Raw genomic sequence first — 70135 nt, forward strand, 5'->3', positions numbered from 1 at the left:
ACACTGTAATGATTTTATTTATAACGTCATCGTATGGATAGAAATTTGATCTTGATATATATATATATGTGTCATGTATCTAATTTATTCTTTAGAAACCAGGTGTGACATTATTATAGCATGCATGCTCTAAAATTAGCCGAGTCCAATTTGTATTTGGTCCAAAAAAATCGTTTTATTAGCTAGACACCGTGGAACCGGATAAGAACAGTGTGGAGTCGTCGAGCTCTATGGCATCTGACCGGATGCTCCGAGCCGATCGATGCCAGTCGCAGCCACTGTTGCACACAGGTCAACCAGATCGATTAAAGAGAGACCAGGCCCGCCCATGCACAATAACAACAACAGTCAACAGATCACGAATGATAGGAGGACGTCGCAGGCGGCGGCAGCAGCTACGACCCTGACTGAGACCCATGTCCAGTCACGTCCGCCCGTGTCTTTAGTCTCGCTTTAGTTATGCACCACCGCCAACCTGCCGCGAAGCAGAGCAGACCTGCACGGTCGACGCAGCAAATCTGTGTGTCCACCTCTGCCCAGAGCCTGCTTGCCGCAGCATATGCAACATGTACCTTGCTTTTGTCAGTGACTCTGTGGCAGTGCATGTTTCTCGCAGCCAAGGCTCTCTCTCTCTCATGCATGGCTAGAGTTGATGTGTGCTCCAACGTACGTACGGGGCAGCAGCATCTTTCTTGGTTTCCAGGAAGTTTTGCATGCATCCTCACTTCTCTGTTTCCACCGGTTCTGATTTGCACGAGTTTCCCTACCGATCCGTGGTCTCTGCACTGATGACTGTACTTTGCTAGTGGGAAGCTCTTTTTTTTTTAACAAATTTTGCTATGAGAAGTTAGCTGTTCCTCTCCAGCTCCATGCATCCATCTGCCACACTCCAATGGCTTAGACTTGAGTAGTAGCAGGAGGAGGACAGGGAACCCGCAGAAGATGCTACTAGACCACATTGTAAGAAGCGAAATAACATGGAAACACTGAAAAGTAAAAGTGCTTTTTGGTAGGAATCTAAATTATTTTAAAAATATTTCAGTTTCAGATTCTATTTAGAAACACTGATGAATCATAATCACCTCTGAAATCAATTTGGTTGCTGTCTGTATTCAGTTTCTTAAAAGATAGGATGGTGATGTAATTAACCATTTTACCCTTGTGCGGCGGTGGGTGGATGGCCGGCGGCAGCCACCATGAGGCAACGTACGAGATCCGTTCGGCGCAACAAGGAGTGGCACGAGCGGGTGAACGAAGCGATGGGGTTTTGGACCGTTGGACCAATGGCAATTGCGCATAAAAATGACGAAGTCTAGGGGGATGTTTAAACTCAGCGATGAAGAAACGGTATGGGCCATTTCGGCGAAACGCTTGCTCGGGTGCCATTTGGCTTGCAGCAAGGTTGAATCACCGCAGAAATGGAAACGATTCACTAAGCCAAATGGGGCCTAAGGAAAAGCTATATCTTGCTAGAGTGTTTTGGGGCATGATCTCACTTGGCTTTTGGACCTTGCGATACTGCTTGATGGTGTGTACCCCAACCGTGGTGGTTCCTCCTTCTACGATGACAGGAAGGTTCTCTGGTGAGGATAGGATTAGGGTTTGAGGTTGGATCGAGACGAGGTTCATCGGAGTGCTCCTAAACTTAGAGAGATGTCCCAATCATCATGCCAACTGGCGGTGGTGGCAAAAGCAGGGGTGGAGTAGTGGGGACACCGTTAGCTGCGGGAGGAAGAGTACCGCTGGTTGGGCGATGTCGAGGTGGGGGCGTCACGATGAGAGCCCAATGAAGCCGGACTAGCGCGGCGGTAGAGAGCCACCAAAGACGAGAGGAGGAGGGTGGGGCAGGAGCAAGCTCACCAATGTGGTAAGATGGGGGAGAAGAGAAAAAGATAAACAAGAGGAGGAAGAAGATGTGAAGAAGAAACGCTCTAGCTATTAAACCTTCATCCAACGGTTCCGAGAATCAAGCGCTGAACGCTCGAATGCTCAATAGTTAGACACTAAAACTATAGAGAAAATCAGGTAACACCTTTGTAAAATTGAGGAAACAACCACCCTTAAAAAAGATCTATTAATGTCCTGCTTAGAATATGTGGATTCCGCTGGAAAAATCTAGAGGAATTTCATATGAACCAATACAATTTCCACGAGACTGCCTCTGTACCAAATACGGGTTCCATGTGGAGCCCGAAGATACGTTCATACGTACTGCAGTACCGGTGCCACTTCTGCTTCTGGCATCAGGTCCGTCTAGGGGGCGGGGATTCTTCCATTAATTCAAAGGAAAACCCAAGCGTAGCATGATGATGCAGGCGTTGAGAACTTTAGCCGGGCATCAGAATCCGAGTGCGCCAAGCCTTGCCTGGCTCGCTGCGCGCAAACATTTCGCCGACGCGGCACGGTCAAAGCTGCAGGCCCTCCCAGCCTTGCACACGCGCAGGCGCAGCGGCGGTGCGACACTGCCTGCCTCAGCGCTTCTGAATCCGAGCCGTACGCGCGCGTCAGAGGCCACGGATGCATGCAGGGTGCCCCACGCACAGCCTCTCAGGCAGGCTCCGACTGGCTCGCGTTGCAGACTTACAGCATTGCACCACATGGAGCATTGAGATCTCTGCTGTGCCTGCGCGTTTCCCGGAGTTTATTTTGACTCGAGTGACCAGTGTTTCTCTCGCTTCCTGTTGATCACTAGTATCGGTAACTGCTGTACTTGTCGATTCAGTGTCGTCGTGCTCCGAGCTGATCTGGCTCAGATACTACAAGGAATCGCAATGCATTCGCAAAATTCATTTGGACTACTACTACTGCACCCGTTGCACGGAGTGCTGCTCGGAATTGTTCCGTGAAAATACACCGTATGTGCTCGGAGAGAGAAGAGGAGGGAGGCCCGGCCGCGCCTTGTATTCTCTTCTCTTGTTCAGGGTTCAGGGCCCCATGCATCCATCCATTTGACTTGTGCAAAAGCAAAAGCTCCCACAGCCATGTCGAGACCCCACGCAAGGAGAAGAAAGAAGAGATTCCCCCTACGAGGAGGAGGGAGACGCACGCAGCGCTGCGTGTCGTCCCGCACAGCCTGTTCTGTGCCCGCTTGCTGCTTTTTCTTTTCTTTTCTTTTTTTGCGCCCGCTTGTTCTGTGCCGTTGGCTGCTTGTTGCTTTCGCCAAGCCGCCGAGGTCAGCCATGGGCCCATGGATGGATTCCGAGGCCACGCCGCTCGCTCGCTGCCTTTGACATGGCGCCAAAGCCAACCGCGCATCTGTGCGTGTGCGCCGGAGAGTACATATCCACCTCTCTCTCTCTCTCTCTCTCTCTCTCTCTCTCTCTCTCTCTCTCTCTCTCTCTCTCTCTCTCTCTCTCTCTCTCTCTCTCTCTCTCTCTCTCTCTCTCTCTCTCTCTCTCCAATTCCACACCTCATCCTCCTCCGTGCCTGCCTCCGCTCGCATGTGCGTATGCATGTACGTATGGATTCCGATTCGGCACGGACGAGTAGTCCGTTCCCCGGACGTGTATTTCACCTGCCCTAGATGGCTCCACTCGTATAGCACTTCTGCTATCATCGACAGGCTACAGTAGCACATGTTCTCTAATTTGTTTTTTCCTAATGCGTTTGGTTATAATGATAAGAGTGGATATATTATTTTATCTTTTTTAATGTTAGGATATATTCATAATATGCCACCGAATAACTATCTAATATCTAAGTATATCATCTATTATGAAGATGACATATAGAAATTAGACTCACATATCATTGACACAACGATGACATATAATAAACATAGCAAGTTATTCAGTGGTAAATCATGGTATCTCACATGTGTTTGGTTTGGTTGGAGGGTGGATGAGACGAGTTCAATCAACTTTGAGAAATATTCCTTATATATGTTGGATAGAGTGAGTTGGTTATTTTGGACAGATGAAACCATCCACCTTACCTAATTTTGATCATTATAAAATGTTTAGTAACATTTAACATGTTGTGTTAATAATTATTATTTATTACTACAAAATTATGTTTGATAAGTGTTAGTACGTTGATTAGTATAAAAACAAGCTAATTATCACTAATTATTAAAACAATCAATGATAATTAGCATGATTAGTGATAATTAGTAAGATTAGTGATAATTAGTAATTACTATATTAAGATTAAAGTTGATAAGTATTAATGCATATTGATCGGTGTATGAGTAACCATTATTATTTGAAATTAAGAGATATAATTAAGTTAATTATTCTCATCGTATCACCCTCGTTCCTCCAACCAACTTGGATAACCTTATGCCTACTAACATGGACAAACATATTACATCCACTCTCATCCCTCTAACCAAACTCACCCTTAATTTGCATCTATCAAATAACACGATTCTGACACTACAAGAAATCTACTAATTTGCGATGTTCTATAAACATCACATTACATGATTTTTTGTCACAAAACAGAGTCTATGACGATCAGTGATGAAAGTATGATCGTCACCAATTGCGTGTCTCTGATTGCAATCGATGATGAAAATCACTATTTTCGTCATAATGTTCTATGACGATCCTGCTTCATCATTAATTTATGATGAAAATTATCGTCATGGTTTAGCCAATTATCATCATAAAGAAGTGGTTACGGTGCCACCACGTCTGTCTATAGCTAGTCAGTATGACATAGCAAATGACATGGATGTCGAGCTGGATATGACATAGTCAGGGTGTTTGACATGGCAAATGACATAGATTCCAAGTTGGATCTGGAGTTGGCTATTCCATTTTTGTCACAAAATCATACTCATTGTTACAACAAACAACTCTCTCAATAGATTAATCACCAAAAGACATCAAATAAAAATTTTCATATAACAATTCTCGGTTATACAATATTTTAGCATACACACTTCCATCCATGCAAGTATACATAATCTCTAACAAAAATAAATTTTATAACATCCACAAACCAGTGTGAAAATGCATCCAATCGCTTGTGAGGGGCTCAGGTATTTCTTCAGTCTAAACTGCTGCACTTGATTTAATTAGCTATTGCTGAGGTTGCATCCTCTTTACAATTATTTTTTGCTTCAGGTATCTACAGCAAAAGAAATAGTAGGAATGCAAAATAAAAACTAATAGATCAAATTATATCTAATGTTACTTAACCATACGTGTTTCATCATAACAATTTATAAAACAAGATCAAGAAAAAGACACAATTAGTTACAGAATTGGCATCACATAGACTAATTAGGATCACAACAGCACTAATGACTAAAATCTACCACTGATCATTACACATGAACTCGAAATCAATAGATCTAACATGACAAAGCAACACAGGACCAAATACTACAATCTGATGCAACACATTACACAGAGCTACCATAATATTAATTACAGGAATGCAAAATAAAATCCAATATATCAAAATTTGTCTTATGTTACTTAACCGTACGAGTTTCATCATAGCAATTTTTAAAACAAGGTCAGGAAAAAGGCATAATTAGTTGCTGAATTGGCATCCCGTAGACTAACTAGGATAACAGCAGTAATAATGACTAAAATCTACCACTGATCTAGCATTACACATCAACTCAAAATCAACAGATCTAACATGGTAAAGCAATACAAGACAAAATACTACAATATGATGCAACCCATTACACAGAGCTACTGAAAGACAAGCAGGTCACGAACGCTCATGACAAGTATACTAGGAAAAAGCTAGGATCTAGCCAGCTGCCCGGCAAAACTAAGTCCTACAAACTCATGGATCTAGATCGCAAGTGACAGATCTGAGTCAACTAAACCAGATCGCAACGAAGTTACAGAAGAACATGCTCTAAATAATTAGCACAAGTCATTATCGGGCTCAGATCCAAGCAAAAACACATATATGTGTACTGCGGATCTAAACTCTCCAAACCAAACGGAGCATTATCCGATCTGTCACTTCCTCGAGGCTAAACCGCAACAAATCTAGTAGATCTAAGCACTTTGATCAACGTTCGCAATACTAATTACTTACAAGTTGACGGATCTAAGAAGGAAGGGGAGAGTAAGAGGGGAGATCAGGCGTGTGGTGCTCACTGCCATTCCAAGCTCACCGGTGACCGAGCTCAACCACCGATTCTCCTCCTTGGCCTTCCCCTCGATGGCCGAGCTTCGCACATCCACATAGCACCACAAACCAAACACAAACAAGCCAAAAATATTAGAGCCCAAAACAGGAAACAAAAACCACCAAAAAATAGAAAAGTCCCAAAGAACCGCCCCTCTCCTCCGAATCCGACCATTGCCGCCACCCACAGGCCATCTCCTCACCGCACCACGCCACCGCATCTCTGCTCCCCCTCCGGTCACCCACTTCACCTCGGTGAGCACATTGGCCCTCCCTTCTCCTCATCTGGCCTCTTCTTTTCTCTGGGCTTCACCGCCCGCCCACCTTCTTCTCTCTCTGTCGCACACTACCTTTCATCACCATGCACCACATCCACCCTCCCTGCCACCCACTACGGATCCACCACAGCTGAGGCTGGATCTAAGTGGATTCGCGCCGCCAATAGCTTGGGGCCAAGCCGCTGGCCACCCGCGCCATCACATAGATCGCCCGTGCGAGTGCACGCTTGTCAAGGGTTAGTCCCTGATGATGATTTGGGAGTATGCTGGACAACAGGTGCGTGAACGACATTTCAGGAATTGATGTGTGCGCGTACGATGGACTTAGGGGCATAGGGAGTTATACAGGTTCAGGCCTCTCAAAGAATAATAGCCCTACGTCTTGTGTGTTGTGTTATGAAGAATTTCAATTGGTTATAGAGGTAGTTCTAGCTGGTTTTCAGACTTGATCTGTCTTCCTCTACAAACAGGGTCCTTATTCTTTTATATAATAAGAAAGAGGAGAACTTACATGTGTATCCAAACAGAAGACCCTACTCATCCTAATATCTAACACAAGTCATCATTACAGAGGACCAAGCGTGTTCACTTGCTCGGAGGGCTCAGTATATCCCATCGTCGTGCGCCACTGTGTTGGTCTGCAAAGTCCCACTCCACAGCATTTAATACTACGTGATAGAATAATACCCCTCTATGCTATCCCCGACCACTTGCTTGATCGGCCTGCTAACAACGTCTCATCCATCGTACGACGCTGCATCAACCTGCAAAAGTCACACTCCATAGCATTTAATGCTACAAGACGGGACAATACCCCTCTGTGTCGTCCATGACTCTGTCCATTGGAGTTGGCGTTTGGGGAAGGAAAACACTTGAGTGGATGTCAATAGATACGATTTGATATGTTGTGTCAAATTCGGCTCTGCGACCAGTGAGGCCAGTCGCGGGTTTATGCGATGGCGTATGGAGACTAGTCGTGTATGCCTTGTACTGGTCACGGGAACCATACCCTAGTCGCGCGACTGACCTTTTTTAGGAAATATACGCCTCTGGCCATTATATCCCTCGCAGGCCCCGTTTACCAGGTTACCCCTTTACTCAATACACTGACAACGCCTAAGAGAAAGAGAGATGTGAGTGGAAGTCAGAGGCCTAAGAGACGAGAGTGGCGGCGCAGGAGGACTAGGGTTTGAAGGGGAGGAGAGCAGGAGTGGGGGAGAGAGCTTTTATAGGGGAGAGGGGGTAGGCGATGCTGTTCTGGAATGTTCCTGAGTCTGGGGCAGCGAGCTCCAAGCCGTTAAGATGTGATCGTGCGGTGGACTAGCTCCAAGCAAAAAAGAATGATAAGCAAAGCAATGTTACTTGAGTAAATTTCATAAAACTACACTACAATTGCAAAAACTATTGCAAAACTACACTTTTTGAAAGTTATTTCACGAAACTACACTTTTTGAAAGCTATTTCATGAAACTACATGGAACTACACTTTATGTAGTTTCGTGAAATAACTTTAAAAAATATAGTTTTATGATAGTTTTTGCAGTTGTAGTGTAGTTTTATGAAATTTTCTCTTGTTATTTTCGTTTATGTGTTGGAGCTCGGCCAGTGCAATGAATTGGAACATCGAGTACAATAACCCGATCATGTTCACCACCTCCGAGTACTTGTGTCATAGCAGAGCACCAACACATAAACAAAATCGTCAATTATAGAACCTAACAAAAAGTATGTGTTTACAAAAATTATAGAACTTTACACACAAACCAAAATCAAAGAAGGCTCATTTAAATTAAAATAAATTCAAATATTTACAAAAGTATGTGTTTCTGATTTTTTGAGTAATTCATAGTTAGTTTGATTTTTAAGCTTATTTGCATTTTCTGTATTTTTGTTAGTTCCAAAATTATTTCAAATTCAAATTCAAGTGAACCCCAAATACTATTGAAATTATTTTATTAGCTTTATGACAATTTTGTTAGTGTTTATGACAATTATTTTAGTGATGGACTTTATCCCTTTTGCCACTAACAACAACGCAACTGACCTTGGGGGTCCTTGTGCCGAACTGCTGAGAAACATCGTCATAAAAAGGGCTTAAATAGTGACAAAATATTCTGTTATCACTAAAAATTCATTATAGATTAACAGATTTATTGTAGTGTGAGAGGGGGAGAATGTACAACTAGTTGGAATCACCAAACTCCGTTGGTTCCAGCTAGAAGAAAAAGGGAGAGAGAAGGGGCTGTAACAATGTATGACAGGTAAATATCGGTTGTTTATGTGTGGAAGGTAAATAATAAGAGATTAAATTTATTTTTAGAATGTATGAAAGATAAATATTTGATGTAGAGATATGTAAGGTAATTAATATGAGATTAAATATATTTTTAGAAGGAGCAACTAAGAGAATCTTTATACGGTGATCGTTTGATCAACTTAGATGGACAGTAGAGATCGTTCGATTTTATTATAACTCATACATTTTACAGAAATATAGATATAAATTAAATTTAAAAAGAGAAAAGAGTGCAAAAGGAGAATTACAAACAAAAATAAAAACAAAAGGAGACATATACAAGTTATTCTAAAGATACTGCACACGTGGAGTTCGTGCAGGCATTCGTGCATGGCCCGTGCATTCTTTCGGGGATCAAAGTCAAGCCCCCTTGCACCGTTCTCGAAGATGCTGTACATTTGAAATGGGCCGGTCGAGCTGCGCCGGGCAGAGCACCGAGACGCTCAGGAGCACGGCCTGCCGACGACAAGGTGCGCAGTGCATGGGAGATTGCATGCGCGACGGCGACAGGGAAGTAGCAGTCCATCACGTACTCACCCAGCGAAGTAGCACAGTGGCACTGCTGGCCGAGGAAGAAGCGGGGAGGGCGGGGTGGCAACGATCATCCACGGTACATCGTTCAAACGATGGCAACGATGAGTAGGGATGCATATTTTGCTTTTCTTTGTCATTGGATGGATTCAAAACCTACTTAATTCAATTATGGATGTAGTACTACTATGCCAGACAGTGATACAAATGAATTAAAATAGTGAATTAGAACATCCATCGTATTGAATATCTAGTTGCCTTCCTAGTTGACAAGACAATAGTGGTTGGTAGGAACCAGCGAACCACATGTCATCGATCGCCGGGAAGTTAGGGATGATAAAACCGACCATACCTCACTAAAAACATCTCTAGCACAAAAATTATCCGAATCGTTATCGTTAAAATTAACTAGAAAACTAAAAAGTATAGCTCCAGTAGAAGAGCCAAACGGCTAGCTATCCCTGTAGCATCACCATCCGGCTCCACTCACGGGCCAAACTTGGCGTTCACCTCTCTGCTCACCAAATTCTTGTAGTGACTCGTATAGAGAGGCGAGAGAGAAGCCAACTAGCTTTTGTTTCAAAACTTTATTTTTCTCTCATCTTTTATAAATTCAAAAAGTGACTGTATAGAACTTCTAAAATCACATCGATTTTTGTGCTTATAGAATAAATAACAGAGAACCCATTTTAACTAAAAATCTCTTACAAATTTTAAATGAAAATTCCCCAAATTTAACTGCGATGAGATCATAGTTGCAGTTACACTGTAGTAGATTCTGTTACCACATAAGTACACATATTATAAATTCCTCTACCACCTGCATACATACATTGCAAGAAACAACCGTTGAAAAAATTAGTCATTTCAAAAATAGTTGTTCAAAAAACTAGTCGTTATAAATAAAGTATAGATAAATGGGTTATAGAGAGTGAAATTTAGCTAGTATGCTGGAGTGTATAAAATATAGAGAGAAAATCTTTTAGAGTGGATAGCCTAATGAAGATATGAATGGTGAAATTTGACTAATCTAATGGAGATGCTCTAACATAGCCGAAATAACCGAAAAACAAATCACCTTGGTTATTTTGGTTTAGTTCGGTTTTCACACCGGCAAACCAGGTACTAATTGTAAGATCATTTTTTTCCTCACCTAAATCATCTAGACTCTGCTATTATTATGTGCAGTGAGGTGTTAAAGTCAAGATTTATGTATTAATTTCATGTGGACCATTTTGCCTAGTACATCGTGCAGAGAACAAGTTCTCAAAATACAATTAATTATTTTGGTAGCCAAACCATGCGTTTTATTAACTACCAGTTGCCTGAATTGTTGACCGAAGTGATCAAGTGACATGCTCAATTACATTTTTTAAACTCGGTTTATTTGATTTCAGAAATTACGGAAGGCAAAAAAATTAGCTCTGTTCACATTTCCGTGAATACCCTACAATTTATTCTTTTTCACAGTTTGATTTTCTAGGCCGTCAGGCGCTGTTGAATGCTATTCCTTTTCATTTTCTAAACACTCAAAAACATGTTGCATTGTGCACTCCTGACTGAAAACACATGCAACTTTCAACCAAGTTAGAAAAATATCAACTTTGTACTTGTATTTTAAATTACTTTATACATTGAATAAACAAAAATCAAATTTGAACTAAGAACCCCGGGTTTCCAGCTCAACATTTCAGCAGCAGAAAAACCTCCAAGCTTGGATTTGAAGAAATTCCATCGCGAATTTGGTTTCACTGGGCATTCATTGGATACTAGCAAACAAACACATGTTATACACGTAAAATCAATAATAGTGTGACAGGGGCTAGAAATTTTCATAGAAAAATAATTGAAAAATAAAAAACTGAGGATGCACATCCATATATGAAAGAAACAATATTGTATTAATATTTTTAATGCTGATAACGTATATTAATTGTAGATTTTTAAATTGATTGAAAGTTTTTTAAAAATAAGAGGAGAGTAGATGAGAACCAACTATAATGGTGAATTATTTGATTATGTAAGATGTATGGTGAACATGATAAATCTATTTTATAGAAGTGCAGTTACCGCGAAGCGGTAACCACCGAAGAACGTGAAGCTTTTTCCAATTTCCTATGGAACTGAACCGTTTCTTGTGAAAATTTTGCTATATATACGCACGGGCTGAAAGGCAAGGCAGTGCCAACTGCAAGGTGCCATCATCGCTCACTCCACACGACGAGCTGACGACCGCCGCTGCACGGTGCACTCCTACTTCGCCTCACCGGTCACCACCTCCCAAAGTGGGTGCCATCTTTCTCTTTCCCTTCCCCTCCGCGCATGTCAACGCGAACAAAAAGAGCTTCCTCCTCCTCCTCCTCCACCGCCACCTCCACCTCCCCACGAAGCTTCGTTCCCATCACCACTCCTCCCCGTGCTGCCCTTCCACTGATATAAAGCCAGCAACCTCGCACCGCTAGTGGCATTTGGATTCCCTCCCCTGCCGGCCTCTTCTTGAGCTCCCTCTGCTAGCTTCAGGATCTTGCGTTGGGCATGGCGGCAGTGAACGGCAAGAAGCGTAGGTGTGAGGCGGCCGGGCTCGCCGAGCTCCACGAGGACATGCTCGAGCGCATGCTCGCGCGCCTTCCGCCGGCCAGCTTCTTCCGCCTCCGGGGCGTCTCCCGTCGGTGGCGCGCGGTGGCGGAGTCGAACACCTTCCGCGCCGCCTGCGCCCGCGTCCCGGCTCGTGACCCGTGGTTCCTCATGCTCTCGGACTCTGAACAGCCGAAGGAGGAGCAGAAGCCGGCGCGTCCCGCCGTCGTTTTCGACTCGGCCGAGCGCGCCTGGGCGCGGTGGCGTGGCGCACCGGGGCCCGTGCCGGTGGCTGCGGCGGGGGGTCTCGTGCTCTACCGCGACCATGTCACGGGAGAGCTCACCGTGACCAACCCGCTCACGGGCGCGTCCCGCGCGCTCCCGCCGCCGTGCGCGGCAGGCACGCTCCATGCCATCGCCATGTACGGCTCCCCGTACCGCGTGGTCCTCATCCTGGGTGAGCTGCCTGACCTGTCCATGGTGTCGTTCGACTCGTCCTCGAACGCGTGGGAGGGCGCGGTGCAGCTGTCTAGGAAGCTGGAGGAGGCCTCGTCCCGGGAACGCGCGGCAGAAGACGATGGCGGCAACGACACGGTCTACTTCCTGAGCAAGTCCGGCGACGTTGTGGCAACCAACATGCAGCGGAGCGCGTCGAGGCAGTACTCGTCCGCCGTGGCGTGCCGCGGCGGCGAGGCCGTGGTCTACTTCCTGAGCCACTCGGGCACGGTCGTGGCCTGCGACCTGGCGCGCCGCGCGTTTGCCGAGCTGCCCCGGATCCTGCCCGTGTACCACGAGTACTCCATCGACGTCGTGGCGTGCGACGGCGCCGCTTACGTGGTCGTCCTCTCGGAGTTCCTGGACACGGCGAGCCTGCGGGTGTGGGAGTTCGCGGACGGCGCGTGGCGTCAGGTGGCCGCCATGCCGCCCTCCATGTCGCACGCCTTCTACGGCAAGAAGGCCGACGTCAACTGCGTCGGCCACGGCGGCCGCGTCATGGTCTGCGTCAGCTCCGGCGAGGCCAACAACGCCAACGGCTGCTTCATGTGCGACGTCAAGTCCAACCGGTGGGAGGAACTCCCGCGGTGCAGCAACGGCGACGGGGAGACCACGGACTTCGTGGCCGCCGTCTCCTTCGAACCAAGAATGGAGGTCGCCGTCTGAGTGGACGCTTGCTTTTGTGGAGCTTGAGCATTGCTGGTTTCTTGTTAGATTGCTTGGCTCCGGGCTCCCTGATGCCCAGTGTATGTAGTGATCCATGATTGTTCGTGTTCATGATTTCCCCAGTGATTTGAGACCGTTTCATGTGAATCAAATCACAAGTCTGTCGCTTCATTGTGTTTGTGCTGCCGATTCTGCCTGACTAGCTTCTGTTGTTTCTGGGTTCTTGTGCCAATGGCAGAGCTCTCATTGCAAGTGCATCTCATCGAAAGCCTACTTTTCTATCCTGAACTAGCAATTGCCAATTCTATGCTGTTCGCATTCGATTGATCTGCCCAGTAACCACCAGGGAAAGATCGCTTATCAGGCGTATCAGCTACAGTTGCTGCACAGTTGACCTGCAATATTACTTACCATGAGATCACCAAGATTCAAGAAACATAAAGATGCAAATTTGCCGAGCTCTTGAAAATGTTCTCGCTCGCAGTAGGCCTCTCTAAATTGATTTTTCAGTATCACACGAGATTTAATTCAAGCTCGATCTGGTCCTTTTCCTTTTGCACAAGTGCAGTGCAGGGCGATGTTGATGATGCAGTCAGTGCTTGCCCATGCAACAGCCATAGCGGGCGCCGGCCTTTGCTTCGGAAGGGCTCTTCCACTGACGCCGGCAGCATCGCTGGTGTCAGACGGAGAGCCTCCTCTCGCCGAGAGACACAGGCCGCTAAAGTCGTGAGCGCAATCGAGAGACACGTCTCGATCATCCGCATCACAAACATGCACGTTCCTCTCTCTGATCCTGTTTGCCACTGCTCATCTCTTTACTCTTTTTCCTAGTCCTCTCCCCTCGTTCGACGGCAAACTTTCAGTGTAGAATTGCATCGCATTGCATTGCGTAGCGTTGGGTTGTTGTTGGATTTAGTTCCACATCAAAAACTGATAATGGAGAAACACGATTAAAAGGCAAAATGTCTCTTATCTATCCGGCTAGTCTATCCGGCTAGTCTTTTAAGTGGAGTCAGTCAAGATTTAGTCGTGGCTCCGTTGACCCTGTGCGTATAGCAGATCTATTGAAACCTAGACTGAGGATGTTGGCTTGTGGGTATAACAAGCTAGGCTAAACCGCTGCACACTCTAACAATTGTTGAGTCTGTAGCCGTGCGAGTGCCTAGTGTGCGTGCTGCTTGCTTTTATTGGGGGTTTTTTTCGCTTTGCTTTGAGGTGTGGATAAGCTGCTCCAGCAAGTGCAAACAAAGCTCACTCAAAGCGTGCTTACACCTTTAGTAGTTACAGCCTCTCACAGAGGCCTTTTCCCATTGGCTCCCTTTAGCCTAACGTTGGTTACTGCACTAATCCTGTGCAGGATTCCTGTTACAGTGACCGACCTGACAAGAACTTCTTTTACACTAGCAACATCAGCCCTGTCTCTCACAGCTTATTCCTGTATCCAGGATTTCGAAACGCTTGATCTCACAGGAATTTTGAGACGCTTCCAACTGACCTCCCAATTCATCTTGTTCGTCGATTGGTACATGTGATGCTTCCATGACGAATTGGTGAACGTGAATTCTGATCGATCACCAAATTCACCACGCATAGTGACTGAACTGTGATTGGCAATATCTCATTTTATTCTAGAGGGAGCATGCTTGGCCATAGACTTTGCTTTGGGGGCAAAACGGAAGGGGCCGGGAATCATGAGCCGATGCAAGAAAAATGATGGAATGGTTGACAATGTGACGAGGAATTATTTACCATCATTGCGTTTATATCCGGCAGCCACCGATCCAGGGGCAGCGAACAGCACGAAAGCTAGAATGCTCGTTGCTTTTGGATCGCTACAAATTTAGAGCTGGGCGTGCTCCATTGCAACGAGTGCTGCTGGAGGATCATAACTGGTGAGTGGTGACCCATTTTTGATACCTCAGGTTCTGTTTAGAACACAAAATTTCCTACGAATTTCAGTGAGTTCCTCAGGTTTGTCAATCAAACAAGCAAGAAAAATACAGTGCTAATAGTGGAGGATTTACAGAAGCTAGATGCTCACTCGATGAAGCAGGCAACAATGTACTACTGAAGCAGGCAAAGCTGATCCAGGCTGGGCTGAGACACTTTTGGGCCCATCAGTGTGGGTGTCCGGTGGACCACCTGCACAAGACAAGCCACTTGAGTCCCAAGTAAAATGCTCTACTGTATCACAGATTAAAACAAGGGGAAAAAAAAGGGAAAAATAACCCTACGATTGAAGCTGAACGTGCAGTTGAAAAGATTTTGAAATTTGCTCAACTCTCTATAAAAGAGTCTTTTTTGAAACAGAAACTCAACTAGTATAAAAGAGTCTTATTTGGAACAGAATAGTAGTCTACGTTCTAACCTGACAGGCTGACAATCCTGCTGACCAAAACCTCTATCAGAACATAGGGTAGGAGCGGGGTGTCTTACCTGCAGCATTGTCAAAGGAGCAGAAGAAGCTCAAGCTCCCATCACAAAACAGATCGGCTGGACAGTAAGATTCTCCGTAACATAAGGCAGAATTTCAGGGATGTGCTGATACATTTCAATTTATATCAAAATTCCGGTAAGTTCGTACATATCAATCAGGGCTAAGAGCCTAGCCTAATACACTTCGCACAAGGCAAACAGACGCAATGGTTCTCAATGCTCGATATTCTGTACGGTTTCATAAGATTAACGAAAGTTGGGATGGGTTTGGTTGTAGCATCCACAAGACGAGGGGGCGCCACTGGATGACCTTATTTATTTTTACAGGAAAATGACAGGATGCCTGTTGGGTCTGGTTAATTATCTCGTCTTTCTTTGAAACCTGCGATGTGCAAAGTTGACACCAAAGATGAAATTGAATACATGCACAGGCGTATGATATCAGGAGAACCAACATTGAAAAATATAGCTAGCAACATTTGACCGTTCACCTTAAGAAGGTAATGCAAGAAGATGTAAACAGCAAAGCTTACGAATTTCTTAGATGAGATAAGTCCATGGAATTAGGCACAATTCTTGGAGATAGAGCAGGGGGTTAACGATCAGCCAGCCACAGATGCTTCAGCTATTGTTTTGGAATTTATATGGTTGTATCTGAATGACTGATTCATCTGTAGAGATTGAGTGGAGTTAGCAAATGTTGATGCTGTGATCTTCAACTTCTGAGCATATAAACTTTGTTTTTCTCTTGATATCTTTTCCAATTTCAACATAAGTTCGTAATGGGGGCTGTTTGGAAGAAGATAAACCTTGGACTTGAGTGGCTGGCTGCTGTAGACTTGTGGTGGTGCTTGCTGACCTCTAACATGGGAATAACCAACCATCCATTGCCATGAATACAATCGGATAAAAAATTCCAGATTGCACTTCCAAAATTTGATGAGAGGACATTCTGAAGAATGCCAAGTGTACAGATTAAACCACAAAACAGGATTGTACAACTACAGCTGAGCGAATCACGTCTCCAGACTTAAATCATCCTTGAATTCCACATCGGTGAACCCCAATGTCCTCGCCAAGCACCGCACTAGCTGGTCATGGATTACCTCGTCGGCCGGGAGCTCCACCCGGTCCCCCACCTCCCGCCGCAGCGAGGTGACCTCCTTGCCTGCAATGCCGCAGGGCACGATGTGTTCGAAGTATCCCAGATCGGGGTTGATGTTGAACGCCAGCCCGTGCCACGTAAACCCGGACGAGATCCTGACCCCGATAGCGCCGATCTTCCTGTCCTCGACCCACACGCCGGTCTCCCCCGGATCGCCCGGCCGCGCGGAGACGCCATGGAGCGCCGCCACCTCGATCATCGCGGACTCGAGGCCCTCAACGTACCTCCGCGCGCCGAGCCCTAGTGCACGGAGAGAGAGGATCGGGTACAGCACGGCCTGCCGCGGCCCATGGAAGGTGACGTCGCCGCCGCGCTCCGTACCGTGGAGCTCGGCGCCGAGAGCACGTAGTTCGTGCTCCGGCGCGAGCAGACTGCGCTCGGCCTTCTCGCGCTGCTTGCCGAGGGTGTAGGTCGGCGGGTGCTGCAGCGATAGCACGAGGTCGCCGACATGGCCGGCCTTGCGGTCCGCAACCAGCCGCTCCTGGATCTGGAGCGCGTCGCCGTACCTGACCACCCCGAGCCTCCACGCCTCCAGGACCCTTCGCGCGCCACCGCTCATCTCCCTCTCGGTCGGAGGAGGAGACGGTGAGAAATTGGACGGATGGGGGCGAGGTGGGAGACGAAGTAGATGGGCCGACCTGAGTCTAAAGAGACGACCCGTGGGCGCTGCTGCTCCGGCACCACGGCAGACTCTTCTCCAACCAAGACACAATCTAGGACCCCAGAGGGGATCCCGTGCCCATGTGAGGCGTCGTTTTTCCTTGTTGCGCTGCCGCTTCGGCCTGACGACGATTTCTTCACCAGGCGATGGCGCGCGGTCTCCGCCTTCGCTCCTCACTCGTCGAGGTTAGGGTTTCAGGGCTCGCTGCGGTTCGGGAGTCGACGATCGAAGCCCCGGCCCGGCTGCTGGAGAGGGTGGCGGGGGATTTGGCCGAGATGGATGGATTGGAGAGCCTCCCCTTGGCGGCAGTTAGGATAGGGGGAGGGGATCGCGTCGCCGTCGCATGGGGATTTGATTTTTATTTTTCAGGCGATGGTGAGGTGAGACATAGATGGCTGGCCTGACACGAACTGACTCGACACGGTCTAAGTTTCGAATGGTTTGACTATTATAATGGCTCTTATCGTGCTAGCTCCTTAGTATGGCTCCTCTTGGCTCACGGTACAATCTATCGATCATGGTATCTGATCGGTCCAATAAGTACGATAAACATGACGGGCACGATAGATACGGACGGTCTAACGATACACGGGTGATCGACACACGGGTGATCTATCGGTACAGTCAGTCTCATAAAAAAAATAACTACAAAATTAAAAATATAAAAAATAGTTAAAAATATAAAAAATAGATTAAAAATAACTACTAATTAAAAAATAGAAAAAATAGAAAATAAGCAGGTTCATATGTGCTGGGTCGGATCGTACTGGCTGGGCCGTACCGTGCCGACCCAGCTCAGTCGCGCGCTCAGTTCAGACATGATCTGTGGCCTCGTAAGCCCGCGCAGTCGTTTGGATGGACGTCGCTCACGTCCCCGCCCGTTCATTTCCGCGCTCACGCTGAGCAAAATCGCCGGCGGCCCATTCCTCCGCAAAATGTACATGGGCCGGGTATAGCCTAGCCCGTACGAGAATCGCTTGTGGTCTTGAGCCGAGGGCCACGGCAGGAGCGGGGGAGCCCATGGCGTGAAGCGCTGAAGCGTGATGCGGCCGCAAAGCGGGCGGGCGGGCGGGCGGGCGGGCAGGCAGGCAGCGCCAATCTGCCGGCATCTCGCTTTGCCGCCCGCGCCTATCCGCTCACCAGTCACCCCCACGACGCGGCCTTTCTCTTCTTGGTTCTTGCCGACCTGGCGGCCATGCGCCGGCCCGCTCTCTCCACGCCATGCCGCAGAGCCGCCAACACGAGTGCACCACCAGTGGTTGGTTGCGACTGCCAGAGCCAGGTGGATAAGATTTGCACAAACCGCACCTGCCGTCCGCCTCGTTGCCGGAGCGTCGTTGGTTGGTGCTGGCCCCGACCTCGCTCCATCTGCATGCCTGCCGCGTGCTCTTTGGTTAGCAGCCGCCTCCCGATGCTTCTTTTCCTATCAACAAAAGATCAAGCTACCCACGGCGGCTTAGCCCCGTTTGTTTCCTACTTTTTAGTTCTTATGAATAAATAGGGTTTTAAAAAGTGATTTTTAAGAAATCAAAATATATTTATGAGAAAAATAAATTAAAATTGAGAAACATGCTGAGAAACGTTATTTTAAAAAAATTATGTGATGAGAAGCTAAAAATTACTTATAAATTATTTGTTTATTTCAAAATTAGTTTTTCAGACCAACTAAAAACATAACTTTTAAAAAAACATAAAAACAGAAATTCAAACCAACAAACCCTCCTTATTCTGTTAGAGGAATCTTCAAAGCAGCCGCAGCCGCAGCCGCCAGCTCTCCAAGATATCAGAGTAGCAGCCCCTGCCTGGACCACTCCATGATGCAACAGCAACAGCAGTAGCTGGACGATTACTAGATTTATCTGGAAGTGCCGCCGGTACACCGCGCGTAGTATTCTGTACGGTACTCTGCACGTTCTTTATGCACCGGTGCACGGCACTTCCGACTCCCAGTCCCAGCTCGTAGCCTAATGTGATGTCAAATTGTCAATCCGGACGGGCAGGTACTCGTTGTCCTCCGGACGTATTAGTTTAAGCACTCACTGTCTAATGTGATGTCAAATCGTCAATCAAGCCCTAACAACAGGCTTTGGGACTTTTGACTCATCATTGTTGGCACTTACCGGTACTAGCTAGCATTCCAGAAAAGAAAGGCTGCCGTCTGCAAGCGGCGCCGGTGAAAAGGGGCCTGGAAGGCTGGAATCAATCACAGTGTTGCCCATTTCGGAGGCCGCCGCCGCGTGTCCCTACGATTGCTCTTTATTTTCAGTGCTGTACGTGGCCGCAACTATGCAGCCTGCTTTCAGGGTAAAAAGTACTATTTTTTATTTACTTGTCACTAATAATTTATCTGTATATTTTTTTAAAATTATAAATATTTAAAGTATATAATACTAGTAAAATATATTTTACAACTAATCTATTTGTAAAAAAATTAAGTATGCATAATTTTTTTAGAAAAACGTAAAATTATTGGTGATAAGTAAAAAAACGGATGTACTATGTATAGTCTTAGACAGAAGGGTACTAAGCTGTGGATACCCTCGATCTCAGTGTCACGGACTGGATTCGCTTCAAATATTCAAGGTTAGATGTTGTATACAGTAATATTTAGAATCCATAATAAAAATATAAACCCTATATTCAAACAAGCCCAAGAGTAACGAAGGGATGTTTGATACGGTTCTACCTCAAAATTTGCTTCACAGATCCACCTGTCTATAGTGGAATAAATTCATCAGTAAATTAATGGCAAAAAAATGTAATATCTTCTCAACTAGGTGGACTGGTTGGTTTCTCCACATTTGTAGTAATGTTTTGATAGCTCAACGTAATTGCACAGAGAAGTAAGAAGATTTATGGGTCAAATTGCTCTATAAAATCGTGAAGTCATCTGACTTGATATAGCATCATCCATATCTATTTGTACCCTACCAAACACCTATTTATATCCAGCGACTTCATTTCAAATTCAGACCCGTAGCATAAGAATCAGTTTTCAGAGATCTCCGTACGACCGTATAATATGATCCCTTCTCCGTGCTAACTTACCTATCTCAAAGTATATAAAAAAAAAGTCCATGCCTGTACCGTTGTAAGTTTATGCAGAAATCCATACCCGTAAGATCGATTGTGTCGCCATACATTCGACTATTTCTCGATCATCTTTGTCGGACTTGAACAATGTTTCAACTGCTGCAGCCCCCCGCGTGTAAGCGTGTCCAACTTAGGAAAGCGACACGATTTTGGATAGGGGTTATCGCAATTTGCCGATCGTTTGAAGATATTTTATCACCCCACATGCTCGGAATCTCAAGCTAATTTTGCCCGTTGCCACATCTTCAGAATCTTTATAGAGGACAGCATCGGATTACGATACAACCAAAAAAAACACTGATCAAGAAAGGGATATTTGTAGATGGGTTCAATCGGCGTTGAAACATCTAGAGATTATGACCTCTTTGCAATTGGATACGACGACAACTCACTGATTTTGCAATATTGCGATACGACGACTCTACTCTTCGTCGTCGTGATATATCTTTTTATTTATTTTTAAATATGGACATGATTTGTCTGAAAAAAAATCAATTATGAGATGGACAAAATCAAGCAGAAAAGAAACGAAAGAAAAGGTAGTGGATGATGTTAATGTATATAGACACAAAGCTTTTAGTATCGACGCTGGTGTACGCGTATTTCTCCGTTTGATCTCCGGCGGCGATCCTATTTTTCTTCTACAGAAAGAACAGCAGACGGCGAGCTATGAGCGGGACACGTTCGATACCTATCCGTTGTGGCAGTTTTGTTGAGCAAACCCAAATTTTCTTCTAGCATCGTGTGGCGTACTGGCGTGGCATATCATTCGATTTTTTTTTCAGAGGAAAGTTTGGAATCACATACTAGCAAAATCTGCAAATAGATTTGCTCATCGATCAACCATCTCCCGTTCGTTGGGTGTTGCTGTTGTTGTGTCTTGTTTGGCCAACTGCCAGAGCCGGCCATACAGGATGTGTTTAGTTTTTAAATGATGTTTTGTAAAGCTATATGGTATAAGCAGGTTAAAGTAAATTTAGTTGATTGTGTCTGTTTAGATATATTGTGCTAAATTTCTATTTAGTTGATTAAGTCTAAAGTTATATGAGCAGATAAAACATTCTTATGCCCAATCAAATCAAAATAAATTAAATCATAATTACACAATATTTTTAAAAGTAAGCAATTATTAAAAACCCTGGCTCGATTATAAGTACGAGGCTGCGTTGGATTTTTTTTCCCGAGTTGTTGTTCGCACTTCCATGATTTAGTGGAACTGGTGTTAGAGTAACTACAACTTATTTCTTATTTTTGGTTCCTATTCCACTGATTAGAGAATTTTTTATATTTTTTCTCTATTTTTTAAGCGTTTCAACATGTTTCCTAAATTTGTTTTCCTATAATTCACTCACCTCTATTTTACTAATATCTTGTAACTAATAAATAACTGTTTTATATTTAAACGGTGTTATTTTCGATGGCTATATTTCCAACTGCTCTTATAACACGTGTGTTTGTGTAGTAACTGCTCTTATAAATTCTTATAACGCGTGTTCTTATATGATAACTACTCTTACAAATTCTTATAACGTGTGTTCTTATATGGTAACTACTCTTATAACACGTGTCCTTATGTGATAACTGTTCTTACAACATGTGTGCTTATGTCGTAACTGCTCTTATAAATTCTTATACTACGTACACTTATAAAGTAATTAATCTTACAATATGTGTATTTATAAGGTAACTATTTTTATAATATGTGTTCACGACGCTCTCTCTCCCTCTCATTCCCTCATCTACGCAAGAGAAGCAACATGTAAATAAGAAATATCTACCATTTGTTAGATGTGGGGAATAATATAGGATAAATAGAAGTCAAAATTAGAGAGTTGGATAATTAACCGGGTGGAGAGATTTTTTAAAACTGTTTTTGTTAAAATTTAGGATAAAGGGAGGAGCAAAGGAACCGGTTAGAGTTCTCTTAGTGCATCAGGTGGCTGCGGGGGTTTGGTAACAGCACCTGCGGAGTTCGCGAACAGGATGCGGCACTGCCGGCACACATGTTCTTGTCAGCTTATCTGCTGTCAAATCTGCAATTTTGGTGTGTCCCTGGACCCCTGGCTCTTGACAAATGCTCCATTGTGGGTGAGACCGTGAGAGCGACAAATTTGACAGCGTCAACCAGTGGTCAAAAAGACAGAGAACAGCGAGACAAGAAACTGGGCAAGGTGAATAAACTACTACTGTCTACTGCTGCTTTCAGGTACAGGTAGTATGCAACAGAGGATGAAACTGAAAGTAACTGCTGCCTAATTGCTGGTAAGAAGAAAACAAGAGAAATGTATCCAAACTTTTCAAATTGTTTTTCGATCCACACGAGACATTTACATCAAACGGCTATAAGAATCTGTACATTTTTTCCGGCTCTCTCTCTATAGGAAAATACAAACGCGGTGAACAGAAGAAACCGAGATACTCGCAAAACTTGTGACGTCACGAAAGAAACCACGTTCCGCATCCTCAAGAACCGGGCTGCGGCGGCTGAACCGGCCGCGACGCGCTACTCTCGCCGGCGGCGAGTCCCATTTCGATGTCCCTGTCCGCGTCCACATAGTGATGATGATGATGCGGCGGCTGCGGGGGCGGCGATAAGCCGCCACACCCAAGCAGCCTCCGCAGCCCGAGCGCCCGTGCCGCCTCACCCGCGACGCCGGCGACCTGCTCTTGCGACGGGGAAAGCGTCGCCAAGGCTGGCGACTGCTGTTGCGCGCGACCGGTGCTCACCTCGTCCTGGGAGCCGAAGAAGAGCACGTTGGTGGGGAAGTTGGGGGACTCCGGATCGGCCTCCGGCGTGGGCACGGCGGGCGGCGCGGGCGGCTCGTCCACGGCGGGGCACCGGCAGAGCGGGCAGGTGGAGTGCGACCGGAGCCACATGTCTACGCAGTCGACGTGGAACCCGTGCCCGCACCGCGGCAGCACGCGCGCCGTCTCCCCCGCGGCGAGCTCCGTGATGCAGACGGCGCAGTCCAGCGCCTCCCCCTTGCCCACCTCCCTGCGCGGCAGCTTCGCCATGGACTTCTCGTCCAGTCCCCCCTCGTAGCACCACGCGACGGCGCCGTCCGCTCCTCCCCCTCCCCCTCCCCCTGCGCCTCCGCCACCGCCAAACATGAAGCGCAGCCACGCCGCCACGCCGTCCCCCGACGTCGCCCCGCCCCGGTACTGCTTGGCGCAGAGGAAGACGTAGAAGCAGAGCACGAAGGTGAGGAAGACCGCCGCCACCGCAGCCAGCATCGTGATCGCCGCCGCGACCGTCGTCGCCGTCACCGCCATCGATACCACCCTCCTTCCCTTTCTCTTCAAAGAACCTTTTGCTCCTCCCTTACGCAACCAACAGCAGCCGTTCTTGGCGCACCCCTCGCCCTGCCCTGTCCTCGCAAGCTCCTCGGCGTTCGTGCAGCGAAGCTCTTGGAGACATATATTTAAGCGCGCGCTCGTGCCGTGTTGGGGTGGTGGGAATCCGAATGGTTAGCGCGACGGAGCGCACGCTACTTATACGAGGGCGGCGCGGGATTGGAGAGGATAAGACTCGACAGAGAGAGAGGGTGTGAGACCAGAAGCCGAGGCTTGGGTTTGGAGGGGAAGGTGAGCGAACGAACTGTGGAGGGAAAGCGAGGACGGCGACGGTTTTGAAAGCGTTGACGCGAGGCAGGAAGGAACCCGGCTCGCGCTCTCCGTTGGACCTCCCTCCCACGGCCGTCGTCGTCCAGTCCCTCGCGATGGCGTCGCTTATGTTACGATTCGCGCCGCTGCACCAGATGCAACCACACAGGCCGGTGAGCCGCAACACCCCACCTGGAAAGAAATTATATACAACCGAATCTTTCAAAAGACCCCTTCCTAGCACGACATGTGTCATCTTCTTCTTCTTTTCTACTCACGCTAACTATTAAATTAGAAAAATAATGACGCGTATTAGGATTTTATAAAAAAAATTATGTAAAAGATCTTATACAAATTACTTTCAGCTCGCACGGGCTCCACCGAGAGGGTGTACGTGCAGTCCCCGGCAGACGGACCACTCCAAATTGACATCTGCAGTGCGCACTCCGTGCCATGTTCCGTATACGTAGCAGTAACTCAGTGAATCAGTAACACTGTCTTTTCAGGAATCTGATTTATAAGATCAGAGGAAATTTTGCGACAACAGGAAAAGCCCATTTCCATTACTTTGATAACGAATAGTTTAAGTCTTACAACCCGATTAGACAGAGTTTGTAGGACTGAAAGAGAAAGTAGAGCAGAAATATCCCAAATCTAAGTCGAAATACAGACAGTACCAACCCAAAAGGTAACGGACATAACAGTTCTAGAAAGACAAAATAGACAGAGTTCAACATCTACTTGAGCAGGACGACCATTTCAACTAATTTGGTCACTTGCCAGAAGAGAGTTGGCAGAAGAAATTAGTGAATGATGTGACATAATCCAGTAATCCACCCAGCTTTGCCTCCATGGTTTGTGCAGAACACACAGCTAGTGTCAGATTATGGGAAAATAAATTCTATAGTATTGGGTTGTATAAAAGATTTTCTTTTCTACGATGATACATATCACTTTCCTACAAAGGTCTTTCGTAAGAAAGTCCTGTAAATTTGATTTCGATTAGGAGCGTTCTCAGCCGTCGCCAGGAAATGTGGACCGTATACCGTGAGCGTGTTGTGGTGCCTCTGGACCCAGCTGAGCTGATGGAATGAGCATGAGCATGGGCTGCCGGCAAAGGCAAGGCATGAGCTACGCTACGGGCCGGCCGGGATGGACCACCATGGCATTGTTGCCTTGGTTGGGGAGGTTCGGTATAGCGGTTTGTGCTCCGCGCCCTGTCCCTTTCCCTTCTGGTATGTGTTTTGGGGGGAAGCAACTGCACAACTGGTGAACGCCTCTGCTCTGTTCTGGCTTGGATTTTCTGGGTAGCAACTGGAGGGCGAGCGGCTAAGCTTAGGTGCGGCCGAATTCTAAGTAAGAGGCCTTATCTGACTTGATTTCAAAGTCAGGGAAGGTTGGCCAACATAGCTAACTTTGAGCGTCTTAGTTCATCTAACTCAAATTAGCCTGCCAAAAGAGAAAAGAAAAACTTGGGATTGGCTGGTAACTTAGGACCCGTTTGAATGAGAGAAATGTTTCAGATTCTAGTCAAAATTAGTGGAACTCTTGCCACACGTTGTTTTGCAAGCGATTCGAATTTAAGATAGGAGAAATGCTTCTCTTTATATACATTGCGACTGCGAGGGAGAAGAAGTGAAAAAGTGGTTTCTCTCGTTTCTGATTATTTCTTTCTTATTTACAATTATCATCATCTCTCCAGAATCAGGATCCATCAAACTAACCAAACAATTGTGCAAAGTGATTCAGATTCATCGAAAAAACTTTTTAAAAAAGAAAATAGAACCAAAACATTTTAAAAAAATCTAAAACCCTATCAAATAGGTCTTAGTTAGAGCATAGTCTTAGAATGCAGTGTACCATAACTGAAGGCACACTTCCGGTTAAACTTAGAAATCACGTGCTCTTGCAACACGGGACTTGGATTAAATGTCTTCACCACGGTAACTTAGGATTTGTTGATTACTAGTACTTAGTTTGACGTTCAATCGAGCATACTAGTCTATAAGCATTTGTACGGCCTGTCCTTACTGTGTTCTAATTAGGGATTAAAATTTCAATGCAAATTTCAAAGAATAATGAAATATCTAATTTTGTATTTTTTTTCTTTCACTGACATACAGTACTCACATAGTAGAGAATAAAAATAACCGAAATTTTGATAAAATTTTATGAATTTTGATCTTTTCACCAATAAAGAAAAAATTATAAAACAAAATTAAAATCGCTGCTCCAATCCAGTAACCCAACAGCCAAGTCGTCGCTGCCATCCCGAGCGAAAAGCCCCCGGGGCCTAGACTCTTCCAAACACGCATCAACAGCAGTCCGGTCCAGGCCAGACCTGAAGTGCTCTGAACGTAGCCTAACCCAATCAGCTGCCGACTCGGCGGCAAGGGAGCCGCACGGGGCCGAAGAGGGCTGCCCGCGCCCACTCGCGAGCCGCGACCCTTATCCCATGCCCGGGGTCTCGGCAGCGACGGGGGGATGGGTCCGGCGCCGCGCGCACGGGCGGGGACAGCGACGGGAGCCGTCCGCGCCTGGTCCCGTCCCGCGCGCCGCCGCTGACTGCTGCGCCCCGCCCATGATTCCCTTGCTGTTTTAGCTTGGAGCGCTGGGTGAATCGTTCGGCTTGCAGGTCGGCTAAAGGCGGGCAAAGTGCGACACGCCTCACGCGGCCATCATGCCGAAGGCCGCTCGCTGAGCCGGAGCCGGTGGTGGTGCCCAGCTCCGGGGATTGCTCGACCGATGGCGCGCCGGATCTTTTGACCGGCCGACGGCCTCAGAGCGGGATTTTTGCACGGCGCTTTTCGTAGACAAGGGAGGGGTGACCCTGTACGTGTTGTGCGCCGGTTCTGGGTGGTAGGGTACTGCGCTTTTATCTTGCTACGATCCTACGTGGCTTGGAAAGAGTGTATCGCGGTAGATGTTCACGTGCTTGTTTGCTTACGCCACTAAAGTTTTTTTATAGATATTTTAAATATATATTCTCTAAAATACTATTACAGTATCATTTAATACTATTATAACATCACTTATTTTTTTTTATTTCTAACAGTATCATATTGCTTACCTTCTATTTCTCTCTTTCCTTCAGATCCATAATCATTATCTGTGAATAGTATTGAGAAGAGGAGAGAGTGTGCAACAAATTTGAGATACTCCAATACTATAGTGCAGCCGACCGTAACACTGTAGCATAGAAGTCGCCTTTGCTAGAATGCATTTGAAGGTAACAAAGATGGTATCGATCCGCGCTACAATGATAGAGGAGGTAAATGCCATCTTTGTTGGAGCTAGCCTAAGCTGACAATTAGGACATCTATCCATCGCTTCTAATTGGGGATTTGTTGTTGCAAAGTGCAAACAGACATGAGTAAGCGAAGCGGGAGCACATCATGAAGTCACAAGAACACAAGGTCATGAAGTCGCACGAACACAAGCGGGGATGGTTGGCTGTTTTATAGGTCTCATGTCTCGGAGTTAAAGTTTTTTTAACCAACCCGACAGGAGAACTGCTATTGTATTAATTAGAGAAAAAAATCCGATGAGCTGACTTGCTTAGTTAATTAAGAAAAAATCAAGCAAAAACCACAAAACATAACGGGCTAACAACATTGCATAGCAGATGAAAGATGGACCAAATCCAGCAGTCCTCAAAGCCACATGAAAGGTTTCTCCTAGACAACGACTCCAAGAAGGGCATATAGGTCAAGGATATGACCTTGCACAAATGATAGTTACGCCCCTCAGATCAATAGTGTTGATCGGGGATAAAATGGTCCAATATAACAAATTCAATGTCTCATGGATGCTTCTTCCCAGTCTTCACCCTCTAAAGCTTTGGATCCTCACAAAACTCGTATTCTAGGAATCATGATACTTGCTAGATACCTCTATTTTTTCATTGTAGATCTCTGAGGGTCGTCTCTTTAGGATCCTTCGAGTTAGTGTTTTCATGGGCCACAAGGGTCGAGCCTTCAAGAACTTCGAGGTACGTGCCTTTAGGATCTGTGGGATCATACCTGGCCAATTGGGTCGATCTGGCATGGGCACGACCCGTTACGCCCGCCTAACTAACCGGACCATGCCATGTCGGGCCGTGTGCCGGAGGCTCGGCCCATGGCACGACCTGCGAGAGACTGTGTTGGGCCGACCTGAGCACGAATACGATGTGGGGGTGGGGCGAGCGAGTCGGTGGGTGGCGGGACAAAGCAGAGGCACGGGGCGACCGGGGCAAGCTATACCTAGGTTGGGTCATGCCAACATGTCGTTTTGAGGTGTTGGTTAAGAGGCGACTCGGCTAGATATGCCATGCCGTGACTACCGTACCGAGCCGCACGCCGACCTATTTGGATAGTTTTACATGGGAGTCTAGGTTTTACGATGACATGCCCTTATGAGCCCTATGCAGTGATCAGGAGCAGGGGCCTAGGGGCAGCTCCGAGGAGGCATGCCTGGGAACAGCTCCCCGAAAGCATATCAGGGTTAGCTCCCCGTAACAGCTCCCAAGGGGCTGCTCCCTGCAACAGTTCTCAGGGATAGGTCCTCATTGCAACTCATACGGGCAGCTGCCAGGGATACCTTCCCGAAGGCATGCCGAGGGACACCTCCTAGGGGCATGAGTCCAAGTATGCCAGAAAGATATCTCCAAAAGATTCTACAGTAGACTATGTGATATCAGATTATGCCGCTTCTGCAAAAATCCATCAGTCCTTCCATTCCTGCCCCTTCTTTTTTTCTTCTTCTTCAAATAATCAGCATGCGCATCTCTAGAACCTTGAGTACGGAGTTCGTACAAAATGCGAAAACTAATCATAACGCCTGCAATTTGCATCCAACACGGGTTCGGCAATGGGGGTCCTTTTCTGGTTTTCATTGCTTGTGCGGCCGGCATCCACGGGACCAGAAGCCCGAGCGGGCGTGGTTGGTCGGCTACAAAGATTTTCTGCAAAACGCCAACTCGACCTGACGTTTTTGTCGGGTTTGGACCAAGCCACTCAGCACCGCCACTAGCGCCCATGAGCTGACTCGGACAACTTATTAATAAGGATGGCAGTGTACCGTATGAGATCAAGTCTATATAGGTTTTAGACTCGATAGAGACATGTTTAATATATAAATTGTCCTGCAGGGTTATGAGGTCAGAACCCTGATTTGAGTTAGGTGTAGGATCATAACTTAATTTGTATCTACGGGTGCCCCATGAGTCCCTATTCGGATCGGGTTCAGAGCTTGATAGGCACTCATGGGTGTATCATAGGCTTCAATTCTAAAATGGTCACTCCCCCATGAGTGCCAATCAACCGGTCCTGTCGAGTCCACCATCAAATTCTTACTGGGGCTAGAGATGGTTTTAACAGCCGATTAGAATTTTAAAGCCAAATTGAATTTGATGTCTAAAATTTCAGATCAGATACATTCTAACTTCACCCGACTTAATTCGTTGCCACCCTTACTTATTAATTTGCCTTTCCCTGATGGAGCAATGAAGTCTGAGATGACGCTGTCAGCTCGTATCAGATCAGCAGGGCCGTCCCAGAAAAAACATGGGCACTATGCTAAATATTAAATTAGACCCTAAAAACAGCTACCAAATTAATTATTTTTAATAAACACAGTATAATTTTGTCTTTATGAAACGAAGATTGTATCTTGGTAAAAGAACAATACCAGGCACTACTAGACATTTAAGAACTAAAATGTAGTTTCATACATGCGTGAGGTGTTCAGACTAAACATGCTAGTTTATGCGGAAGTATGTATGGCACCAAATCCTCATGCAATACAGAAGGACTGCAAGAGAAGAACACAAAGCTGAGAAGACAAGTTTTGTGTTTGAACTCAACTAAGAAACATAGATGACATAGACGAGTGCACTAGATTGATTCATTGTCATCAAAGATGGAGCAATGAAGAAAAGAAGTTTGCAGGAGGGAGGAGAAATAGACTTGTTGGGAACCGAGCTTAGTTCGGTTGGCAAGTCATCAAGGTGATGCGAGCCGGTCGAGCATGATCCCGGCATCCATAAATAAACCTCATATGAAGACCGAATTTAGACCCTTATCTAAAAACTAGACTTGTTGCTTAACTTTTGCTCTCTAGTACCAAAGCTAACAACTAATACTTAGTCAAGAAACAAGAAAGATTAGGGGCCCCTAATTTTTTTTGCCATTGACAAATGAGGGTACACGGATGTAGTACTTGATTTCCATTATAAAAAAACTCATACAGTACCTGTACTGCTGTGCAGCGTGCGTGCAGTATGATTGCCCTTTTCATTTTTCGATATGATTTGGAAGGATCTCTGCGTTGTCCCACCCCTGCAAATGTGCATGTCCTTAGCGTGTTCGCAGGAATAAACTAGCGTTGGATCTTTCTGTTTGGTGCGACCGAGCATCCGGAGCAACGTGCTGACAAATGGCAGGTAATGTTCACGAAAGCAAATTCTATAGAATATTGTCTAAAAAGTTCTTATAAAATACCACCTATATCATCAATCTCATGATACAATAGCTGAGTTGAAGAGAAGAGATTAGATATCTGTCATCACAGAGAAAAAAAATCTTTTATAAAATCAGATTTTATAAATTTTATTTTCACATAAATACGCACCAAATAAAGAGCTTTTTAAGTGGTTGCACCGGACGGACCGTGTTGCTTGAAGAAGTGTCCAAAGCCCCCCAACACCGCACCAATCTGTAGTAGCGAATCCAAAGGCACGAAGCAGGGTGCTCATCCTTTTTCTCTTTTTTTTTCTTCCTCTTTGAGGCCTCCCAAGTGCGCCCAGGCAGGGGCTCCGCTGCCAATGTGGGCATTTCTCTGCCTAGTCCCAACAAGCAAACAAAACTGAAGAAGCTTTTCACTTTTTCTAGACTCAATATTAAGATACAAACGGTAATATCTAAATTTATATGATACCTTACTTACCACACTCTACACATGTACATTCTAGATCTATAACATATACGCATATACTGAAGAGATCAATGAAGCTCTAACTCTGTAAACGACAGGCACATCATATTCCCCTTTGCTTCACATACGCTTGAGGCTAAACCCAGACGTAGGTGCAAAATCAATAATTCAACTCCGGACCGGCCAATCAACCACCAACGAGCGAACCACCGAGCTATCAGCTCGTTCACAAAGAAGCTTTTCACTTGGCATAGTACGTCTCCTTTGTTTTTCCTCCATTGTCTGGCCCATATACATCTTGGGCCTCCTTAGGCATTTTGTCGGCCTTCCTTTTGCTGGATTCGGTCCAGGCAGAGAAATTTGGGCCGAGCCACATTGAGCCCTGGCCCTTTCTCTGTGTTGATTCCGCATTTCTGCTAGACAAAATTCAGATGTTGACGCTGACGTTGCTGCAAAATTCAGATGATGGGTTCAATTTCACTCATCCGAAAGAAAGATGGAACTCGTTATCGTGCCTGCGACGATTTATGGTGTTTTTCCTCTAAGCAAATTTTGATTCTTAACGCAAGAAGAAAACGAACTGGTTTCAATGAAGCCACTGTACATCACAGCTGAGGAGCTGAAAACACTGCACTGAACTCCTGTACCTTAAGTATTGCTAATGCTAACTGTACAGTTGCTCAATACTCATATCACTCATGTTTAGTCAAAGATAAACAATGGATGAATATTTTCCTTGCAAGGCCCCATTTGGAGTGCAAGAGCGGTTGATCGGACGTCTGCTGAGCACCATCAGAGAAAGCCGGTGACCTGAATCCTTGAACCTTATCTGTTGCGACTTGCGGCATGCACGCGTGCATGCTGAGTCGCTGACGTAGTGACATGCTGTGCAAACGTCAAAGCGCTGGGCCTTCACATGCTAGGTCCCCTTAACCATGACTTTGGCGAGACTCTGAGGGTTGGCTAACCATTTTACCTGCTCTTGTTTCTGTTAGGTTCAGAAGACTGCCAGTAGTACTGTTTAAATAGCCATATCTATTGGATCGGTGTGAGGCACGGCATGGTTCAAGTTGAGCTGGATCGGATCAGCACGGCACGACTCGATTGAGTCGGGCTGGCACGGGTACGACACGGTCTGTCCGACACATTTTGGAAAATGTGATGCACTTTTCCCCCTTCTAATAGAAATGTTTTTAACAAGAAAACTAATCAATCAAACTTATTTTTATCTATTCTCTATATTTTTTAATTTTTTTAATTTTATAACTATTTTTATTTTATTTTTCTATTTTTGAAATGTTGCTGGACCGTCCGACCCGACTATGTACCGTGCTCGAACAGGCCCGCTGTGCCGCCAGAGTGCAACCATGTCCGAACCAATTCGATCTGACACGATGGCTAACAGACAGTGCGGTGAGCCGAGGATGTAGCACACGAGCTGACACGACGCGACCTGTTACTATAAACAGATCTATCTTTCCATGTTCGTGTCATCAGAGCTTCGCAGTAGGTGGTCTAACTTCGTTATTGGTCACATCGTCTCTACCTACCTAGAATTTCTACTAACAAATTTGGCACCCTTCACAAATCACAGGTCCAATTATTGGGTTGAGAGAAAGCAATGCGTCAACATGTGGTGCAATTTTCCTTGTTGTGGGCCTATCGATCTAACAAAGAACACAATAACGCCACGCGTTAGCTTAATCTTGCTATGTTTTGGAGAAAGAAAAGAAACGATGATTAAGACGCACTTGCTGTTTAATCAGCAGCAAGACCAAAGCTGACATTCTAATGCCATGCTGGATCCGTTAATTTCCTTGCTCCAGCAATCCCGAATAAAACAGTCGCGACCAAATCGTGCAGGCGACCGTCAACAACCGTTTCCGTCCATTCGAGTAAACAACTCGATCTCGATGACGAACAGCGAAAGCTAGACATGCCTACACAGTTCCAAACCACGAGATTAAAAAAAATATATGATGTCATCTCTGCCCTGGCAAAGCTGTTGCTGTCGATTTACATTGGAATTTGATCGCTGCAGGTCTGCCCTGCCACAACGAAAATGGCACAGATGTACGACGGAAAGAAAGAAGAGAAAGCCATCTTAAGTCGCAAACAGCTCACGAAAATGACAAACATTTCGGGTGCAAACGCAGTGTGATCTGATCGTCCGATTGGGCGAGTTTGGCTACCTGTTATGACGCATGGTCTGGCGTCCACCTACAATCAATCCCTTCTAATTGATCCTAAGTATGCATAGATGTGAATATAATAGAGGGAAACGAGCGGGGAAAAGAAGAAAAGCAAAGTGATGGATCACGCCATTACGGAGTACCAGTTCAATATGCTCCATCGTTTGCAGGCTGCAATCATGCTGAGAATAAAATCACTCACTTTTGAAGGAGGGGAGCCAACACGCTCTTCCCTCCCCTGCTTTATTTCGAGTGTCACCAGATTTTGCTGTCGCCGGTAGTGCCTAGGCCGCTGATGGATTCAACGGTGGCTTTCTGCTTGTTTGGGATGAAACCTTTTCATAGAAGACTTGCAGAAATGCCATTGGAAGCGTTTCATTTCCCACGGAAACCGGGATAAACTAGGCCGATGATTTATTGGCAAAAATCCAAAATTAGACAACATAACTGAGCGTATTTGCCGAAATATATAACATATAGTTGTATTTATTAATTTAGCATCCGTATTAGGCACACGGTGGATTTTTGGTACACTGTGTACCGAAAAAGCTATTTTCAGCGCACGGTGTACCAAATACGGCACTGTTGCCTGTATTCGGCACACAATGTGTCAAAAATAGATTGTATTCGGCACACGGTGTGCCGAATATGGGCAACAGTGCCGTATTCGGCACATCGTGTGCCGAAAAACGCTTTTTTGGTACACGGTCATGCCACGTCTGTTTTTTCGGTACACGATCATGTCGGTACCGAAAAAATATTTTTCCACACACCGTGCGCCGAATACGGATGCTAAATTAATAAATATGACTATATATTATCTATTTCGCCAAATACGTTTATATATATTATCTAATTTTAGATTTTTATCCTCTTTTATCTCGTCACACTAGACTTCATGGAAGAGGATTCTCAGCTACTGGACACAGATCCGGTTCTAACATTTCGGTGGTTCGAGACGAGATTAAAAATAGAACTCTATTATTAAATATAAATAGTTCAAATCTATTTTTTTCAGTTTTTTTATCAGTATATACAGTATATATATACATACAGAACCTCTAAATTTTAGAACCTAGGACAACCGCTGGCTCGACCCCAGGGCCTGGCCCTGACTGACAGACATATCAGGGCACTAAAACCACTTGGAATCAGGCAAGATTCTGCCTCTTCTTTCACGCCACTGCAATCGTGAAAAATCATGATGAGATAAGCATATCTACTGTACCAAAACTGACGCTGGTCAAAAGGAGGAGCTCGAGAGCATACCGCACACGCGCACATTGGTATCGTGGCCAGTCAGCAAGAGCGACCTGCAGATGGACCGTGGACGACGAGGTCTCGGTATGGGAGCCACGATGCACAACAGCAGTACAGCACAAACGAAGTGAAGCGATACTTCCACGAGCTTCTTCCGTGTGTCATTGCACACACATTTTGTTAGAGAGAGGAATCAACATTAAAAGCTATGTTTCTAAATAACCTTCATCAACCAAATATGCATTTGATGTTCAGGCAGCACCTGGGGGCTGGGACATAGGATTTTTTTTAATTGGTTCATGCATGAATTGAGCTGCTTTTTTGTGAAATTTTTACAAAGTTTCTCTGAGATTCATGTGTTCGAAAAAGAGACCTGGAAATACGAATACTTCTTCTACGCGTGTTTTCTGTTTTTGCTTTATTGTCTCAGCATTTTCTCCCCTTTCACTAAAAAACCCATAATCAAGTCTCAATTATCTAAAACACTAATTAAACTGCTTAAAAAACCACGTCATTAGCCATCAAAATCTCGCCTTTACTCCAATATGAAATATTTAAACCTTTTGTTTTTTGTAAAGTGCACTTATTTAACGTTCCCTTTCCCATTTCATTCTACTCCAGCTTCCTAACACCAGTCGCTACGAGAATTTTAACGTAAAAATCATGTAAATCGGAGCTACAAGATAAAGTTACGAGCGTTTCAAATTTTAGACCGGATCCTCTGTACTGCAAAGGGCATTAAAGTCATTGACATATGAGCCTGCTCTCCCTCTAACTCATATATCAGTCATTTCAATGTATTAAGACCATCTCAATACTATTTCTTTCATTTCGTTTTATTTTTTATTCTTCTTTTTATTTTTATTACGTTTTGAAGGAATTCGTAAAGAAAAAAGGAAAAAAATATTATTCTAGAGATAATAGCTTTGAGAATCTCTTCGTGATACGAACCGTGAAGAAAAACTATTGTAACATTAAAAGTAATGAAAATCATTTTGTGAAGAGATTCTTGTTATCAGAAGGACTTCCTTTAATATGGTCTAAGGAAGTCTTTTTATGGACGAGAATCTCTTCGCGAAGAGATTTTTGTTAGATTTACTCTAACAGTTTTTTTTCACAGTTTTCGACACGAAGAGATTTTCAAATTATTCACTCTCAGTATATGATTCTCTCTTTTCATTCTACGAATCTTTCAAAAAAAAAATTGTTAAAAATGAGATAAAATAAAGTGAACGAGGACTAAGAGGAAAATTAAAAAAAAATAAAATGGAGGAAATATAGTTGCTATAAATAGGATTTATGTCGACACGGGCGAGAGAGAAAAGTAGCACTACTAGCGTACAAAAAGAGTGGAACAAAAAAGGAGAACTCTTTTCTTTCTTTCTTTTGGCATATAAGTTGGTTTGTTTCTTGGAGCCTGCAGACGAATGGTGCAGCGGTGAAGGGAGGGAGGCACGGAGGGAAGAAGGAGAGGAGCTGCAGTAGCCGCAGTCCGCAGACATGGCTGGGGCGGCCATTGGGGTGGTGGTGCTCTTCTTGGTTGCCACTTCATTTGGGGCTACTGCCAACACCGACTCGAATGATGGTGAGTGAGTTTTACTGCTTTTAATCGTTTTTTCTCTCGAAAGCATGTTTTCGCTCCGGCACATCAAGAAACGATGCATTTATGTTCGAGGTTTAGTTTGGTCTGGTTGTTTGACCAGCAAGGCATGAGAAAGCTGTGTTCTTGGTTGTTCTCCCCCTGTTCTGGTCACTCCACCGCAATTGTAGAAGGGCCGGTTTGGTACATATATCACTGGTTTCCTGAAACTTCGGTTCAGATACATGGGTTGTGTCCAGAATTCTACAGGAAATTTTCCTGTGGTATCAGTTAATTTGACCCAGGAAGTGCTGTTTCTTCAGTTTGCCGCATGCGAACATTTTTTTTCTTTTTTGGAATTCTTTTTTTTTAGGAAAAATATCCTGGAGAAGAGCAAAGTATGAACGAAACATTACGGTCATGGGACTGAAATATTAATCATCCAATGCTACTGATTTGTCCCAAATATTGTCCTTGCCTATGCAGTAAATGCCCTCAATGTCTTCTACACAACCATGAATTCGCCACCCCAGCTGACAAACTGGGTGTCCGAAAATGGGGATCCCTGTGGACAGTCATGGCTAGGGGTCACCTGCTCGGGCTCCAGAGTGAGAACAATGTGAGATAGCTGGACCTTCAGAAGGGCCGTGTTTCAGCGTCACAGCAACTTATAGTTCTCATCTGCATTTTCTTTCTCCTGAATCCTCGACAGAAAGTTATCCGGAATGCGGCTTAACGGCACCTTGGGGTACAGCATGAATCAGCTGACTGCAATAGTTGAGCTGTTAGTGAGATCTCTCATCCTCTCAAATATCAATTCGCCAATGTTTACACAGAACATGTGATTGTGTGGTATTGATCTAACTTAGTTTTTCTGCAGTGATATGAGCAACAATAATCTTGGAGGCAGTGACATCCCTTATAATCTTCCTCCGAATCTCGAGAGCTTGTGAGTCATACTTGATGTGTAACTCATCCTTCCTACTTATGTAGAACAATCTTTTTAATTAGATCTTATATAGAACCTGGCATGCAGAAATCTTGCAGGAAATAACTTCACTGGGACTGTACCATACTCCATCTCCCAGATGGTTGCACTTAGGCATTTGTAAGTTGCCTTTTGGGATTTATACTATGCTGTTTTGCTCGAGTACTTTGATGAGATTTGATCAACTTATATTTGCCGCTTTCCTTGTAGAAATCTTGGTCATAATCAGCTCTCGAACATCAACGATATGTTTAATCAGCTCACAAATTTAACAGCAATGTGAGTGAGTTTCCTTTCTTGTTGACTGCTTATGCTTGCTGTTGTTACCTTCATTGTTCCACAATCCCAGTGGTGAACTTAAACCAACTGTTCAATTTCCCAGGAATCTATCATACAACACATTTTCTGGGAATATTCCACAAAGCTTCAACTCTTTGACAAGTTTGAAAACACTGTGAGTACTCATTTTCCATAGGTTCTGTTTACAATCATGTCATCAATGAGAAAATAATCACATGGTGACAGATCCAATCTCTCATGTTTTCAGTTATCTTCAGAACAACAAATTTAGTGGCACAATAGATGTCCTTGCCGATCTTCCTCTTATTGAATTGTAAGTTGACATACTTACCACCTGCTCCGGTTACAATTTGTATTCTTAATGTAACATTTAACAATCCTTGCAGAAATGTCGAAAACAACCAATTCACCGGTTGGGTACCCGATAAACTAAAGACAATCAGGAGTTTCCAGTAAGTTCTTCACTGCAACTGTTGCGGTGGTTGCAATCGCAGGCATATGAGATGGATATAACAATTTACTCCTCATTTACAGGACAAGTGGAAACTCATTCAACAATGGTCCCGCTCCACCACCTCCACCACCACCATATACACCTCCACCGCCTCGTCGTCCTGCTGTTCCAAGTACTGGTGGTAACAATAGCCCAGCCGAAGATGGCGGGAGACACTCAAAACTGGGAGGTGGTGCAGTAGCAGGAATTGTAATATGTTTGCTGGTTGTTTGTGCATTAGTTTCATTCCTTGTGATCAAAAGGAAATCTTGGAGATTGTCACGGGGACAAGACCCTGAACAGAATGAACCTCTCAGCCCTCTTGCTTCTGGACTTAAACGTAAGTCTCACGGTAGTTGTGTTTTCATCTTACTGGTGCTGTTTCCATTATCTAAGAAAAACCTTACTGGTGCTGTTGTTCTTGGAAGGAATAGAACGCTCTTATTTTTCACAGATAATTGTGCAGCTTCTCCCTTCTGTATTATTTTCCTTGCGGAAGATGGTTAAATAATGTGTTGTCTGTCTCAAAACTATACTTTACAGAGATGAAATCTTTTAAATCTATTAAGATCATATCAATAATTGGCAAGGAAGAATTGCAGAAGACTGTTTCAACAAGTGTGAAGCCTCCAATAAAAATTGGCCTGCACAAGTCCTTCGATGGAAATGATACCACTAGCAAGTCTGTCACAAGAAAAGTAAGTTTGTCTTCCATCACAATACCTGCATACACAGTGGCAGACCTGCAGGTGGCAACAGGAAGCTTCAGTCCTGACAGTCTTATCGGCGAGGGGTCGTTTGGCCGTGTTTACAAAGCAGAACTCAGTGATCAGAAGGTGCTTCCCTATTATTAGAAATCCTTTGTTTCCTGGTTTTAATATCATATACTGACATGAGTTCCTTGTAATAAGCATCATCAGTATTAGTTTTTTTTTCTATTATGTCTAGATGATATCCTTCATTTGAGTATGTACAGTAGTAGATGCAAAAGACTAATTTCCATTTTACTATTTTCAGATTATGATCCAAACTATGGAGTTATCATCATTTTATGGTTGCAAATTTCAGGTCCTGGCTGTAAAGAAAATCAATTTTTCTGCATTCCCAAGCCACCCCTCAGATTTGTTCATCGAGTTAGTAGCAAACATTTCAAGGCTAAATCATCCAAACCTTGCTGAGGTAACCGGCTACTGCTCAGAGCATGGACAATGCTTGCTGGCATACGAATTCTACCGAAACGGTTCTCTACACGACTTCCTTCATTTGAAGGATGAGCACAAGAAACCATTATCTTGGAACAACCGTGTCAAGATTGCCCTTGGATCTGCAAGGGCATTAGAGTAAGCAAAACAGGCTGGTCAACCCTTCGTTTTGTTTTAGAACCGAATAGTTATGCCAATCATATAAAAAATTTTCCAGGTACCTACATGAAACTTGTTCACCTTCCGTGGTCCACAAAAATTTCAAGTCATCCAATATTTTACTGGATAGTGAGCTGAGCCCTCATCTCTCTGATTCTGGCTTTGCACGCCTTATTCCCAACCAGGAATTCCAGGTAAAATGTGACGCACTATAACCTCCAACTGTCTGCCGTCATTTTCAAGAACTTGTAACACTGTTTATGATCATTCATCATGAAGTGCTAATGCTATTTCTGTGAATAAATACTTTGTACTGTGAAATTTCAGGAATCAGGCGAGAATTCAGGATATAGGGCACCTGAGGTGACCATGTCTGGTCAGTACTCCCTGAAGAGCGACATATATAGCTTTGGAGTTGTCATGCTAGAACTCCTGACTGGCCGGAAACCGTTCGACAGGTGAACCCATAGACCATTTCACTGAAATATCTATCGTTTTTCATCAAATTTCTTCCGAACTTCCACAAGAACAATCTCAGGCAACTGATTTACTGACGTAACTTAGGTCATATTTGGTTTGTGACACCAGCCAGACCAAATTTTGGTTATGCCTAGATGATTTGACTAGCGTTTGGTTCAAAGCCAAAATTTAGCCGTGCCAGTCTACAGTCAACTAGCAGTGGGGGCGAGTTCTGGGTGACCAATTTGGCTGCCCGCGTTTTGGCCGGGCTGCCAAATTTTAGCTTGGTCACAAACCGAACTGCTATGTTTTGACCAAATTTTGGTATTGCTCTAACTTTGCCCATGACCAACGTTTAGCTTGGCGCTTTAGACCACGCCCAAGGGATTCCCGTCGCTGGTGAAATTCCCGTCGTCAAGGGATTTTCGTTTTCTTCAGCGTTCTAACGGTTTCACTTCACGGTTCCCATCATGAAGGGATTCTCAGAGTCATTCCCTTCAGGACGGTATTCTCTCTCTTTTCCTTTCACGATTCCCCTTGAAGGAAAGTTGTTAGAGATGAAAGAAAATAAAGGGAATGAGAAAGTGAATCAGGAAGGGAACGAAATGAATGAAATATGGTTGGAAATGGTCTTAGGGTCTGTAACCAAACAGAGCCCCTAACTGCAACATAGTCAGTCCTCTGAACTTGCTTGCTATCTGAACTTTTTCAGGTCACGGCCGCGGTCCGAACAGTCGCTGGTCCGATGGGCTACTCCGCAGCTGCACGACATCGACGCGCTGGATCAGATGGTGGACCCTGCGCTGCAGGGGCTGTACCCTTCGAAATCCCTCTCCCGCTTCGCCGATGCAATTGTGCTCTGTGTTCAGGTAAACATTATCTCCCTTGCAGCTCTCGTTTCCTCTCAAATGTAACCTTTTTGGCACCGCTGAATTGCCCGTGCTCATTCTGCAACGTCGACAGCCTGAGCCGGAGTTCCGGCCGCCGATGTCCGAGGTCGTCCAGTCGCTGGTCCGCCTCGTGCAGAGAGCAAACACGACTAGGATGCACGAGAATCGCTCCCGGGGCTACGATGAATCCGGGGACTACGAAGTTTGAGCAAAATGGATCGGAGTTGTATATACACATCGTCTGAAAAGTATTCAGAGAACTTCTTTGTGCCTTGTGCTTGTGTAAATCAGTGCCATTTTGAAACACACTTTTCTTGATCTGATCTTTCGTCTCAGCAAGGTAACAGCGTCCACTGCCCCGTGTTATGTAGGATGGCGGTGGCTATTTTGCTGCTATATTGTGCCTCTTGCATGAATGAAAATGCCAGCCTGCTTGAGAGAAAAAATGGAAAACCCACTGGCATTTTTGTGCCTTGCATTGTTTCTGACATGGTTCAATTCTTGTTGTAAGTAAACCTGCAGAAAGATGCCCAGGATCAACACATCTGGGCTCCCTTAGTGTTGGGGCTGTACACGATTAAAGTCTGTTTGGCAGAGTTTGTAGAGCAGTTTTTCGGTTAGAATTAGTGGAGCTCTGATAAAGTGCAGTTTTCAGCTTTTAGTTCACTGAGTGAAATTCGTTAGAATAATTCTCTGAAATAACTAGAAGCTAGGGAGCTGAAAAAATAGTTTTCGTTGATTCATTTCTCGCACAGAATTACTTACTCTATATAGTTTATTCTAAAAAATTACTAGAGTATCATTTTTAGCTACAGAATCACTTCTATCAGAAAATCACTCTCTATAAAAAAATTTAAATAAAAAAACTATACCAAACAATCTCTAAATCGGCCTATAAAAGATTCTCTCACCAGGAGCGCCACCTTTGGGCCTTGGAAGTGGCTGTGGAGATCGTGGGCTCCCCTCCGGTACAAGTATTTCTTTGTGGCAGGTGATGCTCAATCGGTGTTGGATAGCTATAAGAAGCGTGGAGAAGAGGCTACGCAACATCTGCTAACTTCATGCGTCTTCTCTAGGCAGCTATGGTTCTTGTTGCTGTAGCGCATTGGTCTCCAAGGCGTCGTGCCACAGCCCCACGATGTCATGTTTTGTGGTGGCGCCGAGCAGCTCGCAGGGTCGACAAGCAGCTCAAGAAGGGATTCAATTCCTGATTTGGAAACACTAAGTAAGCGGTGTCCGCCGTACAGTTCAACCCTAAGCTTGTTTTCCTAAAAAAAAAGCAATTAAAGACAGAACAAGAGTGTGGTCTACTTAACTAATGATAAAACAACATAGCACATGGAAACCATCCACGCAGCGTCGTAAACCGTAAGACTCGTGATCCACTAAGAGTGGGTGCATTAAGATTTTAAAAACTATTTAGCTTAAAGTAATATGATAAATCTAAATTAATTTATATCTAAATGTGACTAGTGAGGTCATGACCGTGGTCCAAGCAAGTCAATGGTCCTATGGGCTGGCTACTATGGTCGACCCTGCGCTGCAGGCTTTACCCTTCCAAATCCCTGTCTGCTTCGCCGATGCAATTGCGCTATGTGCCCAGGTATACATACATTCTCCCGTCGTCCTGCAACATTTTTTGACACTGCTGATGCTGATGCTCGTCCTGCAACCTCAACAGTCTGAGCCGGAGTTCTGGCCAGCGATGTCCGAGGTCGTCCAGTCGTTGGTCCGCCTTGTGCAGGGAGCAAACATGACGAGGGTGCACGAGAATCACTCATGGCGCTACGACGAATCCGGGGACTCTGAATTTTGAGCGAAACAGAGTTGTATATAGTAATATGCTCATGATCTGGAAATTAATCCAGAGAACTTTCTTGCATTGCCCTGTGACTGTGTAAGAGTTTGTTTGTTTTAGTTTTAGATTGTGAGAATTTAGTTTAGTACGGAGAATGTTCGGAAGATCTTTTATATCAGATTGTAAATTGAGATTTTACAGTACAACTTGATTTATAGATTATGAGAATTAACTTTTATATTAGAATTATTTGTTTTTATTTTTACTTTTAGAGCTAGAATCTATAATTAGAATTAAAACAAGCAGGACGTAAATCAGTGTCGTTCTGAAACACTCTTTCTTGATCTGCTCTTTCATAAGCTCACCAAGTCAAGATGGCAAGATGCCTCATGTTATGTAGGGTCGCAGCGAAGGATTTGCTGCAGCAGTGTCGTTGTCACCTGAAAGATAATGCATGCCAGTGTGCTTGAGAGAGAAAAATGGGGCAGTAATCATCCACGTTGTCTGTACTCCTGTATCGTTTTTGGCTTTCTGACATGGTTCAGTTTTGTCCTTATCAGTAGATCAAAGGATACAGTTCAGGCCGAGTTTGGATCAGTTGCCGTCACTTGACTTGCCTGGCTAGATAATAAATCAGACATTTGATTCGTTTACTAGCTGCCTCGATGCCGGTGCTTTCTAGCTTTTTTTTTTTAGCCCTAACAAGCCAAATTAGCTCTCCGTCAAAAGTAAGTCTAGCCTCATTAGCGCTCAGAACCAGGCGTTATTTCCCAATGCAACCGTGTTTTCCCAATCTTACAGATCATGAGATAACTAGTAAGGTGATCACAATAATAATATGGTCAGTCTCGCTATAATATTTTATTATGATAATATTTAATTAAAAATTAGATTTTTTAGTTTTTTATAAGGTTAATATCATTTAGTTATAAAACATATAAAATTAAAAGAAAAAATAAAAATTATATTAATAGAAAAGAAAATTATTTATGCTTTAAACTTGTACCGAATCATATACACGTATTGGTTCGATTCATATGTGTTTTGATCAATTGTCAAAATCGTACACCTGGTGTATGCAGACCAACCAAAATCAGAATACGTTTATCTTATCTGCACATTGTGCCTTACCTACTGCCTACTTGATGTGATGACCTTGAGTTACACCGCACTTCTTAATCTATTACTATGTATCTTAGTAAGAACTTTGAATTTTTTATTATTAATTTTAGCTATTGATTAATTGTATTTTACATTGACTCTTTATTTAGGTATTTATTCTTTATAATAATTTTATTATTTATAATACTATATTTGATATGTATTCTTATTTTTTCTATTCCAACCTCAATTTTAATTATTATTTAATTTATTTTATTTGAACTCTTTATTGCTTTCCAAACCGTTTGGAAATCGAACTACTAATTTTTCATAATTTATAATTCCAAATTAAGGTATTTATTAAACATATTTGATACATACTATTTAGTTTTCAAATTTAGTTATTTAGATCGTTATAACAATAAGTGATATGGACTCTCTGGTTTAATATAGATCGTTAGATGTTTATAACAATAAGTGATCTAGATTTTTTTTCGTTTTTTAATTAATGTGGTAATTTCGTATTTTTAAGAGCGAATGTGGTGATTTTTTCTTTTTAAAAAAATAATAATATAATAGATAATACGGGCGGAAAAGCAAACGAATGAATCGAAGTACATTCATCTCGGCTAACCGCACGGCACGGCAGGGCCCTGCTTCCGCGTTGGAACGGGGCGTCCCGGCCCAAACCTACCCAACCCTCCACGTTTCGGCCCAGAGGTGGCCAAATGGCGGCCCGGTCCGGCACGGAATGGGTCCATTAAGATACGGCCCGTTTAGATACGGCCCGAAATAACCGTGCCTCGTATCGGCCCATTTAATCCGGCCCATTTAACCCGGCCCACTTGGCCACCTTTGGGCCCGTGGGACTCTACCTACCGGCTTTGCCCTTGCATCAAAGATCAGATGGACAAACACAGCACGGCCGCCGCCCTTCCACTCTGCTGCCGTGCAAGGGGCCGTTCCAACCGCCTCGCGGCCGCCCTTGCGCCGCCCGTCCGAGCGGACAGGCACGGGCACCGTCGACGGGCCCGGGTAAGCTTCTCTCCCTCTCCCTCTGCTCCAACCTGCAGGGAGCTAGTGAGAAAGGCGCGACGGGAGAGCGGCTGCTGGCAGGAGAGGCTGGGCGGGCGACGGACTGAGCATTAACAATCTGCGGGTATTGTAGCACGCGGCGCTGTTTTTGTGATTTTGTATCTTTTATGGCTGCGTTTCGATTTCTCAAGCCAATTTGGTAGAGAGGGTGAAATGTGAACTGAAACAGTGTGTATCAATGTATTATGCTTACCAAAATTGACATCGAGTCGATTTTAGTACAGTGAGAATTAATTTTCTTAGTCTGATTTTAGGACTTGGTAGCTAATCTTCAGATATGAGGAGGTTTTTTGTTGGCAAGCGAGCTATTTAGCGTACTTGATGGATTGCCTTGTTGGCGTGATAAGCACATTTCAGTGGAACCTTCCATGCTTATTCAATGTCAAATTTTAAAGCTATAGTTTTGCATTAGTGCCCATATTTTTATCTTACAAGGTCTCTTTTGGGTGTGTGATTGGAATTTTGGTGCCGAATTGTCTTTGTTTTTCATCCATGAGTGACGAGTCTACTTTTAACTAGTGTGGTTGTCAACTTTACGTGCAAGATACATATGTCAGCTTGTTGGTGATTATTATCTTTTGTTGGGGTTTCTCAGGCTTCAAATTTGTCCTTTATCTGCTACTGACCAGATGTGAAGGATTGATGCTCTCGTGAAAGATCCAACAAGGATATAAGTTGGTTCAAGCACTAGCTATCTTGATTCTCATATGCCCAACGATGCTCCTGCATGCTAAGGAATCAACTAGGAAGATGTATTCAGCTGCTAAGAGCTACTATGGAGGACTAGTGTCATCACCTGCACTTTCAGGTACTGTTCCAACCTGTGCCTTTTGGGTTCCTCTACCTTCCAATCAGGAACAGCTCTAACTCAACCCTCCCCCCCGGGTACTATTTTGTTTAACAGTATTTGATCTTAGGCATTCTCTCAACTCCTCAAAGAAATCTTCCAAACACGTTATTCCATGCAAGGCTCGTTCGTTTAAGCAATTTTCGCTCGGGGGCAGTTCTGCCGACCAAGAGATTGTGATTGCTATGGGAAGCAATGTAGGGGATAGAGTCAGTACATTCAACAAGGCATTGCAAATGATGAAAAACTCAGGTGTGAACATCACTAGGCATGCCTGCCTGTATGAGACTGCCCCTGCTTATGTGACCGATCAGCCGCGGTTCCTTAACTCTGCCATTCGGGGCACAACTAAGCTGGGACCTCATGAGTTGCTTAAGAAGCTAAAGGAAATCGAGAAAGATATAGGGCGCACTGGTGGAATAAGGTATGGCCCAAGACCAATCGATCTAGACATACTTCTATATGGTAACTCCCAGATCAATAGCGAGACCCTAATTGTGCCACATGAACGCATCCATGAAAGGCCATTTGTTTTAGCACCTCTAATTGACCTTCTAGGTACATCCACTAAAGATGGTGTCGAAACAAGTTGGCACTCTCTCTCGAAGTGCAGTGGGGGGTTCTTCGAATTATGGAATAAACTTGGTGGTGAATCTATAATTGGAACAGAAGGTATTAAAAGGGTATTACCTGTTGGGAATCGTCTATTGGATTGTTGTGAGAGAACCGTCATCATGGGGGTCCTTAACCTGACACCAGATAGCTTTAGTGATGGAGGTAAGTTTCAACAAGTGGAAGCTGCCATTTCTCATGCCAAGTTATTAATCTCAGAAGGTGCAGATATCATTGATATTGGTGCTCAATCCACCAGGCCCTTTGCAATGAGATTATCTCCAAACGAAGAGCTTGAGAGGTTGGTTCCTGTTCTGGATGAGATCACAAAAATTCCTGAGATGGAGGGCAAGTTGCTCTCAGTGGATACATTCTATGCGGAAGTCGCCATGGAAGCTGTGAAAAGAGGAGCCCATCTGATTAATGATGTATCTGGTGGACAGCTTGACCCGACAATTCTTAAAGTTGTAGCTGAACTTGGAGTTCCATATGTTACCATGCACATGAGAGGAGATCCCTCAACCATGCAAAATGAACAGAATTTACAGTATGGTGATATCTGCAAGGAAATTGCTTCTGAGCTATATACACGGGTGAGAGAAGCAGAGTTATCTGGGATTCCTTTGTGGAGGATAGTTCTTGATCCTGGCATTGGGTTCTCCAAGAAATCTGGACATAACCTTGAAGTGATTATGGGTGTGGAGTCCATTAGAAGAGAGATTGGTAAAATGAGCATAGGTGCTTCACATGTGCCAATATTACTGGGATCCTCAAGGAAAAGATTTTTAGGTGAAATATGCAATCGTGCCAATCCAGTTGATAGAGATGCTGCTAGTGTTGCAGCTGTGGCAGCTGGGATTTTGAATGGTGCTAACATAGTACGGGTTCATAACGTTGGATATGGCGCAGATGCTGCAAAGGTCTGTGATGCATTGTGTAAGGCGAGAAGATTACGAGAGAAATGTACCACCTGATGAAATATATACTGAACTCCATTTTTGTACAAGGTGCTGTATGATAGTTACTCTGCTGCCAAATGGGATTCTCATGTTGTCCCTGAACTATTAATTTGTAGATATAGGTCTTTAAACTTGTCAAGTGTGCCACTCGAGATCTAAATATCACTAATCAGCATATCCATGGCTACGTGGCGTGCTAGTGTGGTCTTTTTGTTTCATTTGATCATTAACTTTTTCGACACTTTTAGTTAAGATTCAGCATTTTGTATACAACCAATTTCTCAAGGTCAGTATGTTGATGTTTAAAATATGTGTTTTGTTCCAAAAAAATCACAAGTGTTGTATGATTCTTCGGCAAATGCTTGCGAGTGGTGCATGAACTTTTTGTATTCGTTTTTTTTTTGTGTGAACGAGCTGCAATAAGAAATTTTGTTGAACGACTTTGTTGCTCATGATCAAAATGTCATCTTCACTTTGTTATACTTGTTTAGGGACTCGTGCATTACTCGCTGAATTATACAACTTGATATATTTGCTTTTCAAATTGGTATTTCTCCTACAACGACAACGGTAAGTGTGGAAAGAATATTTTTCTCCTAAGGCTTCTGTGAACAAGAAGTAGGCTGGATGGATGATCAACTCTTGAATGATTGTTTTATGATATTTATACAGCGAGACTTGTTCTTAAGGGCTTCCAAAGTATGGACGATCATGTGAATTGAAAGTGTAAGTTTTTTTTAAGATAATTTATAACTTATATTTATGTAAGACCATATAGTATGGGCGATCATTGGACTTATAATACAATGCATATGTTGCCCTAGAAATTGAACTTATATGTACCTAGTGTGGAGCGTGCGCAACCATGAGAATTTTTTTAGGTCCGCCAACTATAAGAGCCTTCGACTAGGGGTGGAACCAAGCTCGTAGCAAGGTGGGCTTTAGAGTAAGAATTTGTTTTGATATTATTTCTAATCTGATAAAATTCAATGTAGTAAAAGTTCAACCCAGAATAATGTTTTGATATTAGTAGTAGTTCGATAAAGTTCAACATAGGATGTGATGACTAAGAGTCTGTATGACAGAGCTCACAGAGTAACTGTTTGGCTAGAATAAGAGGGAGCTCTGACAAACAGCAGGTTTCAACTTTTAACTCTTTGAGTGAAATTTGTAGAAGTGATTCTTTAAAAGGAGCTAAAAAACAGCTTTCCATACATCACTTCCTGCACAGAATTACTTCCTTCGTATAGTTTATTTTAAAGAATTATTAGAGAATCAATTTTAACTATACAATCCCTTTTTGCAGAAAATTTGTATTAGCACAAATCCCACCTTTGACAAACAAGGACGGAGCCGTTTTGCCAGGCAGAGCAGAAGTCAGAGGGCGACACGAGAGGGGAGGCGCAATCCGGACCGTACGGCGGCCATCAACGGTCCAGTACCCAGCGGCCCCATCACTCGTTCCTCACCCTCCCGGTCTCCCTGTTCCTCTCTACCCAGCATCGCCTCCCCCCGTCGCCTTCGCCTCAGATCGGCGAAGCGAGGCGAGCAGGGGGGCAGCTCCGGATCGGATCCGCCGCCACGGAAAGCCGAGGCCATGGAGACGCCGCCGCCGTTCCAGGAGTCCGCCCACTGCGACGTCTGCCACCGCACCTTCTCCACCTTCCGCCGCCGCGTACGAATCCCCCTCCTCTCCTTCTATCTCTCTGAAAAAATGTCTGATCCCTGAATCGAGCTCGTTCCGGTGTAAACTTCTCCGTTCTCTCGCTGCGAATCGGGTCGCATATCGGCTCGGGTAGTTGTAGCAGCAGAGAGCTGAAGATGCCATGACTCTGACTTTCTTCTTACTTCGCAGCATCACTGCCGCAGCTGCGGGAGGACGCTCTGCCACGAGCACTCTTCGTACCACATGGTAAGGAACCGAAAATCATGGGCGTTTTGTGTCAAAACTATGCCTGGTCTAGTCTAGCTGTGGCAGTGCCTTGGGTGCTGGGGTGAGAGGTTAAGGTGTTTGACCCTCGGCTTCAACTTGTTCCAGGCTCTGCCGCAGTACGGGATATATACCGACGTCAGAGTCTGCTACGATTGCTTCAACAAATCCTCAAGGTACCCATCCCTCTTGTGAGTTACTGTACTCACGCTTATGTTTAATTTGGAAGTAATCAGCTTTGCTTGGCTGTTTAATTACTATTATCCTGTTTGATGGTGCAGCCGTGGGCGTGCTGATAATACGGGGTCACCTGGGAACATTTCTAGTGCAACTGAATCCTTTTCAGGGCTAAACTTGGGTAAAGAGGATCTTTCGTCGCCTACAAAGAATTCGTCGGTTCAGGGCGCAACAGTCCTTATCGAGTGCAAATGTGGGATGCCTTTGTGCATATGCGAAGCACCGAAGCCGGAACCTGCACCTATAAAGGTACATGACAACCCATGTTGGTTTTATCGACACTTTGGTTAGATTTACATCAGCCTAATGATCCTATGCAGCAGAATATCGGTGCTGTTTCCTCAACTGCACAATCAAACCCAAGACCAAAGAAATCTGCCCCCATCCAACAGAAGGCTTCAGCTACTTCCAGCAGCAACTCAAGGTTCGTTGTACTTCACTTTCAGCCATCGTTAAGAGGAATGCTTAACTTCTTGGTCATATATCTCTACTAATTATTGTAGTATACTCTCGTGGAACGTGCCAACTTTTTCGGTATGATCTGAAAGCATATTGTGGCCATTATCTAACTGCCATATCTTATGAAATAGGGAGATTAATATATCTGCATTAGGCACAGTCAGACAGATGTTTGAACAAATCATTTGATCTCTTATTCTTAGTGTTACTCGTTGTGGTTCTGGCAGCTCATTCTTAAATCTGATAAGCAATGATAGCAACGATAAGGGTCTGTCTGATTTTGAAGTTAGTGGGGAGGTAAACTTTTTATATATGAGCTCAACAATTCTCCTTTTCTATTTCATTATTCAACTGGCCTGTAGGAGCTTATGTAACCCAGTCTTTACTCTGTTTAGGGGCTGAGAGAGGCAATTAAAAGTGGGGATGTTAATGGTGTGAAGAAACTTCTTAGCCAGGTACAATTTCTCTTTCTTGTTTTGTTTTGTTAGTTTGATTCTTACATTCAATGTTGGGCAGGGAGTGGATTCTAACTACTGCGACAAACAAGGATTTACTTTGCTACATTTGGTATGTGCTCTTCTGATGTCTCCCTTGTGGCTGAGTTATATTCGGGCCTCTTTGTACAGTTTGCTTAAGTAAAATTTAAAATATCGAGTGTAATGACCACAACACATGGTGATGCATCAGGATAACATAGAACATGTATATGCATCGATAGCTGAAAAAGTTCATCTGATTATCTATGAAATATCCGAAGAAACACATATGTGAATCAGTCTGTCTTCTATGGATTAGTTGCTTCCTTATTTGCCAGATCAGATGCAATATTTCTCCATACGAGGACCCCCTTTGCATGCCAGCATGAGCAATTTGTGCTACAGAAGATCTTGGTGTCTGGCATATACATCTCAGTACAAATAAGCAAATCCATATCTAATACATTTCTATCTATGGACGGTTGCAGGCAGCGCTATTTAACCAGACCGAGATTGCTCTTGTTCTTATGGATCATGGAGCAAATGTTCAAAGCAAAAATGGACAAGGTACCCTCTCAATCTGCCGTTCCACTCCCATATTCCGATGATACTTTTGATTGCACTTCCTACACAAAAATGTTCGGTGTAAAGTACACTAGGAGCTAATATGACCTAAAGTGCCAGGTTATTTGAATTCCATGCACTACTATGGATTAATTTTGGGTCTACATATCATGGTCGAAGAGAAGCCTACCTATGTCTGGGCTTTTGTGGACAACATTGTCAAGCTAGCTGAAAAGAGCTTGGATTGTAGTATCATATTCACGGTCGTGATAAGTTTTAGCTTCCAGCAGATAAACTAAAAAATTATGCACTGACTACTTGTTCAAAATGCTACTCTGTTGAGTGTTCATCAATATTCACCTCAGTTCGATCTACATATATTTATGCTGAATCATGCATACCATGAACTTGTTGGACAGGGGAAACTCCTTTGGACTGTGCTCCAGCCATGCTGCAGTACAAAATGCGACAAAGGATTGAAGAACTCGCGGCGCCACAGAGATCCGAGCGATAGCGTTCAAGCTTTTTCAGCTAGTTCTTCCCTTTCCTCTGTGTGTCAAAGATGGTGCTCCGCTTCTTGCTAGGGGTACAGTACTTTGGGCTGCCACCATCATCCAGAAACGTTGGAATGCCAGTCACAAATGGTTTTTTTGCCGTTTAATAATCCATCCAGCTTAATCTTACTGTTTAGTCATGTATCTATGTGGGGAGCCGGCAAATTTTTCCGAAATATCCATGAACTCTTAATTTTACTGTATAGTCATGATTTTTATATATATATATCTTGACTCGACAGCATTCTGGTGGTATGGATGGAAATATCTGAAAGAAAGAAATTATCTGAGTGTCTGTTCTGGGCCGTACTAACCCCCAAGTCTTGGTGCCATATGGGCCGCGGCCCAAAAGAGCCGAGCTGCCGGACAGATGCAGCTTGACAGCGGTTGTTTTGTCTTTTATTTTGCAGGTTTCTGGCTGTGTTTTGTGTTTGTGTTTGTGCTTAATTGAATAAAATCACCCCTTTTCTTAAAAAAATAAATAAAGGCAGCGTTTGCTTGCAGCCTCGTCAGTGCCGCGGCGGCACGGATTTTTTAATTCCCTGCGCCTGCTAATATATCTGCGTGCTCTGCCTACCAGATCTTCTGTCATGCCCTGGCTCGGCTCGGCTCGGCTCTGCTGCTGCCCTGGTTGGGCTAGACAGCTAGCGAGTCTTCAGTTGTGATAGTTGTAAATATTACTCACATCGGTCATAAAATAACGTCCTTTTAGGTTATACGTAGTCAACATCTTTAAACTTCAATTGCTAGTTTCTTTTTAATATTTTGATTAAAAATTTGAGAATGGTATAGTAAGATTTATCTTGAAAATAGTTTTAAAATATCATTATTTTGTTATAATTTGTATAAATTTTATACTACTAATAAATGATCAAAGTAGTGTATTGATAACCATGTCAATGTACATAACGATAATACTTTTTTGTGACCAGAGGGAATAAGAGTTTAATGACATATGACATGTAATGGAGGAAGGACCTGTCATACGATCATTGAGGTAAGAAAGTGATTAGAAATGCAGCATTGTGATCGCCTAACGCCGATAGATGACTCAATAAACATTTTTGATTCCCAATTAAGTCAGTAAAGACAAACTCGATGGTTTAGCCAAAGAAGATAAGTTGTAGAAACAATACTATATCACCTAGACACACGATAGCTACTTGTCCAACCTTAATGTTGACAAATATCACCAGCTAACGGGCTAGTATATTGCATGTATAGACGTACAGTGCCTGTATGTGCCATGAGATGTAACATCATGATCCCAAAATACCTCGCAACAACCAGTTAGACGCCATCATCCAATCACCCATAAGAGAAGAAGAAGAAGAATAGGATGAAGCCATGGGGAGGGCAAGGGGAACGTGCAGAGATGATCCCGGCTGCCCCACATCAGGTCGAGCTTGAGTAAGTTTGGCATGGTAAACTCGAGCTCGATAGAAACTCGAGTCGAGCTTGAGTGAGTCTGAATTGCCGACGGAGCTTAGAGACAGACTCGAGTAAACTTATTAATAGTCAAAATTAATAATTTTTTCTCTATTTATAATCAAACATATAAATTATCAAATTATTGAATAGAATAAGAAGTTCATGAGCTTCAAGCCTGACTCGTTTAGCTTGGCGAGCTTTGAGCTAGGCTCAAACTCAGCTCAAATCTTTTTTTTTTTTTTGATGGGAGAAAGACCTCAGCTTTTCATAAAGCCAAAACAAAGAGTCTAGGTACATAAAACTAAGCCAACAAAGAAGAGGAAGAGCTGGGAATGGCAGCTCTCCAGGACAAGCCAGACCAAAACAGAAGGTAAGCAGACCGGAAAAGAACGACACATCAACGTCACCGCATCAAAACAAAGGATAACATGACGTCAAAGCTCAAAGACATTAGTGCACAAGTCACCAGTAGGAGTAAAGCCCCAGATCCATTCCCTGAGCTTCAAAGCGGCATTATCCACCTTGAGTCTGTCGTCTATTCTGAGAAGAATACTCCAAGTCTGCATGAAGGACACAGCAATGTGTAAGACTTCGAGGGGCTTGCTTGGAAACTTCTTCTCGATCACCATATTGTTCCTGGAGTGCCAAATGGCCCAAACCAACCCTGCAAAAAGAAATAGAGCCAGTTTTTGAGAAAGATGGTTAATCCCCAGGAGCCAACTTGCCCATAAGTCAACTACCGAACGTGGGAAGCCATTCCACCCAAAGGTCTTACGCACAGAGCTCCATATGCACTGGGCGATCACACAACCGAAGAAAATGTGGTCTACAGTCTCAGGTTTGCCGCACAGGGAACATCTCTCACTCCACTTCCAACCTCTTTTCTTAAGAGAAGTGGCAACATGGAGCTTGTTGTGCAGCATTTGCCACAGGAAGACTTTAATTCTAAGTGGGAGATTGCATCTCCTGATGGTCTGAGCCCCGCTGCTCGACACACCCTCAAAGGTAAGGAATCTATAAAGGGATTTGACAGTAAATCTTCTTGATTTATGCAAAGCCCAGGATACCTCATCATCCCCATCATTAAGTTGAACAAGTTGTAGTCTGGAAGATAGATCAGTCCATTGGGAGATATCTCTTTCAGCAAGACTTCTTTTGAACTGAATATCCCACTCCCCATTATCCCAGCAGTCAGCCACCAGAACATCTTGCTGAGCACTTAAGCAATATAGATCAGGATATTGGGTTTTTAGAGGGGAATCCCCAAGCCAGGCATCTTTCCAAAATAAGGTCTTCTTGCCATTGTTCACCTTATAGAGAGTCCCTCAATGGAAAATATGTTTGACCTTGTGCATCCCTTGCCAAAACTGAGAGGTACCTTTGTGTTTAGAGGTGAAAAAAATTCCCCTCTGGCATGTACTTGGCCTTAAGGAGCTGGCACCAAGTATCTTGTGAATCTAAGCAGATTTTCCAAATCCATTTAACTAGCAAGCAGGCATTCATAATTGTTATGTTCAAAATACCAAGACCCCCATAATCCTTTGGCCTGCAAATTGCCTCCCATTTGGCCATATGATACTTGTTAACATTCTCTGCTCTTCTCCAAAAGAACTTGGACCTGATTGTATTCATTTTGTTATGAGCACCAGCAGGCAGGTGATAAAAGCCCATGATGTACATGGGAAGGCTGGTGAGACACGAGTTTGTTAAAATCAGTTTACCCCCTAAGATCAGGTTCTTACCCTTCCATGGGTCAAGCCTGCTGACCATTTTGGCTAGAATCCCAGAATAAGCAGCCAGACCTAACTTATGGTCCGAAATAGGGATCCCCAGGTACTTCATGAGGAGGTGGCCTAGCTGGCAGTTGAGCATGTTAGCCACTTTCTCTTGATCAACTTGATCCATTCCAAAGACAAAAACCTCACTCTTATGGAAGTTAATTTTTAACGAGCCAAACTTATCAAATTTTTAACAAGTCGAGATCTAATAGCTCATGAACCTTGAGTTTTTTTTCCTAGCAGCCCTAGATATTTCTCACCAACGACGACCGGGAACGCACCCAGCCCACGTGGAAAAGCGACGCCACGGTGGATGGAAAAGCGATTTGTTTGGTCGTTGTGTAGTTGTGGCGCCGAGTTTAGGTGCTTTGTAGTTTATCTTTTGGTGATCTGTGTGAGCTAGCTAGGTGTGCTAAACGTCGAGAAAATTTTGGATTTATGTTGAAAGGAAGGATGCTAGAGATGTGATTTGGGTGCTATCAGTTGATCTATGCTTAGGGATGCAAGTTTTATACTTTTTGGGTTATTGGGTCAACCCAAAACTCAAAAAAATGACTTAAAGATTCACTTCCACCTAATCAAGTTAAAGAAAAATGAACTAAATGGTCATCAAAATTACCCAATGGATACCTACTTGTATCCCTATCTATTTTTCATGACGTTTTTGTTTGTATCATGTGCCGGGAAATGGAAAGAGGTAGAATAGGAGTGTAAGACTAGTTAAGGAAAAGGGACGGAGAAGTCAGAAGAGTAGAAATGTTGGCTGGTCATTCAATTGCAGAACGCACAGTTCCTTGAGGAAACCGTAGAGCACATGCTTTTTTTTTTCTTTTGCATGTGAGATTCAAGGGGATTGCTATCTGTAAGTTTGCATGTGATTCATGAGGTCAACGCTTGAGCATCTAGAACAATATTGTGTTCAAGATATTTTTCTCTAGATAGTTGGCTGCATTCGTAGACATTACTTGGATAAAGTTTAAAGTTTTTCTGGCACATTTATCGATGTTTTGGCATGAGGTTTTGAGAAAAATAGACTAAATACGAGAGAAAAGCTATGAAGGCTCCAAATATCAAGTATATGTCGCATTTGTCAAAGTGTGATGCTTGAGCGTTTCTTGCAATTAGAAGATAGTTTCCTCGACAACAGTGTTCTGTAAACTAAATCTTTCAGTTATGTTTATTTAACTGGACTGATGCGTTGTGCAAATCTTTTTTGTGTGAACTCTCCGCTAGAGGTAGAAAGCCCAACTTATGGCTTTGATTTTGGAGTAGAGTCTGTGATGTATAAATTCATTTTGCTTATACACACTATGCTTGAGCATGTTTTGGCAATTGGCTGCGCAGGCAGGCGTTTGAAATGGCATATGGTAGCTTCATATTCCAGTTGAATGTTTCTAATAATTGAATGGGAACTAGAAAATAATCATTTGAGGGGTCAAGTAGACATGGACAAAAAGCGCAATTCAGATTTATAGCCTTAGGTGTCAATACTTGGAATTTCAGGGACTAGTTGTATTCATCTCGCTTAGGTTATATTTTTCTTACTATTGTTCTAATCTGGTAGTTCCTTCTTAATGTATTATGTATCCATAGCTGCCTAGTCATATCAATGCTGCAATGCCAGAGCAGTATTCCTAATATTCAATTGTGTTGTTCTTCTGCCATATCTAGACCACCAATACTCGTACCAGTGTTTGAAAATTTTGTATATAGTCATTTAAATGGAGGGCCTATCATGAAGTTCGTTCTTTCCTGTCCCAGGATGTTCTTGTGGTATGCTCATCTACCGGATGGACAGATGAAAAGCACACGCTCTATCTTAGATTATTGGAAGAATCTTTTGTAAGCAAATTACATGATGGTGAATGCAGTTTCAAGGGACTGTTCAATCGCTCTCCAAGGTCTTTTAGACGTATAAAATCCTCTAAGAAAATTGTTAGATACAAAAATACTGATCAGGTAAAGTCAAAGGCCCCATTCCATCATCCCTTGATGCAAAATCAAAGGATACAATTGTAGCATATCAAATTGTTGTGTTGTTTTTGTATGATGTGGCAGGGATGTTTGGAGATAGTTGAGGGTGACCGAGCCAAGTCCTGTGTAAAGGTTGAGCGTATCGAATCACCTTCTTGTTGTGGAGGCCAGCAGGATGGAAAAATCCGTTCTATGGATGACAATGCATCATCAACCGATCTAGTAGAAGAGGCAACGAGCTCTGGAGAATCTTCCACTTGCTATTCTGGCAAGCATAGTCATTCCCCTTCTAGGAGTTCATGTAGAGGTGGTGGCAACTGCAGGATGCCCCTTGCTTATCACTCTAGTTTCTTTTTCAAAAAAGGGACAAAATTTTTGATTGTATCCTGTGAACTTTTCGCAAAACAAGCAGTGACCAATTTCCAAAATCTGGGTTTTGTTGAGAAGAAATGTCTTGTCTGCTTGTTTAAAGGAGAATGGAAAAGAAAAGGAAAAGAAATGTCTTGTCTGTCTGCCTGCCTGATTTGGTTTCGTTAAAAGAATGAGCCATGCAATTTTGTTGCGGAATATACGGAGATAATGTCATTTCTTCCATCGCAGCTATTTATATTTTGTTTTTTTAAATTTATTCTGTTTGGTACTATATTATGAATACATCGTTTTTAAAGTTAATCAGTTTTCATTTACTTGAGTGACATGGCCATATTTTGACAAGAGAACTACTCATGCATTTCCTCAGAGGGGTCGGATTAGAACTTTGACGAGGAGACCAAAGGGATTGGAGAATCAGGAAGATAATGCAACAAAAAGCGACTGAAATATGCTGATAATAATGATCAAGTAACGGCGGATCTGTCTTCACCTTTTGGTTGCATTCTGTTGCTTATCATCTTTTATGAATTCATTCTTACTTGTTCACGTCACATGGTTCGTAGGTAATTCCGTCCGTGAAAGCAGAATTTCAGCAAGCGGGCTTCCATAGTGCAAGTGACAAAGACGGAGATAATTGTCGAAGGTGAATGCTGGGTCACCCTCGTGCAAGGATCATGGACCAAAAGGATAATGCAACATCAATGGAGTGCTCTCTGGAGCTGATAACACACTCACCTAGCAGTAACTAAAATTTCCATGAGTTCTAGACCACAGGAAGAGTAGTGCAAGTTTGTAAGATCAACTAGCTTACCCTTGATGCTGGTTTGTTTGGGAAGTTCATTAATCGCTCTTAGACATGATCACTAGCCCTTAAAACCGAACACCTACATAATTGCGGAAGCGTGATTGTACTGACTTGATTCGGATGATGACATGTGGTGCTTGATGGTTTAGGGTAGATTGTAGTGCAGTGGTAGCCAGCATGAGGAAGAGGTGCTCGGAGTAGAAGCGCAGGTGTGGGAGTTGTCCCTGGCGTATTGGTGTAGATGATGTTGAGGGTGATGATGGCTGCGGTGGCGGCCTTCGCTTCACTGGAGCGCCTTGATGTTGAGGGCCTACCCGTTGGAGCCGCGTGCGACGACGCACATCTTTGTCGGTTAAACTTGCGGTGGTGTAACACCATCGGGGATCACCCAAGCCCGGAGTGCCATTCAAACCTACCTACGGCTCATCGAACAAGAAAAATTTGGTAGTATCTCCCCTGTAACTAGAGGTATAACTGACCAATCACCACACAGAGAGAAATAACAATTTATATATCCGCACACTAGCAATATATAAATCCTAGCAAACAAAGACATGCCTCAATCAAACTTCCAAGCCACCACATGCCAAAACATACACAATAGGGCTAATTGTTGCCATCTGACAACATAACAAGATTTAACAAAAGCTAATGGTGATTGTGAAAACAACGTGCAGCTACCCATCCCACATGCATGCCATCACCTCAAGATGTACTTGGAGAGATATCGAGGGTGAGATTCAAAAATCTCAGCAAGTGAATTGTTTTAACAAACTATTTAGCTACAATTGATTTAACGTTCATCTTAACAAAGATAAGTTAGTAATATATAAAGAGTACATAATTAAGCCTGACAATACCACAACAACCACATACTATCATCTATTACCTACAATTCAACATAGTAGTACCATCCATAACGGTATTAAAGACTTCCTCACAATAAAAAGAACGATATCGATGCAATTAAAGTAAAAACATCCACATACATGCAAATGTATGCGTATGCCATGCTCTTTCTCACCCTTACCCCTCCACAGATAACATAAGGGTGTGCGTCGTATCTCTCTACGAGCAACGTACAACGCTGTACCGATACAGTCGCGGCCATAAGGCGACAATAAAACTTTCAATGCAAGATGTCATATTTATGATATGCTTTAAGCATAGCCAATAATATAACTTCCAATGTATGCATAATACTCTGAGAATCACATATTATGGTAAAGAACAACTGCAAAGCAACGTATGTCGCTTCTTGCACTTCATAACTTAAGACTTAAGTAAACTTTACAGAAGTAAATATTAAGGCAACAAGTTCATGCATAATCAAAAGACAACTTCCAACATGGCTATACACTTCATGCTTCGCATACAAGGAATTATTAACAATTGTAAGAAAAAAGATATAACTCACTTCCTTTATCTCGTAATCAAGAGAAAACATCCAATCTCCATAAGGCAGAAAGTACATAACACACTCATATTTAATTCAATAACTTATTAGCAAGTGCTGTAATTAAAAGATGAAGGTAATAAAATTCACTTGCCTTCACTGACGACGAAGACTGGAACTAGTACCGTCTCGAAGCGGCACAACCTGAACAAGTGCGAGAATTAGCACCAAATGTCGGAATATCAAAAGTGAAAGGAGACGCTCCTACGCCAAAAAAAACTCCGCAAACACGACAACCGAGGTCTATGGAACGACATATACCAAAAATCTTGCAAGACGCCAAGCGAGAACTTCCTCTAATGATATCGAAGACCAAAGAACAAAACACTATGCAAACTAACTTTCTACGGACAACATCATCGTTTTATCAATTACTCCTAAACCTCTCATACAAATCAAAAAATAGTAGCGGCCCTCGGAAAGATAGCAACTAGACCTACAACTTTCACTTTTAGCTTATGGTCGCATTCGACATCAATCAGACCTTAATTTCCAATTTAAGTCGATACACGTACTAGATCTATTAACACACTAACTGGATGATGGAAAATGATCGATCCCAACTAGCCATAAGCATCTAAGGACTACGAAGAGGTTACCTTTATAGCAAAAATCGATGAACTAGTGAAAATTCCTCTTCTTCTCCTTTCTTCTTCTTCTTCCTTCTTTTCTCTTTCTTTTCTTCTTTCCTTTCTTCTTTCTTTCTTTTCTTCTTTCTTCCTGGCTAGCCCCCCCTCTCTCTCTCTCTCTCTCTCTCTCTCTCTCTCTCTCTCTCTCTCTCGTTCTTCACTCTACTCCTCTCTACACTCCTTGCCCAGCACCCACTGACCGGTGACTCTCTGACCTGTGGCGGTGGTAGGTTTATGCCTTGGTTGGGCAAGGGCAAGTGTAGGAAGCCCTATGTGGCTGGGCAACAGCGAGCACGACGGCTCGGCACAACGACAGGAGGCAATGGACAGGGCGATGTAGGCTGGGGCGACAGCGGTCAAGGTAGCTCGACACAGCGGCAGCCAGGGCGGCAGTGGAGGCTGGGGTGACAGCGGGCGGCAAGGTGGCGGTGACTAGGGTTGGGAGCGAGAGGCAATCATGTAACGAGTCGGGCAGGTGCAGGTGGTGTCGAGCTTAGCCAGACTAATCCACTCGAGGAGTTCATTTTTGGTGGGGGGGGGGGGGTATTACAGGTGGTGCCATCGAAGTCGACACGCGCGCGACAATAGGGAAGTCCACCGACAGATTGATGACTGCAAGAAACCGGAGGGTGGCAACATGGTGACGGTACACAACCAAAAGGAAGATCCGCACGGTCCACACTGAGAAGACAAGTCCGTCGGTGGGAAGGGTTCTAGCGGGTCTCCATGTCAACATAAGGCACGCAAGTACTCCTCTCTCCTTTAGTTCTAGGGTGGGTTAGGGCAAGATTTTGGAGCTTAATTTGGGGATTTAGGGTTTCAGGTAATTGGGGGGAAAACAAGAATTTGCCTTAGATTTCACCCAAAAGTTGAATCCTTCCTTCTCTATGCTACTTGAGGCCAGAGCATCTTGATTTGTCCCCAAATCGAGCCCAAAACAACATGCACACACAAACATGTTTATAAACATGATCAAACCAAAAGTAATCGACTTAAAAACATGAATGTGTGCTTAAACCGAGAACAATTTGGGACTAATACGAAGCAAAGAGACATAATTTATCAACATTAATCATGAACCAAAGAAAATTAGGCATAATTGCATCTAATTCGAGGCTAATCAGGGTTAATCATCACTTGAACATTCATAATTAATTTTAATCTGAGACATAAACAACAAAAAAATGAACATGTGCATTGATCCGAGCCTAAAAGTGAACTTAAATCACATAATTGATCATCAATATACTTAAACCGATAAAAATTAGGACTAATTGACTACTAATTGGCATCATCCGATCATAATACAACATCATTAAACATAATTTGGTTTTATTAAGGGCCAGTTTGTCTCTAATGCCAAATTTTATATCTTAGTTGCTCTTAGACATTATCACTAGCCCTTAAAACCGAACACCTACATAATTGCGGAAGCGTGATTTTACTAACATGATCCGGATGACGTCATGATGTGCTTGATGGTTAGGGGTAGATTGTGGTGTAGTGGTAGTCAGCGTGAGTGAGAGGTGCTCGGAGTAGATGCGTAGGTGTGGGAGTCATCCCCAGCGTATTGGTGTAGATGACGTCGAGGGTGATGATGGCTGCGGTGGTAGCCTTCGCTTCACTGAAGCGCCTTGATGATCGATAGGCTTTTGGGTTCTATGTCATTGCGATCAAACCTCACGGAACCCTCTATTTATGTTGGCGTACCATGAAACGGTACCGCAACCAATGGTTGGAAATACTTTTTATCAAAGCGTGTACGCGGGATGGACTTCCCATTCTTTTCTCAGTTCTATTAGAATATATGTTAGTTACGTAGCCGAGATCAAATCCAACACCCCTATCTGATTAGCATGCGGTTTTGAAGGTTTTGTTGTGTTTCTGATTGCCTCTTATAAGAAAATTTCGTCCCTAAGTTCTTTTATATGAACTCGTTTGTTTTGTCTTCTACTGTCATATCTGAATTTGTCACGGAGCAGAGATGAAATTCTGATGGTTGCTACGCATGGATTGATCCATTGATGCTGGATCAACGGATACCTATATAGCGACCCATGCCCATCCCTAAGCATATGGTTTCGGGATTCCTAGCAGAAAACAGGAAAAAAGGGTTCCTGGACTCTTGGTACACATTGCAATTTTTCTGTTGATGAAATGTGATCGTGTGTTTATGCGTGAAATTAGCTTAAATTTCACCTATTTTGCTCACTGCTCAGTAATAATATCATATCCATCAAAGTGTGAGCATGACAAGGCTTTCGAGGCGGCATTTGCGGTACTGAGAGGACGGTTGCTCCAGAAACTTTTTAGAATTTAGTTCAAATTTGATCGAAATTCTAAGATTAGGATCCAAATTGTAACATGCCTTAAACTTTTCAGACATGGCTCTTCTGTATTAGTTGGGCTTGAGTCAGCCCAGCCTAGACCGGCCCATGGCTCTAGTCAAAGCCCAAAATAGTCCTAGAGACCTAGACGCGGCTTGAGTTGTCTTCCCTTTTCTTTGCCTTCCCGAGATAATCCACTCCTACCCGCTACAACCCCGATGCTGTTCTGTCTTCTGCCTTCCGCACGCGTCGCCTATCCACCGTGAGAGATCGCCGGGGCTCGCCGGGGTGGTAGATCCACCACTGGAGTCCCAGAGCGGTGGCAATTGTTTGCCTTTCCTGCGGTTTTTCTTCTTGGCGCTGCAGAGAATTAGAGCCGAGATAGGCTACTGATGGCCGATGGGTTTTGCTATCTTCAGACAGCGTTGCTGTTGTGACATGTCATGTAAAAACATTAACTTTGAAGGTTGCGCACGAACGCTTACTCGTCAATTGCGACTTGTATTACTAGAATGATTCGTTTCAGTGATCTTTCAAACTGATGACTTGATACACTGGTGATATGTGGGTGTTTGTAGTCTTCTGCCAAGGGACAGACCAGGAGGGAGAGGCCTAGGACTCGCCCTCATGGCTTGACGCAACAGAAGAGGCAGGAAATAAAGGAAGCCTTTGATCTCTTTGACACTGATAACTCTGGTACTGACAATTTCGTTTTGTTTGCCAATTCGATTGTTTCCATTACATCATTTCTTCCTCTTGTTGGTATCTTACTCAAACATGCTTATCTCACAGGAACCATTGATGCCAAAGAGCTGAATGTTGCCATGAGGTAGGCTGTCATAGCCATTGTCACTTTAACGAGCCAGACGCAACTATGCCGCTGAAATTATTACTTTTGTTGAATTTGAGATGACGGAATAGGTATCATTCATCCCCATAGCATGTCCTTTGTTTTTTAGTCTCTTCTTATTTTGGGAAGTACATCCAATAAACAATCTAGCAGCTATATGTCATATAATGCTATTGCTCTTGAATTCGTTTTAGTAGAATATATATTGCAATCTTGAATAAGTAGTCGTAGAATGAGGGTGCAGTGAGGCAGGGAGGCAAGTATTATTGGTACTGTTACACTGAGCATTTCCTTTGAGCATAACTTTATATCACCTTAGAAGTTAGCTGGTTGATGAAATGCATTCTTCCTGTTCACAATATGTTTTGGGCCTTTTTAAAATAAGGGCAGCCGTCAGGCCACAGTATCTCATATCTTCTGTTCTGTGTTTGAGGACTTATAAGTGTGACCCTGCCTCTATCTGTTGAGAAACTCCTCATAATGACACTTCACTATACTTCTGGATAATGCAGCAAATCAACCGGATGATTGCTGATATAGACAAAGATGGCAGCGGAGGGATAGATTATGAGGAGTTTGAGCATATGATGACTGCTAAAATTGGAGAGAGGGATTCTAAAGAGGAGCTTACAAAAGCATTCCGTATTATCGACCAAGATAAAAATGTAAAGAATAACCACTCTTTTCTTCCTTTTAAGTTTTAACACAATCTTTCTTCCATGATTATACTAGAATATCGTTTTTTCTGTCTCCAACTTTTTATATTTTCAAGTATGCCAGCTTGATATTACAAAATAAACTAGTGTTATTTGCTTTAGTAGACAATTAACCAAGTGTTTTTTTCGACCTCTAGATGATTACGGATCTAGCAGCTTCATACACAATTATACGTTTGATTTTACTCCTAGACGTCTGATTGGAAAATGTTATTTGATCTGTAATGCTTAATGGTATTCACTGGTAAGAAACAGAAGACTTATTTACAGCTGTATCATTTGTAACATGGGATCCTTTCAAAGAATGCTATTATAACTCTCGAGTATATTGTGGATAACTCTTATGTTGTGGTACTCATGCAGGGGAGGATTTCAGATGTTGATATTCAGCGGATTGCCAAAGAATTGGGTGAGAATTTCACTTACGAAGAGATTCAAGAAATGGTGCGAGAGGCTGATAGAAATGGTTGGTTGTGTTCTGACCATCTTTCTATGCTATGTGAACTGGAAAGAACCTCGTTTCTGTAATATTTTCCCTACTGAACGAGCTGTTTGATTTTACTTCATTTGTGGATTGTCACAGGTGATGGCGAGATAGATTTCGACGAGTTTACTAGGATGATAAGGAGTACAAGCTATGGTTACTAGGTGGATCACCCTGCGAGTGCTTGATGTTGTGCAGGTGTTTTATAACCACCGTGCGTGTGCTTACCGTATTAGCTGCTGTAGTTACCCTGAACAATAATGTTGTGCTCTGCCTACTTAAGGATGGTGACATGTTTATGCACTTTGCGATATTCGACTGCAGCGTCCAGTATTCTGTGGTTACAAATGTGAGGCGTTCTGCCAGGTGAAATGGCCCATGTTTTGTCATTCGCTCTGGCAGTCCAGCTTGTGTAGGTGTATGCTGAAATTTTGCTTCAGAGCGATAAACCAAGCCACTGGTCAGTCGGCCGGCCTGCGCGTTTCAGTTCCATGCCGATACTGCGCGGCAGGAGCACAGGACCATTGCGCGGCATCCCCGGCAAACCGCAGAAACCGCGCGCGAGCGGCGCAAGGAGAAGGGACGGACGTTGCTATGGTCTCCATTCTGCTTCCTTTTTCTTCCGCTCTGAGAAGGCCCTGGTTGACAGGGGAGGGGACCGGTGGCACTGGCGCAGTACAGCGCTGTGTGGGGGCGCACGTCCCGTCGTCCGCTCCGATCCGCATAGATTTTGCTTCGGTAAAACTAGGGATGCCATAGTAATTTGTGGGTGCATAAATAGTAAGGTACAGGAAAAATGCTGCATTAGTTACTGTAGCGAAAATATAGTTGGAAATAGTACAATATCAGTACTGTATCAACACGCACCGCAAATTGCTTCGGAGGATGCAGATCCTCTGAAGCAAAGACAGAGGTGATATAATAATTCGTGAATATATAAACAGTAAAATACTGTTAAAAAAGTGTTATAACAAAAATACTGTTACCGGGAAGTAAAGTCAGAGCGTGCGGATCTCATCCGCTCCCTCGGAGCACGCGGGCCGTGCCGACGACCACCCCATCCGTTGTTCATCCGCGGCGCGTCAGTTCCGTCCACATCCCCGTGTCGCTGTTGCCACGCAATTATTTCGCTTGTCCTGCTTCGCCTACAGGTTCCATCAGGTCAGCCACTGCTTCCAGTTTTTTTTATGAAATAGTATCGTCCTCTACTAATTATATATTAATAAAAAGATGCAATAGTACAAAGGGAGCATTGCAAACCAAAAATAAAGATAAAAAGAGAAAGATGAAAGCCATTGACACATTGACTCTGTTTGAGACCCTTTTGCACTATAGATAACTATGGCAAATTCGTTTTTTTTTTAAAAAGCTCCAACTGCTTGAATAGAAGGATGAATATCGTTGAAAATCCACTGCTTGCAGTTACTGGAGGCTAACGATATTGTCTGCAGTCACACCGGCCACAGAAGAGAGCATGTGCTACTGCTAGTGTCTGATTACTAACCAGAAGATTAATCACTGGTTCATATCAGGAATTTCAATGCAAATTATACAGGAAACAAGGCTTCCGGTGAGATGAGAAATGTTGGAGATCTGGTCATAACTCAGCATTCCCTCAGATGCGGTATATTGGTTGAGGCCTTTTATGACTTTCACATGAATCAAATACCGAGCGAGCTAGCACACCTCCTGATAGTTAAAGCAATATATAGTTTTCTTTTCTTCTTTTTTCTTTCCTGGACAAGGGGTAGCTAAAAAGCAATATAAAATCATTGAAGACGTACTATATAATGCACATGTATACTACTGCAATTGCAAATTTGCAATACAGCCACAGTTTGATTTCTCAAAAGTTCAAATGCATGGTGCGTGGTGTAAGCCTGCAACACACGTTATTGTGGGGTGCGCTTGGCGTACCCGGAGCACAGAACAGTCCAGAACTCTACCGGGCTCCACCACGCCCGAAACGTCCCGCGCGCCGATTCTTTTTCTACAGGAATCAATCTAATTAATCACTTTTTTTTTACACCGGATCCGCTTCCTGAGATCTTTATTGGAGACCTTTTAATAAAGTTTGCGAGAATGGGAGTACGAACCCTGATCGACTCTCTCTATCATTAGAGATTTACCATCGGGCTACAAGCCTGTTCACTAACTAATCACTTTTACAACACATCTGTCGTCTCGTGGATGTTTTCCATTTTCACACCTTATGTTTATTGGTTTCACGGTAATATATCCCTAACAAGTTTGAACAAAGAAATGTTTCGCGTATTAAACTTTAAAATATATAGAACACGATTTAGGTGTAGAATTTCTTTTAGAGAAATTTAGGTTTATGATACCACGCCAATTCTCATCATTTTTATAACTATTCAGTTTATGTCACTCGTTTCAAAACTTATTAGACTCATGCCACTAGTTAAATTGAACTAGTGACATAAATTGAACAAGTTTTTTTTTTCCAAAACGTACTAACTAGTGACATGAATCTCAATTTTTTTATAAACTAGTGACATGAACCTAATAATTCAGAAAATAATAGCAAAAATTGAAACGGAACCTAAATGTTCCTCTCTGGTACTTTCAAACAAATGGTCCTTCCCTGTAATTACAAAGAACTGGAGGGTCTTCTACAAAAAGAGTCCAATCCACTTCTCTCGCTAATCCCCATGTGTCCTACCGACCAGTGGACCCGCGAGCAGCGGACAAACCGAGCAGCACATACATTACACACACGTACCCCCCCCCCCCCCCCTCTCTCTCCTCAGAATAAGCCACAGAAAAAAAAAACGAAGAGAAAAATCGCGAGCACGAAGAACGGAGATCCAAGTCGGCGCGAAAAGGAGGCCTCAGTCGCTTCGCCCGCAAGAAAATCCGCCCGCGCGATCGAGTAAGTCACGCCTCCCCCTTCCGCTGCAACCCGCGGGTTAATTTCGCTCTGCTTCTGTGTGTTACGGTGCGGGTGTGATGGTGAGTGAGTTCTTGGTTCTTCCTCTGAGACGGATTCGAACTCTCGTTTGGGTGAACTGGAACCGGCCGGTAGCAGTGTTTGTTTTTGTTCCCTTTTGGGTCTCGTTTCGGTTCCGGTAGCCGCACTCTCTTAATTCGGTTTGGAACATGGGTAGGAACCAAGCTATAGCAACCCAAAAGAGAGAGAATTTTTCATTTTGCTCACAGTTCAGTTCATGTAAAAGGGAGATTGGAGAAGTAGGTTCCATAGGTTGTCGGTGCCATGAAATCATCCAGGACCAGCGCAAAGTTTTTTGCTTTTCCTAACGTTTTCATGGAAGAAGAGGATGAGAAGCTCTCTGCTGTCCTCAAAATGAACTCTTTTGATAACTAGTGATTAATCAGTTCTGTAACACATGTTAATTGTTTCACCTTGTTTGGTATAGATATAGTGGTCCCTCGGTAATTTGTACTTTTCTTGGATACACGTGTGTAATCTCTATCTGAAACTTCTACGAGTTACAAACTTACAAAATACTACTAGTTGTGGACCTGTACGGGTGAGCAAATTTTGATGGAAGACAAATATTCAAAGTCAGTACAGATAGAATTTAACATGGTTTGAACTATTTAGGGACTTAGCACATGATTGTTGCCAAATAATGATGTTGTTGGGTCACCTGGCCGAGTGTTGCATTTTTTGTTTTGCTTTTAGGAGTTAGGAAAACGGGTATGTGTTGTCTGGTTGTTTGCTTTTGTTCCTTGGAAAAGATGAATTGGGTAATGCAAAGATAAAGGTTCGGTGCAACAGTAGCTGAATAATTGCAGACATAAAGTACGTTTAATTTCAGCTGGGGCAATGATTGGTGCATGTAAGACTGGATTCACTAAAGTTCTCTTGTAGTGGCTGATGTGGCACTGCATATCCAGTTAGGACGAGTAATTTTTTAAATAACACACTTGCGTTATGTACACTCCACCGACGACATTGATAGAACTGAGTCTATGTAATAAAAATCTGGCTAATGTTGACAGCTTCCTGAATGTTTTATTTTGAACCACTCAAAAAGTTGTGGCAAAAATGCTACTTCTCACGAAGTCATGATAATTGCATGCCTTGTAAGACTGTACATTCTGCTAACTTTTAGCGCTTGGATTTGTGCTACAATCATGTTTCTTTACCTGATAGTCATTTTACATGAAAAATAATGTGTAGGAGCAAAACAGTTGGGACTTAGAAAAGGTTCAGGCATGGAATCGACTTATGCCACCGAAGAAAGTAAATCAAAAGATTCTTCTGCAAATGCATCTTCATCTCCAACAGGAAGTTCAGTAACTTCTGTGGATGTACCAACTCCCCTTGGAACCAAGGAAGTCCCTGACAATAATGATCATGAGGAACCAACTGGACATGAAGAGAAGTCAGCCCAAGCAGCAATTGAGAACTCTGATCCGCATATAATTTCTGCTGATTTAACAGAGCACCATGTGGGATCAAATGGCCCTTCAGACACAGGTCCTGGAATACCCTCTTATTCAGGACCAACTGAGGCATTCGCAAACTCAACAAATGATAAGGAACATCATCCTTCTTCAGCAGATACAATTGAAGTGAACCATATGCCTGCCAATGTTTCAAATGGTGCTGGAACTATGGTAACAGATGGGATGAGATCTAAAGAGGACCAAATATATTATCAATCAGATATTGCTATAAAGCCAAAAAGGACAGAAGACTCGGAAACAAGACCTGAAAGTCCATACAGAGGTCTTATTGACACTACTGCACCTTTTGAGTCTGTTAGAGAAGCCGTCACCAAGTTTGGAGGAATTGTTGATTGGAAAGCTCACAAAGCTCAGATGATCGAGGTAGTTCTTATTACTTAACTCTACATATAGATCATAAAGTTATAGGCAAAGAACTACAATTATTATCTATGTAGTCGAACTTTATTAATATAGCAGATCACTTAAAGGATTTTCCTTGCATGCAGAGACGGAAGCTCATACAACTTGAACTCGAGAAGGTTCAAGCAGAAATTCCACATTGCAAGGAGGAACTAGAAGCTGCTGAGATGGCTAAATCACAAGTAGTTGGTGAGCTAGAGTACACTAAGAGACTCATTGAGGAGCTGAAGCATAATCTGGAGAAAGCACAGACTGAAGAAGCTCAGGCGAAACAGGATTCTGAGCTTGCACAACTCAGGGCACAAGAAATTGAGCACGGCATAGCTGATGAAGCTAGTTCAATAGCCAGGACGCAAATGGAAGTCGCGAAAGAAAGACATGAAAAGGCTGTTGCTGAACTTAAGTCAATAAATGAAGAGCTAAGGTCAGTATGCAAACAGTATGCTACCCTAATCAATGAAAGAGATACAGCAATCAAAAGAGCAGAAGAAGTTATATCTGCCGGGAAGGAGATTGAGAAGCGAGTGGAGGAATTAACTTTAGAATTGATTGCATATAAAGGGTCTCTTGAGTTAGCCCATGCTGCACATCATGAAGCAGAAGAACGTAGAATCGGTGCAGCATTGGCAAAGGAGCAAGATTGCGTTGCTTGGGAGAAAGAGTTGCATCAGGCACAAGAGGAGCTACAACAACTAGACAGTAAGCTTCTATCCAAAAATGATATGAAGCTGAATATAGATGCAAATTTGCGCAAGTTGCTTAGCCTCAATTCTGAGTTGGCAGCCTATATGGAGAATAAATTGACTGAAGAAGTTGAAGGAGTTTCCAAGGAGCATGAATCTGAAGATGCTAAACAAACCAGCACGTCAATTAAGGAAACTCTAGCTTCGAAACAGAAAAAGCTTCAGGAGGTTAAAAGGAACATTGAAAGGGCAAAGACTGAGGCCAACTTGTTAAGATTTGCTTCCACAAAACTCAGATCAGAACTGGAGAATGAGAAAGCTTCATTTGTCACATTGCAGCAGAGGGAAGCTATGGCATCTATTGCAGTTTCTTCACTAGAAGCTGAGCTCAACCGGACGAAACAAGAGATAGAATCTGTCAGGTCCAAGGAAGCAGATGCCCAAGAAAAGATGGTGGAGCTTCCTAAGATATTACAGCAAGCAACTGAGGAGGCTGAGGAAGCCAAGGTGGCAGCTCACCCAGCTCAAGAGGAACTAAGGAAAGCCAAGGAAGAACTTGAGGAAACCAAGGGTGCTGCAACTACAGCAGAGATCAGGTTATGTGCTGTTGTGAAAGAAATAGAAGCATGCGAAGCATCTGAGAGGCTAGCCCTTGCGGCAGTTCAAGCATTGCAACAAAGCGAGGAGGCAAGAGACGTCAAGGATTCTCCGAGACGAGTGACGCTTCCTTTAAGTGAGTATTATGAACTTAGCAAGAAAGCACATGAAGCTGAAGAACTGGCAAATGAGAGGGTGGCA

The 70135-nt window shown here is 43.7% G+C and overlaps 7 protein-coding genes and 1 pseudogene across 13 annotated transcripts in view; 6 read left to right on the forward strand and 2 right to left on the reverse strand.

Moving 5' to 3' along the window:
- Positions 1 to 11249: 11249 nt before the first annotated feature.
- LOC133891041 (F-box only protein 13-like) lies at positions 11250 to 13167 on the forward strand. The gene has a single exon (XM_062331735.1). The coding sequence runs from the start codon at positions 11746 to 11748 to the stop codon at positions 12943 to 12945; it is 1200 nt and encodes a 399-aa protein (XP_062187719.1). The 5' UTR covers positions 11250 to 11745; the 3' UTR covers positions 12946 to 13167.
- Positions 13168 to 15897: 2730 nt separating this feature from the next.
- On the reverse strand, positions 15898 to 17589 carry LOC133891363 (octanoyltransferase LIP2, mitochondrial-like). The gene is made up of 2 exons (XM_062332075.1): positions 16191 to 17589; positions 15898 to 16052 (listed from the first exon to the last, which is right to left on the reverse strand). Exon 1 carries the CDS (start codon positions 17103 to 17105, stop codon positions 16398 to 16400), a length of 708 nt encoding a protein of 235 aa, XP_062188059.1. The 5' UTR covers positions 17106 to 17589; the 3' UTR covers positions 15898 to 16052; positions 16191 to 16397.
- Positions 17590 to 22560: 4971 nt separating this feature from the next.
- On the reverse strand, positions 22561 to 24007 carry LOC133889972 (E3 ubiquitin-protein ligase EL5-like). The gene has a single exon (XM_062330399.1). The coding sequence runs from the start codon at positions 23571 to 23573 to the stop codon at positions 22764 to 22766; it is 810 nt and encodes a 269-aa protein (XP_062186383.1). The 5' UTR covers positions 23574 to 24007; the 3' UTR covers positions 22561 to 22763.
- An 11589-nt stretch (positions 24008 to 35596) lies between these two features.
- On the forward strand, positions 35597 to 46970 carry LOC133890705 (folate synthesis bifunctional protein, mitochondrial-like). Of its 6 annotated transcripts, XM_062331208.1 has the most exons (18): positions 35597 to 35855; positions 36336 to 36468; positions 36562 to 36633; positions 36730 to 36798; positions 36886 to 36957; positions 37048 to 37116; positions 37220 to 37291; positions 37385 to 37450; positions 37524 to 37589; positions 37672 to 37970; positions 38174 to 38466; positions 38699 to 38970; positions 39050 to 39185; positions 39319 to 39449; positions 40163 to 40319; positions 40414 to 40516; positions 44325 to 44351; positions 45239 to 46970. In XM_062331208.1, exons 1-18 carry the CDS (start codon positions 35771 to 35773, stop codon positions 46765 to 46767), a joined length of 3651 nt encoding a protein of 1216 aa, XP_062187192.1. In that variant the 5' UTR covers positions 35597 to 35770; the 3' UTR covers positions 46768 to 46970. The 6 variants fall into 6 exon arrangements, with proteins under 6 accessions (XP_062187192.1, XP_062187186.1, XP_062187190.1 ...); XM_062331202.1 differs by lacking the exons at positions 44325 to 44351; positions 45239 to 46970 and having other exon boundaries at positions 40414 to 40793; XM_062331206.1 differs by lacking the exons at positions 35597 to 35855; positions 36336 to 36468; positions 36562 to 36633; ... (12 more) ...; positions 40414 to 40516; positions 44325 to 44351 and adding exons at positions 44136 to 44274; positions 44930 to 45142.
- A 1132-nt stretch (positions 46971 to 48102) lies between these two features.
- Positions 48103 to 51227, forward strand: LOC133891518 (vacuolar protein sorting-associated protein 27-like). Of its 2 annotated transcripts, none has more exons than XM_062332245.1 (10): positions 48103 to 48427; positions 48608 to 48664; positions 48791 to 48858; positions 48964 to 49168; positions 49240 to 49343; positions 49606 to 49675; positions 49774 to 49833; positions 49895 to 49945; positions 50343 to 50421; positions 50838 to 51227. In XM_062332245.1, exons 1-10 carry the CDS (start codon positions 48350 to 48352, stop codon positions 50930 to 50932), a joined length of 867 nt encoding a protein of 288 aa, XP_062188229.1. In that variant the 5' UTR covers positions 48103 to 48349; the 3' UTR covers positions 50933 to 51227. The 2 variants fall into 2 exon arrangements, with proteins under 2 accessions (XP_062188229.1, XP_062188230.1); XM_062332246.1 differs by having other exon boundaries at positions 48104 to 48427; positions 49243 to 49343.
- A 2078-nt stretch (positions 51228 to 53305) lies between these two features.
- On the forward strand, positions 53306 to 56953 carry LOC133890382 (uncharacterized; annotated as a pseudogene).
- Positions 56954 to 62546: 5593 nt separating this feature from the next.
- On the forward strand, positions 62547 to 64097 carry LOC133891443 (probable calcium-binding protein CML13; the record flags this gene model as incomplete). The annotated part of the gene is made up of 4 exons (XM_062332156.1): positions 62547 to 62573; positions 63107 to 63259; positions 63674 to 63776; positions 63894 to 64097. Coding segments are annotated over 4 exons (348 nt in total), but the record flags the coding sequence as incomplete, so codon positions are not given.
- A 188-nt stretch (positions 64098 to 64285) lies between these two features.
- LOC133890383 (protein WEAK CHLOROPLAST MOVEMENT UNDER BLUE LIGHT 1-like) overlaps positions 64286 to 70135 on the forward strand; it is a 6557-nt gene continuing 707 nt past the window's right edge. Inside the window, exons 1-5 of the mRNA XM_062330773.1 lie at positions 64286 to 64469; positions 64946 to 64955; positions 66485 to 66687; positions 67963 to 68615; positions 68741 to 70135. The exon at positions 68741 to 70135 is cut by the window's right edge and continues 707 nt beyond it. Of these exons, the coding sequence (XP_062186757.1) occupies positions 64286 to 64469; positions 64946 to 64955; positions 66485 to 66687; positions 67963 to 68615; positions 68741 to 70135 (2445 nt within the window). The remainder of the gene's footprint in view (positions 64470 to 64945; positions 64956 to 66484; positions 66688 to 67962; positions 68616 to 68740) is intronic.

This window comes from Phragmites australis, chromosome 14 (genome assembly GCF_958298935.1).
Source record: "Phragmites australis chromosome 14, lpPhrAust1.1, whole genome shotgun sequence".
Taxonomy (NCBI): Eukaryota; Viridiplantae; Streptophyta; class Magnoliopsida; order Poales; family Poaceae; genus Phragmites; species Phragmites australis.

Excerpts from the sequence above, each read along its gene's own strand:
- LOC133891363 (XM_062332075.1), bottom strand. The coding sequence starts at position 17,105 with ATGAGCGGTGGCGCGCGAAGGGTCCTGGAGGCGTGGAGGCTCGGGGTG.
- LOC133891041 (XM_062331735.1), top strand. The coding sequence starts at position 11,746 with ATGGCGGCAGTGAACGGCAAGAAGCGTAGGTGTGAGGCGGCCGGGCTC.
- LOC133889972 (XM_062330399.1), bottom strand. The coding sequence starts at position 23,573 with ATGGCGGTGACGGCGACGACGGTCGCGGCGGCGATCACGATGCTGGCT.
- LOC133891518 (XM_062332245.1), top strand. The coding sequence starts at position 48,350 with ATGGAGACGCCGCCGCCGTTCCAGGAGTCCGCCCACTGCGACGTCTGC. Across the intron at positions 48,859-48,963 it reads TGCTTCAACAAATCCTCAAG|CCGTGGGCGTGCTGATAATA; the intron begins GTACCCATCCCT and ends TTGATGGTGCAG. Across the intron at positions 49,169-49,239 it reads CGGAACCTGCACCTATAAAG|CAGAATATCGGTGCTGTTTC; the intron begins GTACATGACAAC and ends GATCCTATGCAG.
- LOC133890705 (XM_062331208.1), top strand. The coding sequence starts at position 35,771 with ATGGCTGGGGCGGCCATTGGGGTGGTGGTGCTCTTCTTGGTTGCCACT. Across the intron at positions 38,971-39,049 it reads GGATCTGCAAGGGCATTAGA|GTACCTACATGAAACTTGTT; the intron begins GTAAGCAAAACA and ends AAAATTTTCCAG. Across the intron at positions 40,320-40,413 it reads CAATTGTGCTCTGTGTTCAG|CCTGAGCCGGAGTTCCGGCC; the intron begins GTAAACATTATC and ends CAACGTCGACAG.